This window comes from Gobio gobio (assembly GCF_949357685.1).
Source record: "Gobio gobio genome assembly, chromosome: 13".
NCBI lineage: Eukaryota > Metazoa > Chordata > Actinopteri > Cypriniformes > Gobionidae > Gobio > Gobio gobio.
This window is the reverse complement of record NC_137106.1, coordinates 3076169-3148257: the sequence shown is the minus strand read 5'-3', so window position 1 is coordinate 3148257 and position 72089 is coordinate 3076169. Positions and strand designations below refer to the sequence as shown.

The 72089-nt window shown below is 41.9% G+C and overlaps 2 protein-coding genes across 2 annotated transcripts; both read right to left on the bottom strand.

Annotated features, from left to right (window-relative positions):
• Positions 1–16000: 16000 nt before the first annotated feature.
• Positions 16001–42700, bottom strand: LOC307135814 (adhesion G protein-coupled receptor G3-like). The gene is made up of 18 exons (XM_079832493.1): positions 42629–42700; positions 42478–42557; positions 42358–42408; positions 42192–42278; positions 41951–42085; positions 40084–40131; positions 33720–33794; positions 29873–30098; positions 29634–29796; positions 29432–29569; positions 28955–29068; positions 28837–28873; positions 23836–23933; positions 23627–23745; positions 17774–18039; positions 17452–17542; positions 17093–17376; positions 16001–16662 (listed from the first exon to the last, which is right to left on the bottom strand). The coding sequence occupies exons 1-18, from the start codon at positions 42682–42684 to the stop codon at positions 16514–16516; spliced, it is 2217 nt and encodes a 738-aa protein (XP_079688619.1). The 5' UTR covers positions 42685–42700; the 3' UTR covers positions 16001–16513.
• A 46-nt stretch (positions 42701–42746) lies between these two features.
• Positions 42747–50703, bottom strand: LOC307136719 (uncharacterized protein; the record flags this gene model as incomplete). Its single annotated transcript, XM_079833967.1, has 12 exons — positions 42747–43398; positions 43903–44186; positions 44260–44350; positions 44565–44830; positions 44921–45048; positions 47874–47974; positions 48065–48101; positions 48188–48301; positions 48433–48570; positions 48635–48797; positions 48875–50316; positions 50626–50703. 12 exons carry the CDS (start codon positions 50701–50703, stop codon positions 43253–43255), a joined length of 2988 nt encoding a protein of 995 aa, XP_079690093.1. The 3' UTR covers positions 42747–43252.
• Between the last annotated feature and the right edge of the window lie 21386 nt (positions 50704–72089).

Genomic DNA, 72089 nt, shown 5'->3' with positions numbered 1-72089 from the left:
GGAATGAGCCCTCACGGCCACAGGTGAAGGCAAACTGTGCACCTGGTAGGCCATGATAATTGCCTGGACAATCTAATTACTGATTGTCTGAGTAAACGCAGGCAATCCCTTCTTAGGTGAGCCAAAACACACCAACAGTTGTTGCGATCTCCTCCACTGTGCAGACTTCGCCAAATAAACTCTAAGAGCCCTAACCGGGCAGAGTAGGTGAAGCCTCCCCTCTTCCACCGTCACGTGAGGCGGAGGATGGAATGCCTGCAGAACCAATGACCTGACCACCCTTGATGGCACCTTAGGCAAGTAGCCCGGCCTAGGGTGTAAGATGGCCTTTACTCCTCCCGGGGCAAACTCCAGGCAGGTTGGCGTTACCGCCAAGGCCTGGAGATCTCCCACTCTCCTGAGAGAGGTAATGGAGAGGAGAAAAGCCACCTTAAGGGTCAGGTTCTTTGGTTCAGCTGACTCCAATGGCTCGAAGGGGGGCTCAGCCAAGCCTTCGAGAACCACTGCCAGGTCCCAGGTTGGAACTCTGGAATGAGCCGCAGGCCTCATCCTCCGAGCCCCACGGAGGAATTGTACAACCAGCGGGTGCCTACCCAGAGGCCCATCACCCATAGGAGTGTGGAAAGCCGCAATGGCAGCCACGTACACCTTGAGTGTGGACGGGGTAAGCCCTGCAGAGAAGCGATCTTGGAGGAACTCCAGCACTGAAGCCACTGGGCAGTTAACTGGGTCCACCTCACGCTCCCTGCACCAAGTGGAAAATACATTCCACTTGAGGCTGTACAGTCTCCTCGTAGACGGAGCCCTGGAACTGAGTAAGGTGTCTATCACCTCTGCCGATAGACCAGCCTCTAGGTACCTGGTCCCCTCAGGGGCCAGACCCACAGGTTCAAAATCTCCGGGCAGGGGTAAAATATCGTACCCGCCGCCTGAGATAGGAGATCCCTCCTCAGAGGAATCTCCCACGGCTGACCTGCTAGCAGAGCTATGATATCCGAGAACCAGACTCGAGTCGGCCAACGGGGTGCTACCAGAAGTAGACTGACCCCCTGTTGCCTGACCCTCTCCAGGACTCCCGGGAGCAGAGCAATTGGGGGAAATGCGTACAGACACAGCCTCGGCCACGTCTGAACCATGGCATCCAACCCCAGCGGGGCTGGATGCGTGAGGGAAAACCACAGTGGGCAGTGGGACGTCTCTCAAGACGCAAATAATCCACTTCCACTGGGCCGAACCTCTTGCATATGGCCTCCACCACCTCTGGGTGGAGTCGCCACTCCCCGGGCCTCAGCCCCTGCCTCGACAGGATGTCTGCTCCCTGATTTTGGACCCCCGGGACATACATTGCCCTGATGGACAACAGTTTCCCTTGGGACCACAGGAGGATGTGATGCGCCAGTCTGCAAAGAGGGCGCAACCTCAAACCCCCCTGCCGTGCCCTAACCAGTGAGGGAGGCATCTGTTGAAACGGATTTCTGGCAACAGGACGCTCCCAACACTGGCCCTTGGGACAGAAACCAAGGTTTCTTCCATATGACTAGGGAACGAAGGCCACTGCGTGTTACCCTGATCATACAGAATGGATTTCCCCTCAAGGAAAGCCACCTGGTTTACTTCCATATCAGGACATGGTGGCCGCGGAGGTCCGGGAAAAACCTCCTCAGAGCTTTGTAGACCGCCAGCATTTCCAGGCAGTAGATGTGCCAGGAGAAATGCCGGGTCTCCCACAGACCTCTCGCAAAGCGGCCGCCATGACCACGTCCCAGCCAGTGAGGGAGACGTCTGTTGAAACGGATTCCCGGCAACAGAACGCTCCCAACACTGGCCCTTGGGACAGAAACAAAGGTTTCTTCCATATGACTAGGGAACGAAGGCATTTGCGCGTTACCCTGATCATACAGAATGGTTTTCCCCTCGAGGAAAACCCCTTGATTTCCAGCCACCACTGTAAGGGTCTCATGCAGCAGGCCAAGAGATATTCTGTTGGACGCAGCCGCAGTGAGCCCCAGCAGTCCTTAAACTGCTTCACAGTGATGCTGTGGCCTAGCTTAATTTTAGAGACCACCGCCCGTATGGACTCGATACGTTTGGGAGACAATTGTGCCCACAACGTAGAGAATCCCATACGACTCCCAGGAACACAGTTCTCTGAGAAGGCGTCAACACGCTACTGCGTGTAGAGTCTCAAAGGGCTAGGCCGCCTGGAAGAACCCGATATTGGTACGCTTTGCCCCCAAAAGCGAACCTCAGGAACTTCCTGTGACACAGAAGGATGGATACAGGGAAGTATGCGTCCTCTTCAGACCCATCGTGACAGACCAGTCCTCAGACTGGATCTGAATCACAACAGAGGAATTGCTAAGCATCTTGAATCTGAATCTCCTCAGAGAACGATTCAAGTACCTCAGGTCTAAAGTTGGATGCAACTCGCCATCCCTCTTAGGAACTATGAAGTACTGGCTGTAGAACCCGGACTCCCTGTCTGGCGGAGGAGCACATTCTGTGGCCTCCCTACCAACAGGGAGTGAACTTCCTGTTCCATTACCCGAACCTGCCCAGGGACCACTGCCGTCCAGACCACCCCACTGAACTTCAGGGGAAGGTAACCGGACTGCAGTCTGTATGCCCCTTTCTACAGTCGCAGGCCCCAAGCTGATATATTCCGAGGCATAACCATGCGTCGAGATAATCTGCTAAGGGAACCAGCCTCTCGAGGCCGGCCTCGGGTGTCAACCGAGCCTCCTCCCCGACCCCCTGAAGCAGCTAACCGGCAGGGCGAAATCGAGGAAGATTTTCGGTGTGCGTACGCATTTGCTGGACCGCCGCAAGTCTTGCTAGAGGCGGCTGGTGCAGCGTGCGTGCACGGGGAAACGATGTGGCCCGAAGCGTACTAGACGGCGGGAGCACAGCATCGATTCCCGAAAACTCCACAGGGGAGGCGACCTCGATCGCTCCTACCCGGGAGAGGGGGCTGGCCAGCAGGGGCCTGGCCAGCAGGGGCCTCATCTAAGGGAGCAGCTCGAAAGGGCCGCAACACTAGGGCGGACACTGCGATTAGCAATTGCCTGAAACTGATGTGTCCCGCAGGCCACAAGGCAGCGAGAACGACATCAACCTCAGGAGGGCTCCATCTTAGATGAATATCCAGTTCACAAGTTAAACACGCTTGGGTGACAGAATTAAAGTATCCAACTTATCAAAGTCGGATAACATGACACTCAATTCCTCGGAATTAAATGCCATCATAATCACCAAACCCGTGCAACCTGATCTGAATAACAGGCTGAATAAAAAAAAATATCTAACTCCTCAAAGTCAGATAATATTTTAATATAATTCCTCAGAATTAAATGCAGCCACAATAAGGTGAAACATAGTCTGGATGATAGGCTGAATATCTAACTCCTCAAAGTCAGATTATATTTTATTTAATTCCTTAGAATTAAATGTAGCCGTAATTAATCAGACGACACTGTTTTATTTGTATTTATACGGCTCATAAACCCCGCGTTGCCTCAGCAACGTGGTTCAAGCCGTCATAATACAATTGGCTTTCATCCCTCGAGAAAAAAAAGCCAAACAGTATCACACAATACGGTGAAACATGGTCTGAATGACAGGCTGAATATCTAACTCCTCAGAGTCAGATCATATCTCATTTAAATCCTCAGACTTATATGCAGCCATATAATCAGACGATACTGATTTATCGTACTATACGGACTCGTAACCCACACGTTGCCTCAGCAACGTGGCTCAAGCCGTTAAGCCAACCAGTATCTCATGCACACCGATAGCGTGTGTTCACTTTAATTGCAGACCCATAACCTGCGCGCTGCCTCAGCAATCGTGAGATGGAATCTTGCATATTTAAGAAGTGCTTATAACTTCGACTGCCTCGATGCTGAGCATGTCTAATTCCTCAGAATCAGACCACTCACGCATCGGGCCCTCCGCCCCGGGGGAAGAAGCCGCAGCGCGGGCTTCCACACGGGGAAGGAGAACATCTGAACTGTCAGACAAAGACTGGGAAGATGCCTCAGCAGTCCCAGTCCCGCTGACAGTCCATCCGTGAGCCCCATGACCGGCCTCGCCGCTCCGCTCCGCCTCGGCGGATGCGGGACCGATCCACGGGGCTCACAAGGCTGGCCGGCCTCATCGAACACGGCCAGCCGAGAGCGGAGCACCCTGAGCGTCAGCTTCTCGCAATGATCGCAAGCGGCTCCCTCGAGAGCCGCTCGAGCATGCTGAACGTCCAGGCAATGCACACACAGCAGGTGTGCATCCGAGCCCAACATGTAACGGGGACATGGATGCACACACTGCTTAAACTCTCTTATCTTCATCATTCACACACTTTTGCTTTCACTCTGACAGAACAACAGTAAATAGACAGACAATTGTTTTCAACAGAGAGCGCTATGCTGAAGAGCATTAACTGCCGACATTACGTTCCAGCTCCCCTTTTATACTTCCGGGTATGCCGTCACAGTTACGTCATCACGCACGCCAATCGGATTGGCCTAGTTGGCACTCTGGTTTCAGATTCGCTGATGCTAAGGGAGCATCCCCAAAGTGTCGTCTCGATGCAGTGCGAGTTCCCTCGAAAGGGAACTACAACTTAGCTATCATCACTTTAAGGTAATTTTTTAGATCAGTAGATAGTTATTTTAATATAAATACATTATGAATGTTTTATTAATGTTATCCAAAAGGACACGCGATATTGCTACAAAGGAAACCAGTGTACTGTAAAGAGACTAACAAATCCCCAGAGTTAAATTCCCAGTGAATTGATCTCAGACATTAAATGCTGTGAGTTTGCTTCCTTCTTCTCTGAGAAAATCAATAATATCAGAAAGGTGATCAGCACATCCTTGAGTTGCTCTGGGGTCAGAGAATTCAGACCACAACCTCAGAAAATTACTATGTCTGATTTCAAGGCCATTGATGGCAACATTTTGGAAGAAACAGTACATTAAACTTTAACTGTTTTGTAGCTCTTCTAGAAGTGGAAAATGCTTCTCTTCTTTCTGGGACTTTTACAAAGTCCCTAAAAACCTCAATAGTCAAGGCCCTCCTGAAAAAAATCTGGATAAGGATAAGACCATATTGAGCAACTACAGTCTCAAATCTCAAATCTTTCTTTCATAGGCAAGATAATTGGGAAAAGTTGTTTTCAATCAGCTAAACAAATTCTTAAGCTCAAATGGATACTTTGACAATTTTCTATCTGTTTCCGACCGCATCACAGCACAGAGACAGCGCTCATAAAGATATTCGCTTAAATACTTATACAGGCAAAATATCAGTGTCAGGGTTTGGGTAAAGGGATGAGGCGAGGACTCAATGACGCAGATAGACAGGCTTTATCATAATAAATATAAATATAAACAAAAAAACAAGACAGACTTGACCGTGACTAGACTTGACTTGGCTTCAGGAAAAACATGACAGGAAACATTAAGCAACAATCTGGCATAGGACTGCAAACACAAGGAAAATAAATAGGTAGCAAACAAAAGAGGGTAACAAGGGAAGACAGGTGGGGCAAATTAACCAATAATCAGGAAACAAGGTGGGCGGGGTTAGACAATAGACATGAGAACACATGGCACAAAGAAACACATGACAAGCCATGTGCTCTCACCAAACGTGACATGAACATGCAACTAATGAGAACTCATAAGCTGCATGCTCACACAAAACATGACAACATGAAAGCACACAGCCAGTGAAAAACACACAAGACAAAACATAACATGAACGCATGCGAACGATGTAAACACAAACCGCGTGCTACACAGAACACAACACACATAGACAGAAGAGCGCACGCTCACACGACAAGACAGAGCGCACGAGAATGAGTGAATGCTTATTCTGTGCGCTCATGACAGAAGACAAACACGCGGAGCATGAATGTCGGAATCCCAACTCAAAACCGAAACCAAACTAGACCGAAGTGCTGGGATCCGAACACCACGCTCCGCACACAAAACTCACAAGAACAGAAGAGCACGCAGCTCGAGCATGCTCAAAGCTGCGCGCTCACTCAAGACAAACAATACAGCAGTGTCAGGGCTCTGTCACAAAACCAAGAGTAAGCTAGACCGAAGTGACAGAACCCTGATAATCAGAGCTGGTGCTACTCGACCTCAGTGCTGCATTCGACACTGTTAACCACAACATACTTCTTGACAGGCTGGAAAACTGGGTCTGGCTTTCTGGGATGGTCCTAAAATGCTTTAGGTCATACTTAGAAGGGAGAGGTTATTATGTGAGTATAGGTGACCATAAATCTGAGTGGACATCCATGACATGCGGAGTCCCACAAGGCTCAATTCTTGCACCACTCCTATTCAACCTGTACATGCTGCCACTGAGCCAAATAATTCGAAACAACCAAATTGCTTACCACAGCTATGCTGACGACACCCAGATCTACTGAGCCCTATCAACTAATGACTACAGCCCCATTGTGCAAATGCATTGATGAAGTTAACAGTTGGATGTGCCAAAACTTTCTTCAGTTAAACAAAGCAAAACGGAAGTCCTTGCATTTGGAAACAAAGATGGAGTTCTCAAGGTGAATGCATACCTTGATGCTAGGTGTCAAACAACTAAAAATCAAGTCAGGAATCTTGGTGTGATTTTGGAGTGAGACCTTAGTTTCAGTAGTCATGTCAAAGCAATAACTAAATCATCATTATATCATCTTAACATATTGCAAGAATTAGATCATTTGTTTCCAAGCAAGACTTAGAGAAACTCGTTCATGCTTTCATCACCAGCAGGGTGGATTATTGTAATGGACTCCTCACCGCCCTTCCCAAAAAGACCATTAGACAGCTGCAGCTCATACAGAACGCTGCGCAGAACCAGAAAATATGAACATATCTCCTCAGGTCTTTACATTGGCTCCCAGTTACATTTAGGTTTGATTTTAAAGTAAAGGATTACGTTAAACAAAACTTCACTTTAAAACTCTAAAATGAATTACATTTCTGTAATAATTTAACCATTATTTATCATGTAATACTTATTGTATATCGTGGACACAATGACTAGAAAGTACACCAAAACGCAACATAAATTCACAAAATACACCAATTTAATTTGTTCCCTGTAATCCACATCTTTAGAATCCATATGATGATCTTTATCCAGCAATCTTCATCTTCATGTTCAACAGCGACCGTAAACAAAGCCCGCACACGTTATGAATTCAAAAGACACGGGGTGACAGGGACAGCCCGAAGGGTAGGACCCTGTACTGATATGTCCTTCCCTCGAGTGCGAAGCGTAGGAGCGGTCTGTGTCAAGGGAGAATCGAGACATGAAAGTACGCGTCCTTTAAGTCGACCGAACCAGAAGACATTTCAAAATAAGAGTGCCGGTGTATTTCGAGCTTGTTTATAATTTAAAAGTCACGCATTATATATTCGTATTTGGTTACACAATAAACTGTATTTCATTTAATTCCCATTTAATTCATAGTCAGGAGGAAAGACCAGTATTTGACACATATTCAATAAAGTATCAGGGTTATAATAGTTCACTAAAACCATTAAAAAAAAGAATTACTTGAAATTAAATAAATGTTAACTGAAATTAAAAATAAATAAATAAACAAACTTATTTGAAGCTTTAGCTTTACCTGATATGGCCTACTAACTAAAAGAAATACAAAGTTATAAAAACTATATAGATGTTTTTAAAAAAAACGAACAAAAAAAGTGAATTGAGCTCTCTTTCGTGTATTTTTAATGTCAAAAACAAAATGATGTAAAAATGAAATGCAGCTTAAATGCTTAATGTATTACAATTTAACTAAACTCGTTAGATTTTAGGAGACTAAATCTACAGTAGATTTAGTCGACTAAAATCTTATGATATTTAGTCGACTAAAACTAGACTAAAACTAAAAACAATTCAGGTGACTAAAATATGACTAAAACTAAATGGCATTTTAGTCAAAAGACTATGACTAAAACTAAATCAACATTTGCTGTCAAAATTAACACTGATTAGAACCCTCGCAATTGTCTAAAATAGTCTGTTATTGTGCAATGATCTGCTCTTCCAAACTCAGAAACTCAGTGCTCACTCGAACTGCATTATTTAAACAACTGAACATACAAACTTCATCCAAACTTTTTTTGTGGGTGTGTTAGGGTCATGAAAGACACACGTGTAAAAAGTACATTTGTACTGTGAGGTTGTGTGTGTGAGGTTTGTTGTAGACTTGGACCTTGAAAAAAAAAAAAAATCTTCAACCGTAACACTGTGTCTGTTGTACACGCACCTGATGGACTTATCTCATTCTGTGTCAGACAATGATCATTTGGCAATATCCACAGCTTTATGCCTGAAAACATCTCGTTCATTGTGACTTTAAATTGGTCCTCATGGCTTGTTATGCTGAAACTATATGTTTTGCACTGTCCTGAAACCAGAGATAACATTTTACATTTGTTGAAAAATACTCTTTAAAGAGCTTTGCTCATTGAAATGATTTATAAATAAAAATATACACAGGTTTTACCCAGGGATGAGATGTTTAGTGTGACATTCATTATGTGAAAATTCTCTAGTGTGCCATAAGGTGATAGACATGTCAGATTTGTTACTGGAAGAAAAACAGAAATTAACTTGATGAGTTTGTCACTTGTCACAAGTGCTTTCAGACAATATATATGTAGCATTCACATCTAGTCACCTTACCATTTTACTAGTTTTATATATACCTTGATCTGTTGATGTGTTCCAGAAACACAAATCTGTCAAATTGACTTGGATTTTCAGTATGTTTGAGCAGGCTGCACAAAAAACAAAACAAAAAAAAAACATAAAAGCCTATTATGTAACAATGTATAACATGGTATAAAACTTTATTGTAGATGTAAAAATGTAGTGGCCCAGAGTCATCTTTTTTAATCATGTTATTTTTTGTTCACATTAAAATGTGTTTTCTAATGTGCACCAAACAACATATTCATTGGCATTTATACCATACATGGTCTGTCTGAATGCTCCATTCGGATTGGCTTGAAGGTGTGCAATAAAACAGTTTAATACACAGATAGTTCCAGTCAGTTTAATCTCCGTCCTATATTAAGGCACTGTTTTAATGGAAGCACACGCAAAGAGATAGTGCTGTGCACACAGAAAACTTCAGGAGAACAGAAATGTGTCATCAACGCTGCCCACAACTTTAAGTAATAAAATTGCTTTGCTACTGAATCTCTACATTTCTTAGAACCGAGCGAGTAACATCGCTGGTTTTGAAGTAATTAGACTCACAGCTTTGTTGTTAATAGAGACTCTGAACAGACACAGGTAATTCACACGCATCTTTCTCTCTCTAGATAATTAATTGAAATAAAAACTATAATTCATTAATTGAAATAAATGTAATCTTATGCACTGCTTTGTGCACACTCTGTGTCTGATTCAAAGTGGACAGAACGCTAGATCTAACGAGTCGTAACTGACCAAAATAACTACCATTTTACTGTCAGCCAAATATCGCTCTGCAAACATCAACAACTTTAACTAGTCAGTTCTGGATGAGCATTTTATAATTTGAATAATTCACAGCTAGCTGTGCAATAAGCCATTTGAATGCACTCTGCTTAACGTCAGCCGGTTCTTTGCCTCCACGTCATGCATTAATTGTTTAATGCACAGCTAGCTGTGGATTATCCCTTCCATATTTCTCTTTAGTTTGATAAATGCATTTTTAGAAGCAACATACTTATCTGGCTTGAAGCACAACAGACGATCACCAGCCACAGCAAATTCTGCTTTTGCCGAGACATAATTCCCAAAGACAGCCTGATAGAGACACAAGTGTTTAATTTCCTTTTCAACAAATATTGGTTGTAAATCTTAAAGCATTTTCTTACATTCTTGAAATGGAAGTCCACAGTCCAAGAGGAGAGTTTCATCCGTTCACATATGAAGCCATATGATTATGATCCGCAGCTCACAGACACTGAAACACTTACACGCTTCATTTGCATTCATGGAAAACATGTTTATTTGGGCTCTAACTGAGAATTTAATTTACATTCAGGTCCAGTTCATCAAGTCACATTTGTTCACAGAGAACTATGTAAGTGTACAATTGTATTTATTAGTAGAAACAATTCCAATGAAACATAACCTATTATTAGATAATATTTAGATTAAAGTTAGATTCAAATCAGGTTTTAATAGAAAAATCTAAATCTGGTTTGTTGTTTATGAAGTGTTTCTTTCCTTTTATATTTTGTCAATGGTATTCACATATTTACACATTTGACTGATTTGAATAAATGTTTTTGGAGCCACTGAAAGTCCATCATAATTAAGTTATTTTATTATCACACAAGAGTCTCTCAGAGATATAACACATTAAATAATGCAGGAGTCATTCGCTGATTCTCACACAGTGTTCGCGTGTCTTGCATTGTCAGTAACCAAAAATGTTCCATATCCCCGAGCATGAATTTTTAAAGCTATTATATGAAATGACCATGCAAATATCAGCATCCACATGCGTGTGACTTTTTAGTTATATTCTAATATAAATTTGTTTTCTTAAAGAGGATCAGTATTGTTGGTGTCGCTCTAACATGCACATATTCAAACATGGATTATAATGCTTAATAAATCTAACATCAGTAATATTCAGCACAATTAAATCCTCCCACAATAACAGACGGTTTCAGTAACGATCATCACAGATATTTGTCATTTATTGATTTCAGTAAAGTTGGCCCTTTTTAGGATCATAATTTTATGTACATAAATCATTTTAAACAGTTCTTACTCATTCAGAAGTGACATTTGTCTTTGTTTTGTTCTGATTTTGGTGAAAATGCAGTTTACCCTGTAAAGTGACTGTACAAATCAGTTTAAGAAATCAGTCTTAAAGTCTTAATTCTGCTAATTATAAACATTTTCCACTGCATTAATTTTGGATTGAGCGATGGTTGTGGCGGATTCTGAGCTTTCTGGATCATCAGAGAAATGACCCTTTATGTCTTTTTGAATTTGGTAGAAGTACATGAAGAGGAAAAAAAAAAAGATGAACACATTTAATCTAATTCAAGTACATTTCAGATATCATTAAATTTGTTTGCATAATTCTGAGACAAAAAATAGTATAATAACTGCCATTATAATCCATAATAAACTACATTAAATGGAAAAATAATAATAAAATAATAATTAATATTTTATTTTAAAAAAAAATATATAACACATTTGTAAAATTTTTTAATTACAAATCAGTCATGTCATGTTTGCATCGTACACAATTGTTTATGTAGGGCTAGTGTGGTTATTGGGCATACTTACTTAAGCATCACTAAATGATAATAACAGCATCACAATTATTGATAATCTTGAACTTTAATGCAATCCCATTCTTAATCCGTAGGGTTTAATATGGAGTAAAACAGCTTGAACTCTTCTGGGAAGGCTTTCCACAAGGTTTAGAGTGTGTTTATGAGAATTTTTAACCGTTCTTCTAGAAGCGCATTTGTGAGGCACTGATGTTGGACAAGAAGGCCTGGCTCTCAGTCTCCGCTCTAATTCATCCCAAATGTGTTCTATCGGGTTGAGGTCAGGACTCTGTGCAGGCCAGTCAAGTTCCTCCACACCAAACTCGCTCCTCCATGTCTTTATGGAGCGACGCTTTGTGCACTGGTGCGCAGTCATGTTGGAACAGGTAGGAGCTGTCCTCAAACTGTTCCCACAAAGTTGGGAGCATGAAATTGTCCAAAATGTCTTGCAGAATGTGACGGATGTTAATGAGTATCTACTCGTAATATTAATGTATTTCACTAATCATCCTTTCTTTCAATTTTTATTTGTTTACTTAGCATTAATCTGTCCACAAATACCTCATTATTTTGTTTTGTGTCTTATTTTTGCTATTTTTGGAAAGTTTTATATTTCTATTACGTGGTGATGTCATTTCTGTTCAGCCCGCGCTGCGTCCTTAGAATGCATTGAGTGCGCTGAGAGGAGGTAAGCAGTTAGCGGTGCTCTCTCAATATAGACTTATAAAAGTTCTAAAAGTTTGATTAAGCCAATAATATGTATTAATATAAGTGTTCACAGTGTTATACATGTATTAAGAAATGTTTTACGTATGGATGGATTGGATTTAATGGTTTTATTACCGAGTACAGCCGTTTGAGTATGTGTGTGCGTATATGTGTGTGTGTGTGTGCACCAGCAGAACGTGGTGATTTTAACAAAGTAAATTACTGCCTTTAATTTGTGCAGGTAAAAATCACAGATGACATCATTGACATGTATTTCTCAAACTGTGCTCTTTAATCCATCCAGGTACGATTTATATTTGTTCTTATTTTCCAATGTATTCATTTTGTATTAATTTGTTCTTTTCTCAATTTATAATTGATTGAAAACTAGCTGCAAGAGTTTATTTTGAATGTTTGTAACAATTAATTTTGCACTTAATGTCATTTATATGTTTTGTGCATTTTGTAATGTGTCTTGAGAACGTATTGAGTGCGCTGAGAGGAGGTAAAAATCACAGATGACATCATTGACATGTATTTCTCAAACTGTGCTCTTTAATGCATCCAGAGAGCCAGAATAAACTTCACAGCAGCATTTCCAGTTGTCTCCTTGTCTTCAATCACACAACGCGAATTGGGCCGGTTACAAGAAGCATTAAAGGGATAGTTCACCCAAGAATGAAAATTCTGTCATCATTTACTCACCCTCAAGTTGTTCCAAACCTGCATGAGTTTCTTTGTTCTGCTGAACACAAAATAAGATATTTAGAAGAATGTTTGTTACAAAGCAGACACATCAACCATTGACTACCATAGTATTTTTTTCCCTACTATGGTAGTCAATGGTTGCTCTATCTGCTTGGTTACAAACATTCTTCAAAATATCTTATTTTGTGTTCAGCAGAACAAAGAAACTCATGCAGGTTTGGAACAACTTGTGGGTGAGTAAATGATGACAGAATATATAAATACGATATAAACCACCTTAATGCCTGTCCCTGTATACCAGTGTAATTTTGTAGTCATTCTAAGAGTATTTTATGATTTATAATGTCGAATGCAGCGCTAAGATCAAGTAAAACTAGCATTGAGCCTTGGTCAGAAGCTAGAAGTAAGTTATTTGTAATTTTGACGACTGTGCTATGATGATTCAGACTGAAATTTTTCATAGATATCTTTTTTTTTTTTTCAGCACAATTGAGCGGACACTTTTTCTAGTATTTTAGACATTCATGGATTTGAAATGGGTCTGTAATTTCTTAATTCATTTGGATCTAATCGTGGTTTCTTAAAGGGTTAGTTCACCCAAAAATGAAAATAATGTAATTTATTCTTCACCCTCATGCCGTTCGACACCACTTATATAGTGATGGCCGATTTCAAAACACTCCTTTATGAAGCTTTGAGCGTTATGAATCAGGTGCTGAATCCGCCAAACTGCTGAAATCACATGACTTTGACGCTCCGAGGCGCTGATTCATTCATAGTGCGTTCACACCGGACGTGAATGACGCGGATAAATCGCACTATTGGCGCGTAGTTGTAGTAATATTTTGAGTTTACTCGCTTCATTCGCGCGTGACATTCACTTCACAACAAACGCGAATTCGCGTCATGGGAGGGGCTTCTGCCGGGCGGCTCATCTCGTTGAGAATTGGCTGACATGGGCTGTGTCACACTTGACATCTTTTTTGTAAAAATACTACTGTTAATGTGTGACAAAACTTAGTTTTAAGACTTTTTCAGGCGATAATGTAGTTGTTTAAAGCTCAAATCTGTGGTTTATTTACAAAAAGAGTGCCTATTTGATCATTTTATCTGGCGTTTTCGGAGTTGTGAGATCCAGGCGATCAGTGGCGCTCCACGCTCGTTAACCCCGGCGAGAGCAGCCTTTCCTCGGCCAGTCCTTCTGCCGTCTGCCGCTGGCTCTGATGTCTCTGTGGTGTGTCTCGAGCTATAATTTGTCTTGTAACGGGCGATCTTTGGTCTCATGGATCTATAATTTGTTCCCAGGGAAATCGTTTCGGCTGAGGGCAAAGTGAAGTTTCATTACTTTATATTTTTAGGATATTTAACTTTACCATTGTAGCCTGCTAGCACTGACTTTGAATTTTTGACTGAATTGTTTGCTTTATTTCATGTATAGCTTCTTATACCTTTTACTTATACTTTTGTATTATTGATCAAACATAAACTTGCATTTAACAAAAAGAGACTGGGTTGTGTTTCATGTCATTTAATTTTATTACAGTGATAATCATATGAACACTTGTCTGAACCAGATGTTAATATATGATTAATATAAACCATATGATTTTCTCCTCATTGTTGTCACTACTAGAGCAAGCTCCTGATTGGTTAATGCGGCGCCAAAAAGTCAGCCAAAGTTCAGATATTTCAACTCTATACATGCATGACTATCATCAAGTGGTTAGAATAAAGATTGTGATTTTTATGATTGCTTCCTAGTCATACAGTGAGTAGCATCTTGGAGAGCTGCGTAGTATCAGAAAATCCGTTCTGATTCTGCTGCAGTGCAGGCCATCAGCACGGAAAAGCCTAGGCTGCTCCCAGAAGAGATTCCAATTATTTACAAAGAGCAGTTTCTGTTCATTACACCATGACATTAACCAGATAACCAGATCTTGCCCTGTGCCTGGCTCGTGCCTTCCGCTGTTGAATCACCCAGGGCCCGGAGTGAAGGAGGGCTAGGATGATTGCATTCTGTGTTCTAGGTGTTCTGGGTGCAGAGATAAGGATAACAATATGGATTGTTAACATAGCGCTACAAACTTACCACGGATTTATGAGCATCAGCCCGGGACATTTCTAGCTCTGTTTACCGTTCCCGTAGCTCGACCTGCTTCTCTACGGCCTCCAGCTCTAACTGCACCGCATGCAGCTCGAATGTGTCCTCACCTGCACTCAAAGGTAGAGGTACATCCTATACATTCGCTATTAGAACAGATGAACAGTAATTTCCTGAGTGATAAGAGTGTAAACAATACATGCGATGGTGGGACCATAGCCTACTACTGATGCAAACAGGCTAAAGTTAGTAGCGGATGTTTGGGAAGTCTGATAAAAGTAGCAGTATAAAACATTTTTTTGTTATTGATGCAGACTTGAGATTTTTTTTCTCTTGCATCAGCTGCAGCCAGTTCAGCATTCAAAGCGAGCTTTTCTTTTTCTGCCTTCAAACGGGCTTCCTCCATGTCCAGACCATGTTTTTGTTTCAGAGCTTTTGCTTTTACTTTCTCTGCTTCAGCTTGCAAGTAAGCTACTGATGTACTGGACGTTTTGCTGCTCTTACTAGAGGCCTTGTTGAGGACGTTAGTGGCTTTCTTTGGAACAAGAGTCCTTTCCGCTGTCTTAGACACACCGTTACCATGCTCAGCGGCATCTTCCAAAGCTTCAACCTCCTTTTCTTGATTTTGACTTTTGTCTATTTGTGACACACTACTAAAAAGGAGAACAGAATGCTCATTAGCTTTTAATCTTTTTCATACTACCAATGATTGCAGTGAAATTGAGTCCATTTTACCAATCATACTGATATATTTAAAATGATACCAAACATCATATGTGGAATATAGACATCCTTAGAGAACTTTCTGTGGCTTGAATCAGGGGGAAGGGAATAGGGAGAGGGGGTATGCGAGGAGAGAAGTTTGGGCAGTGCGATGTCCTACACTCTTTCTCTGAGCTCTTCTTTCCAGATTAGTCAGTTTTATTGTTTTATTGCAGGGTGTTGGACCTCAGCTTTTGTCTTAGCAGTAAACCCATTTCTTAGAGTTTTATAATGCACCGTACTATGAATTCAAACGCAATCCACAGAAATCCACAAGATTTTTGACTTCTCTCCGCGGAAACATGGTAGTCGGCTTGAGTTTTGGTACGCATTTCATTCCACCAGGCATTGTTTGTTTTCATCTTATTTATTTATTTATTTATTTAAATCAATTTAATTAACAAAACATCAATTGAAATTAAGATGCAAATTATACAAAACGAAATACTTCAAACAAACTTGTGAAGTGGTCAAAAATAGTTTATGACCCACTTCATATCTCCTGGCATATTGTATTCAATCGATTTCCACGCCCTCTATGATATATCCAATTTTCAATATTTTGTTAATTAATAGATTAAATTAAAACTAATCATAAACAAATAATATTTTAACACCGAAACAAAAATATGAAGCAAATAAATGGCTACAACATTAATATTTAGCACAATTCAATCCTCCCACAATAACATACTCTTTCAGTAACGATCATCACAGATATTTGTCAGTTGATTTGAGTGATTTCAGTAAAGTTGGTGTCATAATTTTATGTATATACATTTAAACAGTTCTTACTCATTCAGAAGTGACATTTGTATTTGGTGAAAATTGTATTGAGAAAATAATTTTATTGAGAGAAAAGAAATCAGTCTAAGAAAGTCTAAGAAAAAAAGAAACCTTAATTCTGGTAATTATAAATATTTTCCACAGCATTAATTCTGGATTCTGGAACGATGGTTGTGGTGGAGCCGGATCTTTCTGGATCATCTGAGAAATTTCCCGCAACATCATTGTGAATGTGGTAGTAATACAGGAAGAGAAAAAACCCTGGAAAAAAAAAATCAGTAGAACCTATTTCAACTAATTCATGAACATTTCAGATATCATTAAAGTAATTTGTATCATTTTCAAAATGTAACAACAACAAACAAAAAAATCATTATCGTGCACTATGAGAAGCCGTTCTGTGCACACGTGTGTGCGCAGAGCACAGAAAACAGCGCACAAGTTTTTTGATCTTGAATGGTTTAAAATCGTATTAAAATGCGCGCACAGGAACCCATTGGCCAAACCGAAATGCTCGTTTCTTATCAAATCACTGGTTCTGGGAAATTTGGAACTGGTTTTAAAATGGAACCGGTTCTTGATACCCATCCCTAGTCATTTGTACAATTTTCTAAATGTAACCAAAAGTCAAACAGTCAAATATGTGTATCGCACACAATCATCATGTAGGACCTGTGTGATTGTTTCTCACCCTGAAACGAGTTCAACACAGTGAAGATGTAATATGAGGGAATGAGCATCGCTCCATAACTGAAGAACGCCACAGCCCACGTCAGGCCGAAGAGCAGGAACAAACTCAACACCATCATGAGCTGCTTTCTGAATGTCTTTCTCTTGCCGTCAGCCGCTCTTATGTGTCGGGCTTGGACAATCTTAGTGACGATCATGATGAAGATTCCAGTCGTGAAGATGAAGACTAAGGCGTAGTAGCCAATGTTCACTATGTAGTGAATTAAAGGATCTGTAATCCAGCACCTATAATTAGAAGAGAAGAGACAATGTTGACATGTTGAGCTTCATTTATGCATTTGTGACATCATAACAGCTTACATTTGTGTGTTTTTTCCAGACGTTGCGTTTATAATCAGTGTTTTATATCCTCCTAATGAAGCAACAGCTACGACTATTGGAGCCGGAAACACTGAAAACACATGAGATCAGGGTTATTATAGGTAACTAAAAATATTAATAAAAACTCTAAAATAACACAGACAGAGACAAATTTTTTTTATTGAGTGCTCAGATGCTCTTTAAAAGAAAAGCTCAAGAAAAAGACAAAAAGCCATAAAAGTATTATGACAAAAATGACTTGTGCTTAATATATTTTCTTAAGTCAACACTATAATAAGAGGTGTTTTTTCATATAACTCACTCCAGCCGAACACAATGAGCTTCCTCATGTAGTTTGTGATGGTGACGTTCTGTCTGATGAGCCATAAGTAAATATGAAGAGCTTGAATGAAGAACCAGGTGAATGTAGCCAGCATGGAGTAATGCATGAGCAGTGCTATGAAGACGCACGCACCCTTTTGTTCTGTGTTGGCCACGCTCTCGTTGGACAAAAAGGATAAATTCAGGAGAAACAAAGCCACAAGCATGTTCATCAAGATCTTCATGGCCTGATTTGACTTGGCTTTCCTGTTCAAATATAAAAACAACCTGTATTTGTGACATGCAGACACTTTCATCCAAAAGAGGAACAAAGGCAATTGGTCAAAAAAGTATATGTAGTAACTATTGGCGCTTTTCCACTGCATGGTACAGTACGGTACGACTCGCTTTAGCGCGTTTTTTACTGCATGGTACAGCTCGGTACGGCTCACTTTTTGCAGCTTTTCCACTGCGTGGTACAGTTTGGTATGGCCTGGTACGGTTCGCTTAAATAGTGCCACCTCTATTGAGGTTCCAAGCGTGCTGTACCGATACTAAAAAGTGACATGTAAACACTGCAGATCACTGATTATTCAGAGAGAATCGTCACTAGAGTCACTTCAATTATATGCTGGCCATCTGCGCATTTAATGTGCTTTGTTGCACATGTGCCTAGTCTCTTGTTTTTAGCAGTATTTTGTTTTGCTGCTATCATCCTCCTTTGAAACAAACGTCAAAGAAAATTAAAACTTGTAGTTAAAAACATCCACATTCCGAGAAGTAGAGGCGGCACAATTACAATGATCATTCTATAATCCCACTCACTTTAAAAGCGGTACCAACTGCAGTGGAAAACCAAGCCAAATCGAGCCGAGCTGTGCCGTGCCGAACTGAGTCGTACCATGCAGTGGAAAAGCGAAGCGAGCTAAGCTGAGCCATACCGTACCACAGAGTCCTGCACGGGTCCGATTTTAAAAACCCGCACCCGCCCGTACCCGCAGTGCTTAAACCCGCATCCGACCCGTTTTCCGACAGCAGCACTAAATAAAATCCGCACCCGACCCGACCCGCTTAAAATAGAACCGACACCCGACCCGCACCCGCAATAAAATCAGTTTAGCATGTCACATTATAGACACACTTACAAAAATGTTTATTGCCAGCATACAGAAGTTATTACACGACCATTAACACAAGGACAACTTCTGCCGGGAGCTTAACGTGGCTTAATGTACTGTTATTAAGAGACCAAACTCAGTAAACATAATACTAATAACGTATACTATGTACAAAAAATCAGATGAGCCCAGAATATGAACGCAACGCGTATAATTACACGTTAAACGTTTTCCTACCATAGAAAACTATTATAAAAAAACACTTAACTTGGCTTAATGTACTAAGACAGTGTTATTAAGAGACCAAACTCTGGAAACATAACACAAATACTGTTCGATAGAACTGCTTGTGCTTGGTTTGTTACCACAGTTATCTGCGTGCTTCCTCAGCGATGAAGTTCCACATTTGCGTCTATCTTTTCTTAAACTCCTCATGATCCATCTCGACGAGTGCAGGCAGAGCGCGCGCGCACGCGGTTGTGACTCTTCTGTGGGGGCGCGCGCGCGCGATAAACTGATATGGATTTGAAATTTTTATCAACTTGGAATACAGGCAAGGCATATTTTTGTATATGCATATTTTTAGGAACACATCTACAATATACATGCATATATTGTTTATATATAGGCCTATATTCGTTTGCACGTGACTGTTTAAAACCCGTGTTTAGACCCGTGTTTCTCCCTTATCCGACCCGACCCGCACCCGTATCCGACATACTAGGATGTTTTTCACCCGTTTCAGCAATATTCGCGGGTCACCCCCAAATTGGGTTCCCTTTCGTTCAGTCACTACGACGTAACGTTAGTGACTAACGAATGGGGGTTTCGCCTAGAAGCCAATCATCTTCGGGATCTTAGAAAACGCCCAATGGCAGTGCCAATGCCATGGGCATGCGGAATTTGCATATGTAACTCCGCCCCACCGTGTGGGTATATAAGGAAGTACGTGGGCAATATCGCATTGTTTCTGCATCGGAGAAGAGCATCTCTTCACTCCTGCAAGCCTGAATTCTGAAGTCCTCTCTTCAGTCTTCGAGACGAGCGGTTCTTCAGGGTGTTGGTGTGACGGCGCGTTCCAGTGATCTCATGCTGCCTGCCTGCTGATCTGTGCAGTGATCTGCAACAGCTGTGTGTGTGTGTTTCCCTGGGCCCTTCGGCACTCTGCAGAGCTTTCCTCTCACAAAAAGAGCTTGCGCGTGGGACGTCTTTTTCAAGTTGCTGTCTATGGACACATCCACTGCTCGATGTGTTTGGGCTTCAGCACGTGCAGGACTCTGCCGTACCGAGCTGTACCAAGCATTACCATGCAGTGGAAAAGCACTATATGTTTAGGGATGTACCGAAATGAAAATTCTGTGCCGAAGCTGGAAATTCTTAAAGCACTTGGGCGAAAGTCGAACCAGAAACCCTGAATTAAAAGTTTTTTTTGTATAACTATATTTTATTTGACTTTATTTAAGTAAATTCAATAATTTTTCTGAATCTGAATATAAAAAAATTCTAGCAAATAAAATAACATAAGATAATAATGTTACCTTTTCTCTCAGTTTGGACTTTGTTTTCGTTTGCACCATTTCTCACCGTTTCCCCTACCTTGTTTGTTGTCATACTTACAGATTTGATTTCGTCATTCAGTTCAGGTGTGCGTGTCTAATCAGCTTTTTTACCTGTGTATTTAGTTCCCTTTTTTCTGTTCAATGTTGTCGGGTCTGTCTTACGCTACTCTCTTTATGTGGTTTTACCTTGTGGATTTATTAAAGACTGTCTATTTATCTTCATCTTTGTGTTCGAGTGTTTTCTAGCAACACAATCCGTGACCGAAGACCCAACCCAGAAGTGATTATGCAACACTTTATATTAAGTGTTTCTTGTGTTTTTGTTTTTCCCCCCAAAAAATTTCTTTTTTCCCCCACCATAGACAGTCCTTCCGTTCTGCTATTGTGCCTTGAGCAGGGAACATGTGGAGGATTTCCTGTTTCTAGCCCATCTCACCAACTACCAGGACAACTTCTTATGCTCATTCCTACAACCTGGCCTGAACACCGCCACCAAGGAGCAGTTGCCTGGGGAGGGACCTTGAGGAAGCTTCGCTGGGTGCTAGTATCCTGTAGAGAATCTCTGACTGTCGGACCAGCTGACGGCGATACCAGCCCCACTCCTAACCCAGAGACTGCTTCCTATCCCACTACGAGTAGTTACAGCATGAACCCACCGCAGACCAAGAGCCTGCCTCCGCCACGATGTTTGAGCCCGCGACAAGAGGAGCGATCAAGCAGGACAATACCCTGGAGCCTGAGCTAGTCGAGTCTGATCAGGTGTATGAGCTGGCTGCCCCATCCATCGCCGTGGGAGCCCTTGTGGAGTATGAAGAGATGGAAGTGAGCCCCGCCCGCCCTCCCGCCACTGAGTGTGAGGCTGGCTACTCCAAATTATGACTTATGACTGTTTGTTTGGAGAGGTAATTAACCATCTAAACCTGCCCGAATACATCTTAACTTCGTCGGACCCACTGACCCCACCCAGCCTCCCTCTCCCACCACCTCTCCAGACTGCTATTATTTATACATTGTTTTTTGTTGGTTTCTGCGCTATTCTCCATTATCCTCAGTCCTCAGCCAATCCTGCCACCCAGTCATCACCGTCCCCCGTCAGTCCCTCAGTTCATCCTCTCAATGGCGAGGCTATACCTCTTGCCTGCTGTGAGCCACCTCCTCCTGGGTGTGGGGAGCCTGTGGCTCCACTTTTAGCCTCAGAATGCTGTGTATTTGTATTCTGGTCTCCCTCTGACCACCGGCTCCACCTGGTACGGACATCGCACCATCTTCCCACGGACCTGCGGGCTCCGGCTAGCTCTGACCTCCCTCAGGCTCTGCCTCCGCCCTCGGTTGGTCCACCTCCACCTCTACCCTCCATGTCGGGGTCGTTGCTGCAGCTCTGTCATGGCTGCCAAGGTCGACATTGTCTCTACGCTACATTGGTTCTTCGGGCATAATGTCACGGTTTCTCTCAGTTTGTCATTTGCACCACAAATATCCTAAATATAGGCATATGGGTAAATATACTGTCCTTAAGGATAAAACTGGTCCTATAGGAGTGTTCAACCCCAGTCCCAGATATTCAGCTATTAAAAAGTCTAGCTACTGTTGGAACAAAGGATCTTCTTTAGAGCTCCTTTAGTCTATGACTAAAATCCCTAAGGTCTCAACTGTCTCATACAGAGTGTATAAGGAGTTGTTAAGGATGTTTGATAGCTTAGCCAACATCCTTGTGGCAAGCAGGATGAGGCAGTGAACGCATGAGAACTGGGTGAGACGGGTGGTGCGAGATTCTTCATTCAGTTCTATGCAACAGAATCAGATTTAACTGGAGCTGTCCCCGACTAAAGATTTTCTAGTTGACTAGTAGCCATTCATTTAACTCATTAGTCATCAAACCGCACATTTATATTAATTTAATGGTGCTCTAAGTGATGTCACACGTTTTTTAGGCCAAAACATTTTTTGTCACATACAGCAAACATCTCCTCGCTATCCGCTAGCTGTCTGTCCCCTGAACACACTGTAAAAAAATGCGGTCTCTGTAGTCCGCCTAAGCTGCAACAAAAGCAAACGTGGGCAGTCTGGACCACGAAGCACAACAAACAGTGCTCCAGCCAATAGCCGACAAGAATGATTTGGGGGTGGAAATCATTCTTGTTAATCATTCTTTTTTATATTCAGATTCAGTAAAATTATTGAATTTTACAGTGTGTTCAGTGTGTTCAGTATTCAGCCCTTGATAGCAATTTGTGACGTCATTCGCCTCCATACCTTTTTCAATTACGTACGACTCACATTTGCTTACATGGCAGACGCAAATGCACGTATTCGAATCATATCGAATTTATTACCATATATGAGTGAGGCCTGAATACGATCTGAGGATATCGTAATTCATGTGGTTTTTTTCCTGCTTACACGTTCACATGTCATATCCAATCTGTGCCACATAAGAGGGACAAATCGGAATTGGGTCACTTGAACCATGCAGTGTAAATGGGGCCTTTGAGAGAAATGCACCTTTCATATGGATTACATAATCAGAGAATATTTGTTTTCGAAATTGGTTCAAATTGGTTTGGTTAAAAGTAGACATTTCGAGCTTTCTATATATATATATATTTATCATGTCTTAGACAAGTAGCCTATAGAGTTTCAGTTTATTTATGTCACAGTGACGTGATGCAGTTCAGGGAGACCGAGACGGCAGAAAGAGCATCCTGTTTGTTTTCTTTATTTTTACAAAAGCACGTTTTCTTGTTATTGTGAGTTAACATAAATAAAGTTTGTAGATGATAATAGAACAATAAAGTAGTTTGAATGGTGTATTACTCTTGTCTATATAGACCAAAATTATTTAAGTTGTTTCTGCTGTTATCAGGAAAAATGCAAGTGATGCATGTCATGGATTAAAGCGTGGTATACTTTAGCTTCCACATTCTGCACAAACACTTGCCTGATAATAGCGCACATTTATCTAGGTTAATGTTAGAGTGAGTGGCCATGTAAAGTTGCTACTACTTACATGTTTCAAATGATATTATTTGAGGTGCCATATTTGAGGTTCATGGATGATAGGTGAACATTTGGATTTCCTCTTTCGACCAAAAACTGAAAATGCCGTTTTCGACCGATAATTTTTAGCGGCCAAAATTTCAGTGCATCCCTATCTATATTAATGTTTAAATACTCTACCTTAACAGGAAATGCATGAACAGAGCGACGGTCTGAAAAAACATGGAGATGCCGCAGCCGATAGAAGAGATGAAGCTCAATGATGCCACAAATGGCGCTGTGATGTTTGTAGGCTGAGACTGAGAGATCAGAGAAATATATGTCAACTAAAAGTCTCTGAAAATGATTTCATGGGGTCTTTAACTCTTAAACTCTGAGAAGCTCCTCACCATCAGCACTGCAAAGAACGTCAGATGTGAACACGAGCACTTTATGGTGTTGTTGATGTGTTCTGTCTCACAGCCGTACGTCGTCCATGTTAGATTTCCTTAGAAGAAAAGAGCAAGGAATGAAATATATAAAATAAATTGGGTTCCCTTTCGTTCAGTCACTACGACGTAACGTTAGTGACTAACGAATGGGGGTTTTGCCTAGAAGCCAATCATCTTCGAGATCTTAGAAAACGCCCAATGGCAGTGCCAATGCCATGGGCATGCGGAATTTGCATACGTAACTCCGCCCCACCGTGTGGGTATATAAGGAAGTACGTGGGCAATATCGCATTATGTTTCTGCATCGGAGAAGAGCATCTCTTCACTCCTGCAAGCCTGAATTCTGAAGTCCTCTCTTCAGTCTTCGAGACGAGCAGTTCTCCAGGGTGTTGGTGTGACGGCGCGTTCCAGCGATCTCATATTGCCTGCCTGCTGATCTGTGCAGTGATCTGCAACAGCTGTGTGTGTGTTTCCCTGGGTGCGTCGGCACTCTGCAGAGCTTTCCTCTCAAAAAAAAGAGCTTGCGCGTGGGACGTCTTTTTCAAGACGGTTCGCCCGCGCACTTCCGGGTGCGATCGATCTACGTTGCTGTCTATGGACACATTCACTGCTTGATGTGTTTGAGCTTCAGCACGTTCGAGCAGTGTTTGTGGATGTGTCATGTTCCCACTGCAGGAACGTGACCATCGCGATGTCGCGGTCGAGACTCAGTGATCTCCGTGAGGAGAGAGAGTCCCCTTTGCCACACCCCAATCTACCGTCCCCGAGTGAGATGGTACTTTGGCTGGTGGCCAGGGTGTCCTGAGGGTGGTGCGTGGTCCTCGGGCCACGCCCTCTCTCGCACATCGCTTTCCGCGAGTGCTGGACTGAAGCAGCGGCCCGTCTCTGACGCCTCGTTCGTTTCGTTCACACTCCAGATAGCAGTGTGATGTCGATCGCTGCATCCCAAGGTGGGCTGGAGTCCTTTGGGGATGACGATTGGGTTGTGCTCCGCCTTCGGGTGTGCCAGCACTGCCTGATCTGACCTAGAGTTGACAGCCGTGTTATCTCGGGCAGCCGCGAGTGCTCGTGGTTGTGCGATTGGTTTTGGGGGTGGCACCCGACAGCTGTTGGGCCCCGCCCCCAATGCCTTTCGCTCCCGAGGTGCATGAGATCACGCGGTCCTGGAAGTCCCTGTGCTCCCAAAGCCTGTGGGCTTGTCTACTTCGGTGGCGTGGTCCTGCAGAGCTACGGGGCAGGCTGCCGCCCCTTTGCACATGCACAAGGGTGGAGCCGACCCAGGGCTCTTCTATGAGCTGCGTGCCGCCACCGATCCCGCCCTCTGGGCGGTGAAGGTGGCCACACGCTCCCTGGGTCGGGCGATGTCCACAGCTGTGGTCCGGGAGAAACACCTGGCCTTATCTGGTGATGTGGGGGGGTTGAGTGAGCCCGCCTCCTCAACTCGCCCATATCCCAGGGCTGGCCTCTTCGGCGGCGCGGCTGAGAACTGTGCCCAACGGTTCTCGGCCGCCCCAGAGCAGACTGAGGCTGTAACACGTACTGCCCCGGCCTTCACCTCAGTCGCCTCAGTTCGCTCGCCGCCGAGGGCGCCCTCCCCCCTCCCGCCCAGCCCCAGCAGCAGCCTTCACCTGGGCCGCGCCGTGGAGGTGGTTGCAGGATGATGCCCAGTCCGCTCCCAGGCTGGACCCAGGAGCTGCCAGGCTGGAGGTGGACAACTCAGAGATGGGCCCCAGTTCTTTTCAGGGGATGGTAGCAGGGCCTCTCCTTCCCCCGGTGGAGGGCCGGGGGAAAATCCTTCTGCTGCTGGCCCCCAGGCTGGCGGCACTTGGAAAGAACTGGTTTCCCCATCTCTGAGGTCCCAGAGACCGGTCATGGCAGTGTGTGCTGCCCCCCGGGCCACACCGCTCTCGTCCCTCTCTGTCTCCAGCCTCCTCTCAGAGCAGACCCCAGTGGAACGTGCGTCCTTCCCTGGTCTCCTCTGTCAGGACGCAGCTGCTGACTATGCCCCCACACCGGGACGCTACGCCTCCCATGTCCGGGCCAGTCACGCTGCCTCGCTGCCCCACCCGGGTACGTCTGTGGTTCGAGTGACCCCGCTAGTCACTTCCTGGGAGCATGGTTACAGCTTCAGGGACTGTCTGCTGGGTCACGAAGACCATCAGGCTCGGCTACGCAATTTGGTTTGCACAGGCTCCTCCCCACTTCCGGGAGTCTGCACTCCATGATGGGGGCCAACAAAAAGCCCCAGTCATGCGTGCAGAGGTTCCCACCCTACTGGCGAAGGGTGCGATCGAGCCTGTCCGTCCAGCCGGAATTAAGTCCGGCTTTCTCAGCCCTGACTTCATTGTACCCTAGGAAACCGGTGGGTTACGGCCAATCCTGGACCTGCCCGTCCTGAACCGATCCCTTCACGGGCTTCCGTTCAGGATGTTGGTACCGAACGCCTCCTCGGACGTGTTCGTCCCGTAGATTGGTTGCAGCGATCGACCTGAAGGCTGCTCACTTCCATGTCTCCTTCCTTGACGCGGACCGTTCCTACGGTCAGTACGCAGTCCTCCCATTCGGGCCAGCTCTGTCCCCTCGTGACTCCACGTAGTCTATCGAGGCAGCCCTTGCGCCATTCAGGCAGCACGGTGTTCGCATCCTGAACTACCTCGACGACTGGCTCGTACTGGGTCCCTATCGAGAGCAGGTGTGCGAACACAGAGTCAAAGTGCTCTGGCACTTAGCCCGTCTGGGCCTTCGGGTCAACTGGGAGAAGAGTGACTCTGCCCCGTGCAGAGGATCTCTTTTCTTAGCGCCTGAGGTCCCTTCGTGCTGTCCATATTCCGGGAGTCCTGAACCGTGCAGCCGACGAGCTCTCACGGTTTCAGCCACTTCCTGGAGAATGGAGACTCCATCCCCAGACGGTCCAGCTGATTGGGAACAGTTCGGCGATGCACAGGTAGATCTGTTTGCCTCCCACGACTCTTCCCATTGCAGCCTGTTCTATTCCCTGACCGAGGGCACGCTCGGCACGGATGCACTGGCGCACAGCTGACCACGGGGCCTACGCAAATATGTGTTCCCCCCAGTGAGCCTTCTCGCACAGCTCTTGTGCAAGATCAGGGAGGACAAGGAGCAGGTCCTTCTGGTCGCCCCGTTCTGGCACGGCCGGACCTGGTTCCCCAAACTCTTACTCCTTGCGACAGCCCCTCCCTGGCCTATTCCTCTGAGGCCTCCTTACTCAGAGACGGGGCACCCTTTGGCACCCGCGTCCCGACCTGTGGAACCTCCACGTGTGGCTCCTGGACGGGACGTGGCAGGTTGAGTACCCTACCACCTACGGTGGTGGCTACCATCATTTCCGCTAGGGGAGAGTCCACTCGGCATGCCTATGCGTTGAAGTGGAACCTCTTCATCACCTGGTGTTCTTCCCGCCAAGAAGACCCCTGGAAATGCTCGATCAGGTCCGTGCTCTCGTTCCTCCAAGAAGGGTTGGAGCGAAGGCTGTCTCCCTCCACCCTTAAAGTTTACGTGGCCGCAATATCTGCCCACCACGACCTCTTGGGGGACAAAAAGGTAAGTCAGCACGACCTGGTTATTCAGTTCCTGAGGGGAGCGAGGAGACTAAATCCGCCTCGTTCTCCCCTCGTACCCTCTTGGGACCTCTTAGAAGTCTTAGATGCTCTGTAGAGGTCCCCCTTTGAGCCTTTGCGGTCGGTCGATATTATGTTCTTGTCTATGAAGACGACCACATTGGCCTCCATCAAGAGGGTAGGGGACCTGCAAGCATTTTTGGTTGACGAAGCGTGCCTGGAGTTCGGGCCGGGTAACTCTCACGTGATCCTGAGACCCCGGCTCGGATATGTGCCCAAGGTTCCCACCACTCCGTTCAGAGATCAGGTGGTGAACCTGCAAGCGCTGCCTTTGGAGGAGGCAGACCCAGCCTTGGCATTGCTCTGTCCAGTACGCGCTCTCCGCGCTTACGTAGACAGGACGCAGTGTTTCAGGACCTCAGACCAGCTCTTTGTCTGTTATGGTGGAGAGCGGAAGGGAAGAGCTCTCTCAAAGCAAAAGCTGTCTCGCTGGATAGTGGACACCATTGTTGTGGCTTACCAGCAGCAAGGTCGACCGTGTCCCCTTGGGGTTAGGGCACACTCCACCCAGAGTGTGGCCTCCTCTTGGGCTCTAGCGCATGGCGCATCTGCAGAGCTACAGGCTGGGTGACACCTTACACATTCGCCAGATTCTACAATCTCCGAGTGGAGCCAGTGTCTGACTATGTACTCGCCTCTACTAGTGGGGTTAAAAATCCACCTTCGGCTGGTACCCCAGAGTCTCCCATATGCAGCCCTTAGCGGGTCATATGTGTACTCTCTAAGTCCTCCCTACGGGTAGACATCTCGGCATTTCCTCACTGGAATATGCATCCCAGTGTACCTTGGTATTCCTGTGATAAGTGGGAGTCCTTCGTCCATACTAGTCTTACGACAGGGCACTCGCACTTACGCAGGGCACTGGAAGACAGCCGAGTGGCGTGATTGTATTGGGACCCCCATTCGTTAGTCGTCGTAGTGACTAAACGAAAGGGAACGTCTCGGTTACGGATGTAACCCTCATTCCCTGAGGAGGGAACGGAGACGTAACGTCCCTTTGCCACTTCCGCTGTACTGCTGGAACGGCCGGGAGTTCAGTCTTGGCTCCTCAGCAGGTAACATAATGCGATATTGCCCACGTACTTCCTTATATACCCACACGGTGGGGAGGAGTTACGTATGCAAATTCCGCATGCCCATGGCATTGGCACTGCCATTGGGCGTTTTCTAAGATCTCGAAGATGATTGGCTTCTAGGCAAAACCCCCATTCATTAGTCACTAACGTTACTTCTCCGTTCCCTCCTCAGGGAACGAGGGTTACATCCGTAACCGAGACGTTTGTTGATGGGAACTGATCAAGACTACCATAAATAAATGTACCTTTGCCATCCCAAGATCTGCAGGACGCATTACCGACCTGTAAGAAAATGTTTATTTTGCTTTCACAGTGTCTGATTATTATATTTTATTAAAAGTTTCCCAACAAAACCTTCATTACCAGATTGTTCTTGGTAAAGAGCATTTCAATATTGTTGATAAGATTGGAGATGTTGGCCTTCATCGTTATTCCATAAACCTCATTGTTCAAAACAGTGTAATTTTTAGTTTCATCCTAAATAAGAAATAGAGCAAACCAAATGTAAACATGTGTGAATACAATAGATCAAGAGACATTTGTTCAAAGAAAAGTTCCCCAAAAAATGTCTTGTATGCTGTTCTATTTTCACTGGAATACAAAAGTAGAATGTTTAACTACTTTCAAACAATAATTCATAGTTTCAAATAGTATAAAAACACCATATAAGCATCATAACAGTAATGCAAATTATATAGTGTACTAATATCCAGCTGATACTAATATTTGTGCATTGATGGAACATGAGATTGGTGAAAATGTATTGGGTGAAACTTTTTGGGTGAACTGTTCCATTAGCATTCCTTAAAATGTTCAAACATGACATTTTTACATGAGTACCTTTCCCATGTTTTTGAACCGTAGAACTCCGAGTAATGCACACCCATGGTTTTTCATTCGTGATTTATTAAAGGCCTCGCTGGGAATCTTTACAGACCAGGCATTGTCTGTCTTTTGTTCACTTTGACAGTCAGTAACCTGTGAAAAAAGAATTATCATAAATAAGGAATCATATCATGTTTAAATGTTTCTTAAGTCTTACGTTTATCCTGTTCAGATCTGAAGAGTAACATGTGTCTCTGCTTTTTGTGTTCTCATCTTGTATGTGAACAAGACCAATAACATCCCCCATGACAATCTGTGCGTTGCTTATATTGTTGTGTTCCATCTCTTCCATCTTAGACTCCAGATTGTCCAAAGATTCTCTGCAAAATGTAATAATTACTCTGTATTCAGTAATATCACTTTAATTTGAAAAGTCACTCATAAAAACTCACTTACGATGCTTTTGAGGGATTAATAAATCCATCCTTGTCTTCTAGACCAACTGTAGTTAGAACTGTAGAACTGTAACTGTAAGCTTTATCGGGTGTTGTGAAACTGGTAGATGGTTTGATAGTGGTGGTTTGTGACAGTGATGGGACAGTAGCTGAACTTTCATTAACACAGATGACACACTTCCATTCACTCTCGTGAAAATACAGAACGTATTTGCTTACTTCTTTTCCTTCAGCACAAAGAAATAAGAGATGGATTTTAGTTGTATAGCTGTGAATTTCAATCTCAGACTAAAGTGATCTAATTTATTATGTTTTTTTTTATAAACTTAAACATGTATTGTAATTTCAGCATGCATATTCATCAAAAGCCGCGTTTCCACCGCAGGAACTTTCCCCTGGAACTAGGAACTTTGGGATGGTACTCGTTTGTTTCGACCACAGGAACCAGGGTCTAAATTAAGTTCCGGGTAAATATTTCCCCCTCCAAACGGCCCTGCTCGCGAGGTAGTACTTTTTCAAAGTTCTGGAACTTTCGGTGGTGGGACTTGTGCGCTGAACATGCTGATCGTTTGAGCTCACGCAGCATTTTATTACAAACAGCATTTTTAAAAGTCTTGCGAAGTTCGTAATGCGTTCAGTAAATATCAGTCTTTCTCTTTCTGTCCGATGGCACGCGTTCTGTCCGGTGGCACGCGGTCAATGTCCGTAATAGTTGATAATAACATACGTTGTCTTATTTTAAATCTAGCTTTACAAGCTTACAGAGTACTCTTTAGTATCAGTGCTTGTCTCTTTTCCGTCGTTTTGTTAATTACATATTTAGTAAACCACATAACTAGCAAAAGCAGCACTGCTTGCATCTCCTCCATACTTGTTATTGTTGCAGACAGTATCGCACAAAAATTATTATTGTCCGTCGCTGACTGGGAGGAGCAGCCGCGCGCAGTCCCACGTCTCTGGACTAATTTGCCTAATCTTCACGGTACTTTAGACCGCAGTGGAAACGCAGACAGTAGCAGGTCTGGGGGGAAAAAGTTCCTGTAAAAAAAGTTCCTGGTACAAATTGTTCCGGGTAATTTCGGTGGAAACAGGGCTAAAGTTCACAAAGGCCTATTCCTTATAGTCACAGTCCAGTCATGAATAAGTTCTACAATAAAACTAACAACTGGGAAGATTAAACAGTACCCTTTCGTACAGTCATTCCGAGTTACGTCAATGACTGATGAATGGGGGGTTTCGCTTAGAAGCCTATCACCTTCAAGTTCTTACAATAGTTCTAAGGAGTTCTTAGGATGGACGCTGACAATCTCGCATTATGGTTCTGTTTCGGAGCCCAGAGTATCTCTTCACTCCTGCAAGCCTGAATTCTGAGTTCTCTCTTCAGTTCTTCGAGACGAGCGATTCTCCAGTGTGTTCTCTGCCACACCCCAATCTATCCCCTCCACGAGAGGTGATACTTTGGCTGGGGACCAGGGTGACTTGAGGATTACGGTGTGGAATAAAGCCCCAACGATCCTTCCTCGAGCAACACCCCCATCTTGCATACCACTACCCGCGAGTGTTTGGACTGAAACAGCGGGACCGTCTGCAGACACCCAGCGTGTTTTGTTCGGCGCTCCAGACGAAGACGGGATGTCGATCGCCACATCTCAAGGTGGGCTGGATTCCTCTGGGGACAGCCGTCAGACCCCACCCACAATACCTTTCTTTCCCGAGGTGCATGAGGAGGTCATGCGGTCCTAGAAGTCCCAGTTGTTTTCCCGTGATTATTCGGCAGCCTCCACCACCCTCAACGTGACCGTGGCTAAAGGGTACACTGTTGAATGCTCTGTTGTGATGCAACTGTGTTCGCAGAGTGCTCCAACATGGCGCGGTGATCCTAAGCACCCCTCTCACTTTTCCCAACAGTTCTTGGCCCCTCAGAAGCAGACTGAGGCCATTAAACACATACTGCCCTGACGGCCAACTGCTGCCTCCTCCCAGCTTGCTTGCCGCCAGGGGCGCCTTACTGCGGCTCCCACCCCTCCCTCCCGGCCTCAGCAGCAGCCTTCACCCAGGCCGCACCATGGAGGACATCACAGGAAGACGCCCCAGTCTGCTCCAGCCCCGCAGCCTGCCAAACGCCAGGCAAAGCGGTGCTCCTGACGCGGACAACTCCGAGATGGGTTCCAGTTCTTTCCAGGAGATGGCAGCAGGGCTACTGCTTCCCCCGGTGGAGGTCCGTGGGAGAATCTTTTGTTCCACTGCTGGCCCCTGGGTGGTTAATGTGGTTAAAGAAAGAACTCATGTCCCCATCTCTAAGCTCCCAGAGGCCACGGATGATAGTGTGCGACGCTCAAGGACCTTGCCACTCTCGTCCCCCTCTGGCGCCAGACCCCACACCGTTCACTCTGCTTCGCTGCCCCACCCAGGGTATGTCTGTGGTTCGCTGGTTCAGTTCTTGGGAGCCTGGCTAGAGCTTCCCAACCTGTCCTGCTGGCTTGCGAGAACCATCAGGCTTGGCTATGTGATTCAGTTTGCAGTGTCTCCTCAATGCTTTCGGGGAGTCCACTATACCATGGCAGGTGGCAATGCCCCTGTCATGAGTGCAGAGGTCACTACCTTACTGGCCGAAATGAAGTCTGGCTTCTACAGCCCTTACTTCATTGTACCCAAGAAAACCGGTGGGTTATGACCAATCCTCACGTGTCCGCTATCTCTGCGTACCATGACCTTGTGGAGTTGAAAACGGTGGGTCAGCACGACCTGGTCATCAGGTTCCGGAGGGAACTAGGAGACTAAATCCTCCTTGCTCTCCTCTCATACCCTCTTGGGACCTCACAGTGGTCTTATTCGCCCTGCAGAGAGCTCCCTTTGAGCCTTTGCGATCAGTGGAGCTTAAGTTCCTGTCTATGAAGACAGCACTTCTGGTCGCTTTGGCCTCCATCAAGAGGGCAGGGGACCTGCAGACATTTTCGGTTGACGAAGCTTGCCTGGAATAACTCTCTTGCCGGCTAACTCTCATGCCGGATTCACAAGCAGTGCGTTGGCAGGGTAGGAGCAGTGCATATGGAGAGCGGGAGTCGCGCGCCCGTTGTGCATTGACACTTCACTACATGATTTCATGGTGAAATTAGTTATTTTCCATGTTAATCAGGTCAGTTTTGATCAAGAACAATCCACTGTGGCTTTAATTCAGCGTGAGCAGCGCGGCAAAAAAAGACTTGGCGCCGAAATGATCGCGGCACTGCTGCTTCTGCTCTGCTCCTGCTACGCACTGCCGCGCCACCTCTGTGTGAGGTGTGAATGCTCTAATCTGTTAACATGGGCGCTGAAAAAAATACACGCTGCTTACGCCCTGCTAACGCGTGCAATGTGAAACCGGCCTCACGTGAGCCTGAGACCCCGGCCTGGATATGTGCCCAAGGTTCCCACCACTCCTTTCAGAGATTAGGTAGTGAACCTGCAAGCGCTGCCCTTGGAGGTGGCAGACCCAGCCTTGGCATTACTCTGTCTAGTACGCACCCTACGTGCTTAAATAGACAGAACGCAGTGTTTCAGAACCTCAGACCAGTTCTTTGTCTGTTATGGTTGGAAGCTGAAGGAAAAGGCTCTCTCCAAGCAAAGGTTGTCTCACTGGATAGTAGTGAGCCATTGTCTTGGCTTACCAGACACAGGGTCATCCATGTCTACGTAAGAGTTGGAGTACATGAAGGATTCTTTTACCATTGCACAACTTGTGTTTGGACTGACAAATATGGTTACATTTTATATGTTGCATGATAATTATCTTGATTTTGAAATCAAAGTTTGATGGGTGAACTGAAACAACTGAAAAATTCAGTTTATAATTCTTAAGACAGACTTACGACTGCATTTAATAGAGTCATATGTAGCGTTTCTACATCTAGCTCCAGGATCAACAGGACTGATGTTCAGAAAACCTCAAGAGACACACACAAAAAACATAGTTATCAAACAGTACAGTATATGAACTCAGATAAATAAATAAATAAATAAAACTTCTGCATTGAATAGTAATAAAAGAAATAGAATACCAACAGAGGAATAAAACACAAAAGAGAGTTAAAACTTATTGTATGATAAAAGTGTAGCCTAATATAATTTACAACATCTGACCAGTGACCACAGATGACAGCTGTTTTGTGTTCAGAGTAACTACAAGTCAATCAATGGTAGTTTTTTAGAATATTGATCTGTTTGAGTGGCTGGATACAAGGGAAGGACAAGGACTATAAATGGCAGACCGTAGGAGTGAAAACTGCTTTGACAATAGTCTGTATGTGTGTGTGACTTTATGGAATACTTGCACTGAACTCAGACCAAACCTTTATTTTTTTGTATTAATTGTTGTTTATATGTCTATGTGGTGTTTGTAATATGCTTTAAGACAAACCATGTGCAAATTCACAAGTCAATGCTATTGCTGAGTACAAGTGCATCTATCCATTATAAAGCCTTCTGAAGAAAATCGATGGGTTTTTGTAAGAAAAATATCCATATTTAAAACTTTATAAAGTTAAATATCTAGCTTCCAGCTGATCACTTTCCATATTCAACTTACGGAAAAAGTGTTACTGATGTCGGACGTAGCCTAAGTGTTTGAACTGCGTGTGAGTAAATTATGGGATCATTTTCATTTTTGGGTGAACTATCCCTTTAAAACTGCAGTAAAAAAAAGGACAGTCTCAAAAACACGGTTTGAAATTGCTAGTTTGAAATTGCCAGTGTTCCTTATGTCACAAGCTACCTTTTTCTATTGATATGAAAAATTTAGTACATTAGCAAAATAAGATAAGTTTTAAGAAAAGTTTTTGTTTTCCTCCTTTTTTCCATATGTATTAAAGCATCAATATGTAATTTTTTTGCAGTAAAATAACCAAAAACCACTAGGCCAGTGTTATATATTTTGTTCAGTTGAGTACTTACAATATCCCAAATGTTTCCAACTATTTGTAAATCGTGAGAAATTGCTATTTTAACCGAGGAACTGGGACGTGTGAGGGAGTCGCCTGTCGATGACATCATATCTGCGTTCCCCTCGGTTTCCGGTTTTATTCTGCAGAAACGCTTTACTCTCACTGCAGTGTGAACAAGTGTCATAGCAGCCGCCGAGAGAACGCACAGAGTAACGTCATAACATAATTTTCAACACACTCAGATGTGTCTAATATGATAATGCTATAGAAAATCTTAAAGGATGTTTCCTTTGCACAGACTGGGATGTTTTTAATGACGTGGATATTGATAACGGACAATAACGGACTATATAAACTTTTGTGTGGACAATGTACTTACTTAGAAGAAGGTTACTATTTATCCTAATAAAAAATCATAGATAACTAAAGAACTTAAGAACTGTATTAACAGTCCTTCCAGAAAAATGCGGCTTTTTTTTGTGATTGTTGCGGGCAAAAATCCTTGATTATGCGGCACGTTTTCTTAAAAAATGCGATGAAAAATGCGGAATATTTATGCAATTTTATGCGATAAAATTGCGGGAACTTGCAAAAACTGCGGTTTGATGAGAAAGAGAAAAAAAGCACTACATCACAGAAAGTGCTGGAATATTTAAGTTCTCATCTTGTTTTATTGAAGACCTTAATAATGGCTCAAATTTACAAAACATTTAGTCAATCAAGTTCTGTAGCTTTACAAAAGGAATATGCTACAACTTCTGAAAAAATGTATAAATAACTTCCTGTTTTACAGATGTCGCTATACAAAACAGACATTTGAGTGCTTCCAATGCACAAAGTGCAATCTCTTAAAGGGTTAGTTCACCTAAAAATGAAAATTCTGTCATTAATGACTTCCCTTTATGTTGTTGGACACAAATTAATATATTTTAGTTGAATTCCGATGGCTCAGAAAGGCCTCCATTGGCACAATGTACACTCTCAAGACCCATAAAAGGTAGCCTACTAAAGACGTCGTTACAAAGTCCATCTCACTACAGTGGTTCTACAATAACTTTATGAAGCGACGATAATAGTTATTGTGTGCAAAAAAAACTAAATAACGACTTATATAGTGATGACTGATTTCAAAACACAGCATCATGATGCTATGAATCATCGAGTCGATTCATGATTCGGATCGCGTGTCAAACTGCTGAAATACGTGACTTTGGCGATCCAACCCGCTGAATCGACTCATTGATTCATAACGCTTCAAACCGCTGAATCAACTCATTGATTCATAACGCTTCAAACCGCTGAATCGACTCATTGATTCATAACGCTTCAAAGCTTCATGATGCTGTGTTTTGAAATCAGTCAGCACACAGGGAAACTGCTTTGCTCTTTTGCTGTTATTTTTGTTGGCCAATGGGAGTTTGTGCTTCATCATGGTTTCACCGGTATCTATGGTTTCTCCACGGGGTTTGAAGCTTTTCGATGACGTTCGCGTCGGGTAATCACGTCACTTCAAAACGTTCCCATGGCAATAGACGGAAATGGCGGCTCTTGTGTGAAGTAAACGAAAATTTTTCAACTTTCTGCTAATATATATGACTATATATGACAACGAAAATGCGGGGATTATGAAATCATGATAGCCCTGCATATTTTGCACGCGGAAATAGGCAATTTATGCTGCGAAAGTGCGGCGTATTTGAAAAAATGCGGCCCCCGCATGAATATGCGGACTTTGGCTGATTATGCGTTAAATCACGCGCTCGCATAATCGCGTTTTTCTGGAGGGACTGGTATTAACCGGAAAAAGCTTGCGTTTAAGAATAAAGATTATGCAGGGTTGAAAATTATACAAAAAGAGCTTAACTATCAATTAAAGGAAGCAAGGGGACGACAGAAGGATATTATTGAACATCAGTTTTCCACTTCAAATTCTAAGGAATTATGGAACACAATGAGGGCTGTTACTAATATGGAACCAAAGAGAGCACATATAGATACAATAGATGATTTACAGAAGGCTAATGAATTGAATGATTTTTATCTTCGATTCCAAACTCATGATTTCTCTGACAAATGTGATGTTGTGGGTTCTTTGAGAGATGACAAGGGTCCTAGAATAGAGGTAGATAGTTCTAAGGTGCAATCTTTGTTCCAACAGTTATGTGCTAAAAAATCTACAGGACCTGATGGGTTTTCTGCATAACTTTTAAAAACTTGTGCTGTAGAACTCACTCCGGTGTGGGGTACGCTCTTTCAGCGTTCATTGGATTCACATAGAATCCATGCACTCTGGAAAAAATCTGTGATTACTCCAATCCCTAAAAAATCCCATCCTTCTAAGAACAACGATTTTAGACCCGTAGCACTAACTTCAATTGTAATGAAATGCTTTGAGAAATACATTGTGTCCATATTGAAAAGTGAAGTATCCTCGAAATTAGATCCATGGCAGTTTGCCTATAAATAGGAAAGGAGTGCGGAAGACGCAATAGGAAGTATTACCCATTTAGTTTATAAACATTTAGAGGACTCAAATGCATATACACGCCTTCTTTTTATTGATTTTAGCTCAGCTTTTAACACTGTGCAACCATATTTATTATTGGTTTTCTTCTTTCTTAATAGGTAGAACTCAACAAGTTAAAGTCAATTAGATGATCTCTGATTCTCAATATATTAGTACAGGAATACCTCAAGGCTGTGTGAGCTCCCCAGTTCTTTTCACATTGTACACAGATGGCTGTGTGAGCAAAAGTAACAATAATTATATTGTGAAATTTAGTGACGACACTGCCATCCTTAGCCTATTATACAAAGATCAAGACATCTCATCTTACTGCTCTGAAATCAATCAGTTTATAGAGTGGTGTGATGCCCACCATTTAATTGTGAATGTGAAGAAAACGGAGGAGATGATATTCGATCCGAAGTCAATTGGTGATCATAGCCCTGTATATATTCATAACATTCCAATTACACAGGTGTCTTCATATAAATACCTTGGTGTTTACCTTGATTGTTATCTTACATGGTGTGTTCATGTTTACAGTTTGTGTATTAGGCTACAGCAAAGATTGTATTTCTTGAGAAGGCTTAGATTTTATGGGGTCAGTAGAAAAATTATGTTGTTTTATGAAGCTGTTTTAGAAAGTGTAATTAGATACAGAATACACCTTTGGTATGGTAATTTGACAGTACAGCTGAAATCTAGGCTTGAACGTCTTATTCAAACAGCCATGAAAAGCATGGGCAGGACAGAACCTCTTTATCTCCAAAGGCTATACGAAAGGTCTATGTTAAGGGAGGCAGATAAGATTCTGCATGATACAACACACATCTTGAATTGTGGGTTTGTAATGCTGCCATCTGGCAGGAGACTAAGAATTCCAAGATGCAGATTGACCTTGATAAACAGAGCTGCGTTACCTCATACTCATGAGCGGAAAAGAGAAAGTGGCGCCAGCGTCTGTGGCATAATAAAAGTCCCGCTGCTTGCGAGGCGTGTGTTGTGTTCATCTTATAAACAATCGCTCCAGCGGTTCCTCAGCTCCACAACACTCGGTCCTGCTCTGCTTCAGACTACAGTAACGTTAATAATCACATCCATCAACATGTTCCCTTTCAAAAGCTACACTTAATGCTGCATAAGCTTATGCAAATGGGAAGTGTCTTATCACGACCAGCTGTGAAAACAGGATGAAAACACGTAAATGAAATTGACACAGAAGTATTTATAGCCTCGGCCGGTGACGTCATAGTTTCCAGTCCATGCTCTTCAGGCCTACGTCCACCGCACTAGCCAGTGGCGTAAGTCAGAGCAATTGTTTGTTTGCCATGGGGGCCGTAACAGAGGTTGTGCCGCCACCAAACAAACCATGTCACATTGGGTCAGGGATGCTATTGCTCTTGCCTATGAGGCGCGCGGTCAAGCTTTGCCTATAGGATTAAGGGCTCACTCCACCAGGGGAGTCGCCTCTTCTACTGCGTTAGCAAGGGGTGCTTCCTTACAAAGTGTTTGTGATGCGGCAGGTTGGTCCTCGCATACATTCATACGATTTTATAGCTTGGATGCTCATGCCACTCCGGGCTCTCATGTCCTTGAGTCGACATCACAAGCTAATGCCTGAGGCTTCTTGCGTTCTTGTGCACACCTACACAACCGTAAGGGGTCCAGACACCATCAAGCATGGTGGTGTGGGTATTCTCGTTCCCATTTGCATAAGCTTATGCAGCATTGAGTGTAGCTTTTGAAAGGGAACACTTGGGGTTACTTGACTGTAACCCTGTTCCCTGATAAAGCGGAACGAGATGCTACATCGCTAGGCCGTGCTGATGATGCTCCAGGACTGGTCTTCAGACAAAAGAGATCTGCTGGCTACAGCTGAAGCTCATCTATTTATAGCCTCGTGCAGCAGGTGCGCCTATGACGTCACCGGCCAAGGCTATAAATACCTCCGTGTCAATTTCATTGACATGTTTTCACACTATTTTCAACAGCTGGTCGAGATAAGACACTTCCCATTTGCATCAGCGTATGCAGCATCTCTTTCCGCTTTATCAGGGAACAGGGTTACAGTCAAGTAACCCCAAGTGATTTCTGAAGGTGAAGACCACATGTCCCAAGATTCTGCGCTCAAACGTGGCGTCATCAAACTACACCTTTGCTTTGAATAGATGACCTCTAGTGGACAGAAAACTTACATAGTGCAACTTTAAGCAGCTTAACAGCTGTTTTTGTACAGCTATAACACAAGAAACCTCACACATTCAAATTACAAATTGCCACACCCCTCTCACATTAAAAACAAGGTGGTGAGATTAGCTGATAAATCCAAGACAAAGAGCGGCGTAATGAAAAAAACGCAAACAATATGAAACGTCTGGCCAAGTTGCCATCGTTATTGCAAGTTTCAGCTCGTCTTGTCTTGAATCTTTGGTGAAAACTTGCCTTAAACTAATCTCTCTGACTGTCCCCATTGAGAAACTGGTCTAACATTTTATAGTGACGTGTTCAGTATTTAATCTACACATTTAACAGTGCAAGCTTTCTTCCTTTCCTTCTTTCTGCCAGGAGAATATAACACAGGATATTGATATAAATTAAATAATGATTCAATTAAATAGCTATAGTATCAGCACAGAAATGAAAGGAAAGAAAGCAAACACAGGCTCATTCACACAGGGGCCTGTTACATCTGTCCCTTTAAATAACCAACTGTTCTGCCCTATTTGAGGAGATAAACTGAAATATAAAATATAAAATTAATTAATATAAAAGTGGATAAAATCTTACCTGATGGTGCATCTATCTTTGTCTGACAGCTCACATTACTCAAAATCCCTGTAAAAGGGAAGAGATGGAATTATTACAAGACTCGCTAAATATAGCTAATCTAAAACAGTCTGTGGTTGTACCATGATCTGCTCTTTCTCAGAAACACATTTCATTGCTTACAGGACAATTAATATTCACACTCCATTCAAACAATTTGTTTTGATAATTATTTTAGTCTTAAATCTGTTCGGATCTGTTTATGGTTTGCAATGAAAAAAGTGATGAATCATAAACCAAGTTTCCATCCACTTTTTCCACTGTTTTGTTATTGACAAAGTGAATATGTGAAAAAAAAAAAAAAAAAAAAACAGATTTGCGCAATTTGCTGTCCCCAGCCTTTTTTTATCCAATTGGCCTTTTACCGATAAAATGGCGAGCGTAATGACATCACCCCCCCCCCCCCAAAAAAAACGCATTGCCGCATAAGTTTTGTTGTGTCACTAAAAAAATCGTCCCGAGTCGTTTCTATACATAATTTCACGTATATCGCAAATTATATTGTATCTTTCGTGTCCCAAATGTTTGTAAAATGCAGAGAGTAATGAGACAATTGAAATCTGCTTACTAGTTTTACAAAATAATAGGCTTATTACTAATGTATTAAATATTAATCAGAAGATCACAGCGAGCTTGTCTGACTGCATGAACTGCCTTTATGTGACGAAGCCCATGGATTTGGACACAGGGAAACTCATTTGTCCTGTATGCAAAATTTTAGGATCCATAAAAAAGATTGGTACTGTAAAATGTTCGGTCATATAGCAGCAATCTTTAACGTAAGCCTTGAACATGCAGCCAGTCGCGGTTTGACGTGGCCGAGAACACATGTATTCAGATCATTCAAATCAAATCAATAACATCAAATCGATCAAAAAAACACTAAATCGCTGCTCATTTTCTTCCTCAGAGATGCTGCTGAAACCTAAACTCTTTATTTGTGGGGCCTATATTTAACTTTTTTTAAATGGTCTATATCTGCCATCTTAATGAATTTGTTTAGAGCTTTTTGGGTTCAACCCACTTTATTTTTATTACATATTAATAAATTATTTTAACCAGTGTCATGTTTTTGATTTTCATTTGTCGAGTAGCCAGATCCTACACATTAAATTGTATTTATTCAGATACAGACGTAATATTGATGTTTTTTTGGGGGTTTTTTTTGTCAGTATAGGAAATTCCATCAGCCTTCCTTCGTTTGACAGACGCCACATTTTTATTTTTGACAAGCTTAAGAGATTTACAAGGCGCTATATTTTTGTACCTTGTTTTAAAGACTATTTAGATCAAGCAATATTCAGAAACGGATGCAGTTATTTTTCTGATTAACTTTTATTAGATTGTAAGAAAAACAGACAAAATTACAAAAATAAGGATGAATGATGTTTGAGAGGTAACATGTTATTTTTACCAATAGCAATACAATAATTTAATATACAATTTAATAGTATGAATTTAATACATTCAATGTGGCTTTGAGCTACAGAGAAACGCCATGAACATGGATGCTAAATCTGTCATGTGACACCACATTTATTTGCACTGAAGCCCTTTTTCAAAAAAAAAAAAAAAGTGTTTCCAAACTAGTTTTCGCGACATTTGAAGTATCGACATAGAATTTATATGCTAAAGTTAAATGGAAAAAGATTGTCGACATTTGCAAAAAAATTATTTCCATGTAATTTCCAAAACATTTCCATCTGCTATATCGCTAAACATTTTGATGTGCTAAACCTTTTTCGCAGAAAAAATCCTTGGATGGAAACCTGGCTATAGTGGACAGTGAAACACAATTTATTCTTATGTGGTATTCAAATCCACGCACCTGCTGGATTTGAGGTTGATCGCAGACATTGATTATCTGGCAAAAAACACAGTTTTATGTCTTCAAACGTCTCATTCATTCTGACTTCACATTGCTCCCGTATATTTATGCTGAAATTGTATGATTTGCACTGTCCTGAAACCACAGAAAACAGCTTATATTTGTTGAAAAAAATATTTTTGAAGAGCTTTGTACTCGAGGTTTATAAATGGTTTATAAATAATATATACACAGGTTTTACCTGGAGAAGAGATGTTTAGTGTGACATTGATTATGTGAAAACTCCCATGATGAATATAATTAGTTGATAGAGATGTCAGATTTATGTCTGGAAGAAAAACAGAAATTACCTCAATGAGTTTGTCAGTGCTTTCAGACAGTAAATATGTAGTATTCAAACAGTCTACCTGGATTTGTTGATGTCAAACAGACTTGAAGTTTCAGGCCTTCTGAGCAGGCTGCACAAATACAACATTGAAGGCCACTGTGTAATGATGTTTAAATTGTAATTTTTTAAAGCAACATACTTATCTGGCTTGAAGCACAACAGACGATCATCAGCCACAGCAAATTCTGCTTTTGCCGAGACATAATTCCCAAAGACAGCCTGATAGAGACACAAGTGTTTAATTTCCTTTTCAACAAATATTGGTTATAAATCTTAAAGCATTTTCTTACATTCTTGAGATGAAAGTCCGCAGTCCAAGAGGAGAGAGAGTTTCATCCGTTCCCATATGAAGCGTATGATTATGATCCGCAGCTCAGAGACACTGAAACACTGACATACGCTTCATTTGCATACATGAAAATCATGTTTATTTGTGCTTTAACTGTGAATTTCAGTATTTTTTGTGATCTTGCAGTAACCAAATATGTTCCACATCCATGTGTGTAATCAAGGAAATATCTGAGTCCACAGGTGTGTGACTTTAGTTACATCCTGAAGATGTAAATTAGTTTTCTAAAAGAGGTTCAGTATAGTTGGTGTCACTCTGATATTCATTTGCTCAAACATACAGGACTGCAGGATAATTATAACACCTAATAATAAATCTAACATCAGTAATATTCAGCACAATTCAATCCTCACACAATTACAGACGGCTTCAGTAATGATCATCACAGATATTTGTCATTTATTTTGAGTGATTTCAGTAAAGTTGGCCTTTTTAGGGTCATAATTTAATGTACATATTTAATTTTAAACAGTTTTTACTCATCCAGAAGTGACATTTGTCTTTGATTAAAATTTTATTTCAGCCCTCAGTTTAAGAAAAAAGTCTAAGAAAGAGACAAAAAAACTTAATTCTGCTCATTATAAATATTTTCCACATCATTATTTGTGCATTGAATGATGGTTGCGGTGGAGCTGGAGCTTTCGGGATCATCTGAGAAAATTCCTGCAACATCATTGTGAATGTGGTAGTAATACAGGAAGAGGAAAAACCCTGGAAAAAAAACCAGTAGAACATATTTAAACTAATTCATAAACATTTCAGATGTTAAAGTCATTTGTAGGGTTGGGTATTGTTTGAGTTTTAAAGATTCCGGTTCTGATTCTGCTTATCGATTTCTAAATTTGATTCCAATAAGGTAAAAAAAAGCGTATGTCATTCATATTTATTCAAGTCTTCTTTGCGCTCGAATGGTTTAAAATTACCTTTTCTGTGTGCACGGTTTAGATGTGTGCAGAGCACCGAAAACATGTGATGAGTCTTTTGATCTTGAATGGTTTAAAATCGTATTAAAATGCGCGCACAGGAACCCATTGGCCGAACCGAAATGTGCTTTTCTTATCGAATCACTGGTTCTGGGAACTGGTTTTAAAATGGAACCGGTAATCGATACCCATCTCTAGTCATTTGTTTAATTTTCAAAATGTAACCAAAATAACGGTCAAATATGTGTATCGCACACAATCATCATGTAGGACCCGTGTGATTGTTTCTCACCCTGAAACGAGTTCAACACAGTGAAGATGTAATATGAGGGAATGAGCATCGGTCCATAACTGAAGAACGCCACAGCCCATGTCAGGCCGAAGAGCAGGAACAAACTCAACACCATCATGAGCTGCTTTCTGAACGTCTTTCTCTTGACATCAGCCGCTTTTGTGTGTTGGGCTTGGACAATCTTAGTGACGATCATGATGAAGATTCCAGTCGTGAAGATGAAGACTAAGGCGTAGTAGCCAATGTTCACTATGTAGTGAATTAAAGGTTCTGTAATCCAGCACCTATAATTAGAAGAGAAGAGAAAATATTGACTTGTTGAGCTTCATTAATGCATTTGACATCAGAAGAACTTACATTTGTGTGGTTTTTCCAGATGTTGTGTTTAAAATCAGTGCTTTATATCCTCCTAATGAAGCAACAGCTACGACTATTGGAGCCGGAAATGCTGAAAACACACAAGATCAAATTTTTTTATTAAAAACTAAAACAACTGACAGAGACAAATTATTTTGTGCTCAGATGCTCTTTAAATGAGCTTCTCAAGAAAAGGACAAATACGCCATAAAAGTATCATGACTAAAATAGTTCATATGACTGATGCGTAATATATTTTCTTAAGTCAACACTATAATAACAGGTGTTTTGTTCATATAACTCACTCCAGCCGAACACAGTGATCTTCCTCATGTAGTTTGTGATGGCGACATTCTGTCTGATGAGCCATAAGTACATATGAAGAGCTTGAATGAAGAACCAGGTGAATGTAGCCAGCATGGAGTAATGCATGAGCAGCGCTATGAAGACGCACGCAGCCTTGTCTTCTGTGTTGGCCACGCTCTCGTTTGACAAAAATAATAAATTCAGGAGAAACAAAGCCACAAACATGTTCATCAAGATCTTCGTGGCCTGATTTGATTTGGCTTTCCTGTTCAAATATAAAAACAACCTGTAATTTAAATATGCATTTAGCAGACGCTTTCATCCAAAAGAGGAACAAAAAAGTAAGATACTCTACCGTAAGAGGAAATGCATGAACAGAGCAACGGACAGAAAAAACATGGAGATGCCGCAGCCGATAGAAGTGATGAAGCTCAATGATTCCACATATGGCGCTGTGATGTTCGCATTTACATCTGGAGGAAACTGAGAGATCAGAGAAAACACAACAGAAACAACCATTTTAGATTAAGCTAGAATCTGGGCCCGTATTTATCAAGCATCTGAGAATTACTCACAAGAACACTGCTAAGAATTGACTTGAGAAATCTTGGCTCAAAGCTGAACTTAAGTTAGTTATCAAGCATCTCAATCATACTTTAAGTGAAGTGTAGGACTAAATCTTAAGTGTCAGTCTTAGAGTTGATTCACGACACTTTGCTGTGCCACAAACGGGATTTTGGCTGATGTCATAGGCATGAACCAATCACTGAATAGATGTCCTTATTTAACCCTCTGGGGTTCTTCATTTATGGGTCACACTCAGGACCTTCGGGTCAAAAATGACCCGGAGGGCGGGATTAAGATAAAAAAGATTTGAGTAAAATCAATTAAATATATTTTTGTTCAATAATATTTTTTCTTTTGTTTTTTTGGTGTTTTGAGATAATTTTATGATTTATAATGAATATTTATGCAATAATTATTACCCATTTTTTCCCATTGAATATAATAAAAAAATATATATACAGTATATATATATATTTTTTTAATTATTATTAAAGCTGTATTTCATTTTAGAGTCAAGCCTATGCCTCATGAAAGCAATTTTTTAAATGAGATCGGTGCCATCCGGTGGACACATTGAGAATTTTTAACACGCAATAGCACGTTTTTACCACTATAGTGGATCTTGCGTTTTATAAAATTTTTAAAAATCATAGCTTCATCGGAATGGTCCGAAACTTGGTGACTTTATTGGTACTTGGTATATGAACACCCAAAAAAATTGGGGACAGGATTTGAAAAGTCTAAGTGGTCTTAAAAAAAAAAAGTCACACTCAGGACCTTTGGGTCAAAAATGACCCCCATAGGACATGAATGGGAAATTAGTTTTTTTGTGCATACAATCTACAAATCAGCCAGGAACTCTGTATTTTCATATTTTTGCCAATTTCCCATTCATTTTCTATGGGGGTCATTTTTGACCCGAAGGTCCTGAGTGTGACTTTTTTTTTTACGACCCCTTAGACTTTTCAAATCCTGTCCCCGATGAAGCTACGATTTAAAAAAATATATATTTTAAAAAATTTGAGTCAGAAATGACCGAAGAGCCCCAGAGGGTTGAGAATATTCTCAGATAAATTCACATTGAATGGTGAATTTTCCACCATGTCTTAATTAAAAATGTAAAACTGGTGTGCAACATAGATTCCAAAAGAAAACCGAACTGGTGGGAGGAAGAAGCACTACTGCTTGCTGAATTAGTTGAACAGCGGAATGTTATAAAGGGCGAGTTCAGCCCAACATTAACCAGCGCTGACAAAGATGATGCCTGCTCTGTCCAAGCGATACCATTTGATTAACTGCTCATTGTCAAACGTTTCAAAAACATTCTTCCTCTTCTAAAAAGATTTGCGCACGTCTCTATCTCCTCAGTGCTATGACAAGCCCCTACTGGCAACTCCTAACCACTTGAGGAGTCTCGAGCTGTCTTAAATAACTGGGAGAGTAAGAGTGATTATTGGCTTTAAGAAATTTGATAACTTGCTTTTATACTTAAGTTTGAAAGTAGGAGTACATTTCATGAATTCTCAGCACTTAAGACTAAAATGGCACTTTGAGAAGCTTGATAAATACGGGCCCAGATCTTTAAATTTCAAATGCATATATCTGTTAAATTTCTTTAGTCATCTTGTACTAAACAGGGCAACTTAGAGTGAGCGCGCAATTCCAAAAAAGCGCTGATGGGAGTGGACAGTTCTTTGCCTGATCTACTGGTGACACGCAAATTAACGAACACAGACGCAGCTGGATCATTTACATAATGACTAGGCATGCACCGAATCCAGGATTCGGCTTCGAATATTTGGCTTTTTGACGGGGTTCGGTTTCTGCTGAACCTTAGAATTTTTTTCCATCGAACCGAACCCTAGGCTTGCACTACGCGCGCTCCGCTGGTCGACCTAATGACTTGAATGCAGTCGTCTCTGAGAAAGAGAAAATGGAAAATGTGAACAGAAAACGTGTTGTTTTGCAGTACTTTCAGTCAAAAGAAGGCAATTCAAGTCGAGCTACATGTTCAATTTGCGATGCAGATTTGTCTCGTTGTGACAAGGACCCTAAACAATAGTCGTTGTTAAAACATTTGCGTATGAAACATCCGAAATAATACGAGTTGTGCATGAGATGGTGGTACAGTGGGTTAAACCATGGAACTGATATGCAGAAGGTTGCTGGTTTGATCCCAGTGGTCACCACCAGTGTGTCCTTGAGCAAGGCACTTTACTCCATGTTGCTCCAGGGGGATTGTCCCTTTAATAAGGGCATAATGTTGCCTATTCTTTTTTTTTATACAGTTAAAATAAAATGTTATTAAACATACACTGCTGTGGATGTTGTTTACTTCATTAATGTGTTTACTGTGATACTGGACTGAGGATGGGAGTAGGATTCGGTATTCGGTTTCGGATTCGGCAGAATTTTAACCAGTGGATTCGGTATTCGACCGAACCCCAAAAATCTGGATCTACATCTACAAATCGCAATCTACCCGTTAGCTGGGTTAAGATATGCTTTTTTCTGTAAATTGACGAGCACAAACCTTAGTAAAACACTTTACATGATTAATTTAAATACTCTCCTCCCATAAATACGGCGTCTGAAAGGAAAACTCCTAGAATTTCATATGCAATAAGGTCAGCCACAAAAATAACCCTGTCCACACCTTTCAGCGCAAATTTATCACTGCGTGTCTTTAGTAATTTTGAAATGAAATAGAAAGTGAAATGAAACTCTGAGATGCTTCTCACCATCAGCACTGCAAAGAACGTCAGATGTGAACACGAGCACTTTATGGTGTTATTGTTGATTTGTTCTGTCTCACAGCCGGACGTGGTCCATGTAAGATTTCCTTTAAAGAAAAGAGTGGGACGTATGAAATATATCATTTAAATTGGGTTTGTTGATGGGAACTGATCAAAATAGCCATAAATAAATGTACCTTTGCCATCCCAAGATCTGCAGGACGCCTCACCGACCTGTAAGAAAATTTTTATTTTGCTTTCACAGTGTCTGATTATTATATCAAAAAAATATATAAGTTTCACAACAAAACCTTCCTTACCAGATTTTTCTTTGTAAAAAACATATCAATATTTTTGGTAAGGCTGGAGATATTGCCTCTCATTGTTATTCCATAAACTTCATTGTTCAAAACAGTGTAATTTTTAGTTTCATCCTAATTAAGAAATAGAGCAAATCAAAAATAAAAGAGAAGAGAGAAGTCAACATTTTTGAGTGAACTATCCCATAAACTTTCCTTAAATTGTTCAAACATGGATTTCAAAAAAAACAAAACAATATGAGTACCTTTCCCATGTTTTTGAACCGTAGAATTCCAAGTAATGCACTGCCATTGTTCTCCAGTCGTGATTTATTAAAGGCCTCGCTGGGAATCTTTACAGACCAGGGAATTTCTGTGATTTGGTCACTTTGACAATCAGCAACCTGTGAAAAAATTATTATCATAAATGAGGAATCATATCATTTTTAAATGTTTCTCAAGTCTTACGTTTATTCTGTTCGGATCTGAAGAGTAACATGTGTCTCTGCTTTCTGTGTTCTCGTCTTGTATGTGAAGAAGACCAATAACATCCCCCATGACAATCCGTGCATTGCTCATATTGTTGTTTACCATCTCTTCCATCTTAGACTCCAGATTGTCCAACGATTCTCTGCAAAATTGAATAATCACTCTGTATTCCGTAATAAGAGATTTCATTTTAAAAATCACTGGTAACCGCACACTTACGATGCTTTTGAGGGATTCATAAATCCATCCTTGTCTTTTAGATCTTCTGTAGTTAGATTGTAAGTTATCTCGGGTGAAGTGAAACTGGTAGATGGACTGTTAGTTGTCTCAGATGGTGTGAAACTGGTAGATGGATTGTTAGTTGTCTCAGATGGTGTGAAACTAGTAGTTGTATTGTTAGTTGTCTCAGATGGTTTGAAACTGGTAGTTGGATTGTTCGTTGTCTCAGATGGTGTGGAACTGGTAGTTGGACTGTTAGTTGTCTCAGATGGTGTGAAACTGGTAGTTGGATTGTTAGTTGTCTCAGATGGTGTGAAACTGGTAGTTGGATGGTTAGTTGTCTCAGATGATGAGAAACTGGTAGTTGGATGGTTAGTTGTCTCAGATGATGAGAAACTGGTAGTTGGATGGTTAGTTGTCTCAGATGGTGAGAAACTGGTAGTTGGATTGTTATTTGGATTGTTAGTTGTCTCAGATGGTGTGAAACTGGTAGTTTTACTGTTAGTTGGATTGTTAATCATGTCAGATGGTGTGAAACTGGTAGTTGGATCGTTAGTTGTCTCAGATGGTGTGAAACTGGTAGTTGGATTGTTAGGGGTCTCAGATGGTGAGAAACGGGTAGTTGTATTGTTAGTTGGATTGTTAATCATGTCAGATGGTGTGAAACTGGTAGTTGGATCGTTAGTTGTCTCAGATGGTGTGAAACTGGTAGTTGGATTGTTAGGGGTCTCAGATGGTGAGAAACGAGTAGTTGTATTGTTAGTCGTCTCAGATGGTTTGAAACTGGTAGTTGGATTGTTCGTTGTCTCAGATGGTGTGAAAATGGTAGTTGGATGGTTAGTTGTCTCAGATGGTGAGAAACTGGTACTTGTATTGTTAGTTGTCTCAGATGGTGAGAAACTGGTAGTTGGATTGTTAGTTGTCTCAGATGGTGTGGAACTGGTAGTTGGACTGTTAGTTGTCTCAGATGGTGTGAAACTGGTATTTGGATTGTTAGTTGTCTCAGATGGTGTGAAACTGGTGGTTGGATTGTCAGTTGTCTCAGATGGTGAGAAACTGGTAGTTGGATTTTCAGTTGTCTCAGATGGTGTGAAACTGGTAGTTGGATTGTTGGTTGTCTCAGATGGTGAGAAACTGGTAGTTGTATTGTTAGTTGTCTCAGATAGTGAGAAACTGGTAGTTGGATTGTTAGTTGTCTCAGATGGTGAGAAACTGGTAGTTGGATTGTTAGTCGTCTCAGATAGTGAGAAACTGGTAGTTGGATTGTTATTCGTCTCAGATGGTTTGAAACTGGTAGTTGGATTGTTGGTTGTCTCAGATGGTTTGAAACTGGTAGTTGGACTGTCAGTTGGATTGTTAATTGTCTCAGATGGTGTGAAACTGGTAGTTGGATTGTTGGTTGTCTCAGATGGTGAGAAACTGGTAGTTGTATTGTTAGTTGTCTCAGATAGTGAGAAACTGGTAGTTGGATTGTTAGTTGTCTCAGATGGTGAGAAACTGGTAGTTGGATTGTTAGTCGTCTCAGATAGTGAGAAACTGGTAGCTGTATTGTTAGTCGTCTCAGATGGTTTGAAACTGGTGGTTGGACTGTCAGTTGGATTGTTAATTGTCTCAGATGGTGTGAAACTGGTAGTTGGACTGTTAGTTGTCTCAGAAGATGTGAAACTGGTAGTTGGATTGTTAGTTGTCTCAGATGGTGAGAAACTGGTAGTTGGACTGTTAGTCATCTCAGATGGTGAGAAACTGTTAGCTGTATTGTTAGTTGGACTGTTAGTCGTCTCAGATGGTGTGAAACTGGTAATTGGATTGTTAGTTGGATTGTTAATCATGTCAGATGGTGTGAAACTGGTAGTTGGACTGTTAGTTGGATTTTTAGTTGTCTCAGATAATGTGAACCTGGTAGTTGGATTGTCAGTTGTCTCAGATGGTGAGAAACTGGTAGTTTGATTGTCAGTTGTCTCAGATGGTGTGAAACTGGTGATTGGATTTTGAGTTGTCTCAGATGGTGTGAAACTGGTAGTTGGATTGTCAGTTGTCTCAGATGGTGTGAAACTGGTAGTTGGATTGTTGGTTGTCTCAGATGGTGAGAAACTGCTAGTTGGATTGTTGGTTGTCTCAGATGGTGAGAAACTGGTAGTTGGATTGTTAGTTGTCTCAGATGGTGAGAAACTGGTAGTTGGATTTTTAGTTGTGTCAGATAGTGAGAAACTGGTAGTTGTATTGTTTGTCGTCTCAGATGGTTCGAAAATGGTAGTTGGATTGTTGGTTGTCTCAGATGGTGTGAAACTGGTAGTTGGATTGTTAGTCTTCTCGGATGGTTTGAAACTGGTAGTTGGTTTGTTGTTTTTTTCAGATGGTGTGAAACTGGTAGTTGGATGGTTAGTTGTCTCAGATGGTGAGAAACTGGTAATTGGATTGTTAGTCGTCTCAGATAGTGAGAAACTGGTAGTTGGATGGTTAGTTGTATTTTTATTTGTCTCAGACGGTGAGAAACTGGTAGTTGGATGGTTAGTTGTCTCAGATAGTGAGAAACTGGTAGTTGGATGGTTAGTTGTATCAGATAGTGAGAAACTGGTAGTTGTATTGTTAGTCGTCTCAGATGGTTTGAAACTGGTAGTTGGATTGTTAATCGTCTCAGATGGTTTGAAACTGGTAGTTGGTTTGTTAGTGGTCTCGGATGGTTTGAAACTGGTAGTTGGTTTGTTGGTTGTTTCAGATGGTGTAAAACTGGTCGTTGGACTGTTTGTCTCAGATGGTGTGAAACTGGTAGTTGGATTGTTAGTAGTCTCAGGTGGTGAGAAACTGGTAATTGGATTGTTAGTTGGATTGTTAATCATGTCGGATAGTGTGAAACTGGTAGTTGGATTGTTAGGTGTCTCAGATGGTGAGAAACTGGTAAATGTATTGTTAGTAGTCTCAGATGGTTTGAAACTGGTAGTTGGATGGTTAGTTGTCTCAGATGGTGAGAAACTCGTAGTTGGATTCTTAGTTGTCCCAGATGGTGTGGAACTGGTAGTTGGATGGTTAGTTGTCTCAGACGGAGTGAAACTGGTAGTTGGATTGTCAGTTGTCTCAGATGGTGTGAAAATGGTGGTTGGATTGTCAGTTGTCTCAGATGGTGAGAAACTGGTAGTTGGATTGTCAGTTGTCTCAGATGGTGTGAAACTGGTGGTTGGACTTTTAGTTCTCTCAGATTGTGTGAAACTGGTAGTTGGATTGTAAATTGTCTCAGATGGTGTGAAACCGGTAGTTGGATTGTTGGTTGTCTCAGATGGTGAGAAACTGGTAGTTGGATTGTCAGTTGTATTGTTAGTAGTCTCAGATGGTGTGAAAATAGTAGTTGGATTGTCAGTTGTATTGTTAGTAGTCTCAGATGGTGTGGAACTGGTAGTTGGACTGTCAGTTGTATTGTTAGTTGTCACAGATGGTGAGAAACTGGTAGTTGGATTGTCAGTTGTCTCAGATGGTGTGAAACTGGTGGTTGGACTTTTAGTTCTCTCAGATTGTGTGACACTGGTAGTTGGATTGTAAATTGTCTCAGATGGTGTGAAACTGGTAGTTGGATTGTTGGTTGTCTCAGATGGTGAGAAACTGGTAGTTGTATTGTTAGATGTCTCAGATGGTGTGAAACTGGTAGTTGGATTGTTGGTTGTCTCAGATGGTTTGAAACTCGTAGTTGGATTGTTAGTTGTCTCAGATGGTGTGGAACTGGTAGTTGGACTGTCAGTTGTATTGTTAGTTGTCTCAGATGGTGTGAAATTGGTAGTTGGACTGTCAGTTGGATTGTTAGTTGTCTCAGATGGTGAGAAACTGGTAGTTGGACTGTTAGTTGTCTCAGATGATGTGAAACTGGTAGTTCGATTGTTAGTCGTCTCAGATGGTGAGAAACTGGTAGTTGGATTGTTGGTTGTCTCAGATGGTGTGAACTTGGTAGTTGGATGGTTAGTTGTCTCAGATGGTGAGAAACTGGTAGTTGTATTGTTAGTTGTATTGTTAATCATGTCAGATGGTGAGAAGCTGGTAGTTGTATTGTTAGTTGTATTGTTAGTTGTCTCAGATGGTGAGAAACTGGTAGTTGTATTGTTAGTTGGATTGTTAATCATGTCAGATGGTGAGAAACTGGTAGTTGGATTGTTAGTTGGATTGTTAATCATGTCAGATGGTGAGAAACTGGTAGTTGTATTGTTAGTTGGATTGTTAGTTGTCTCAGACGGTGTGAAACTGGAAGTTGTATTGTTTGTTGGATTGTTAGTTGTCTCAGATAGTGTGACACTGGTAGTTGGATTGTTAGTTGGATTTTTAGTTGTCTCAGATGGTGAGAAACTGGTAGTTGGATTGTTAGTTGGATTGTTAATCATGTCAGACGGTGAGAAACTGGTAGTTGGATTGTTAGTTGGATTGTTAATCATGTCAGATGGTGTGAAACTGGTAGTTGGACTGTTCGTTGGATTTGTATTTGTCTCTGATGGTGATAAACTGGTAGTTGGACTGTTAGTTGTCTCAGATGATGTGAAACTGGTAGTTGTATTGTTAGTCGTCTCAGATGTTGAGAAACTGGTAGTTGTATTGTTAGTCGTCTCAGATGGATTGAAACTGGTAGTTGGTTTGTTAGTTGTCTCAGATGGTTTGAAACTAGTAGTTGGATGGTTTGTTGTCTCAGATGGTGTGAAACTGGTAGTTGGACTGTTAGTCGTCTCAGATGGTGTGAAACTGGTGGTTGGATTGTCCGTTGTCTGAGATAGTGAGAAACTGGTAGTTGGATTGTCAGTTGTCTCAGATGGTGAGAAACTGGTAGTTGGATTGTCCGTTGTCTGAGATAGTGAGAAACTGGTAGTTGGATTGTCAGTTGTCTCAGATGGTGTGAAACTGGTGGTTGGACTTTTAGTTGTCTCAGATGGTGTGAAACTGGTAGTTGGATTGTAAATTGTCTCAGATGGTGTGAAACTGGTAGTTGGATTGTTGGTTTTCTCAGATGGTGAGAAACTGGTAGTTGGATTGTTAGTTGTCTCAGATGGTGTGGAACTGGTAGTTGGATTGTTAGTCGTCTCAGATGGTGAGAAACTGGTAGTTGGATTGTCAGTTGTCTCAGATGGTGTGAAACTGGTGGTTGGACTTTTAGTTCTCTCAGATTGTGTGAAAATGGTAGTTGGATTGTAAATTGTCTCAGATGGTGTGAAACTGGTAGTTGGATTGTTGGTTGTCTCAGATGGTGAGAAACTGGTAGTTGTATTGTTAGATGTCTCAGATGGTGTGAAACTGGTAGTTGGATTGTTGGGTGTCTCAGATGGTTTGAAACTGGTAGTTGGATTGTTAGTTGTCTCAGATGGTGTGGAACTGGTAGTTGGACTGTCAGTTGTATTGTTAGTTGTCTCAGATGGTGTGAAACTGGTAGTTGGACTGTCAGTTGGATTGTTAGTTGTCTCAGATGGTGAGAAACTGGTAGTTGGACTGTTAGTTGTCTCAGATGATGTGAAACTGGTAGTTCGATTGTTAGTCGTCTCAGATGGTGAGAAACTGGTTGTTGGATTGTTGGTTGTCTCAGATGGTGTGAACTTGTTAGTTGGATGGTTAGTTGTCTCAGATGGTGAGAAACTGGTAGTTGTATTGTTAGTTGTATTGTTAATCATGTCAGATGGTAACAAACTGGTAGTTGTATTGTTAGTTGGATTGTTAGTTGTCTCAGATGGTGAGAAACTGGTAGTTGGATTGTTAGTTGGATTGTTAATAATGTCAGATGGTGAGAAACTGGTAGTTGGATTGTTAGTTGGATTGTTAGTTGTCTCAGACGGTGTGAAACTGGAAGTTGTATTGTTTGTTGGATTGTTAGTTGTCTCAGATAGTGTGACACTGGTAGTTGGATTGTTAGTTGGATTTTTAATCATGTCAGATGGTGAGAAACTGGTAGTTGTATTGTTAGTTGGATTGTTAATCATGTCAGATGGTGTGAAACTGGTAGTTGGACTGTTAGTTGGATTTGTATTTGTCTCTGATGGTGATAAACTGGTAGTTGGACTGTTAGTTGTCTCAGATGATGTGAAACTGGTAGTTGTATTGTTAGTCGTCTCAGATGTTGAGAAACTGGTAGTTGTATTGTTAGTCGTCTCAGATGGATTGAAACTGGTAGTTGGTTTGTTAGTTGTCTCAGATGGTGTGAAACTAGTAGTTGAATGGTTAGTTGTCTCAGATGGTGTGAAACTGGTAGTTGGACTGTTAGTCATCTCAGATGGTGTGAAACTGTTAGTTGGACTGTTAGTCGTCTCAGATGGTGTGAAACTGGTAGTTGGATTGTCCGTTGTCTGAGATAGTGAGAAACTGGTAGTTGGATTGTCAGTTGTCTCAGATGGTGAGAAACTGGTAGTTGGATTGTCCGTTGTCTGAGATAGTGAGAAACTGGTAGTTGGATTGTCAGTTATCTCAGATGGTGAGAAACTGGTAGTTGGATTGTCCGTTGTCTGAGATAGTGAGAAACTGGTAGTTTGATTGTCAGTTGTCTCAGATGGTGAGAAACTGGTAGTTGTATTGTTAGTTGTATTGTTAATCATGTCAGATAGTGAGAAACTGGTAGTTGTATTGTTAGTTGTCTCAGATGGTGAGAAACTGGTAGTTGTATTGTTAGTTGGATTGTTAGTTGTCTCAGATGGTGAGAAACTGGTAGTTGGATTGTTAGTTGGATTGTTAGTTGTCTCAGACGGTGTGAAACTGGAAGTTGTATTGTTTGTTGGATTGTTAGTTGTCTCAGATAGTGTGACACTGGTAGTTGGATTGTTAGTTGGATTGTTAATCATGTCAGATGGTGAGAAACTGGTAGTTGTATTGTTAGTTGGATTGTTAATCATGTCAGATGGTGTGAAACTGGTAGTTGGACTGTTAGTTGGATTTGTATTTGTCTCTGATGGTGATAAACTGGTAGTTGGACTGTTAGTTGTCTCAGATGATGTGAAACTGGTAGTTGTATTGTTAGTCGTCTCAGATGTTGAGAAACTGGTAGTTGTATTGTTAGTCGTCTCAGATGGATTGAAACTGGTAGTTGGTTTGTTAGTTTTCTCAGATGGTGTGAAACTAGTAGTTGGATGGTTAGTTGTCTCAGATGGTGTGAAACTGGTAGTTGGACTGTTAGTCGTCTCAGATGGTGTGAAACTGTTAGTTGGACTGTTAGTCGTCTCAGATGGTGTGAAACTGGTAGTTGGATTGTCCGTTGTCTGAGGTAGTGAGAAACTGGTAGTTGGATTGTCAGTTGTCTCAGATGGTGAGAAACTGGTAGTTGGATTGTCCGTTGTCTGAGATAGTGAGAAACTGGTAGTTGGATTGTCAGTTATCTCAGATGGTGAGAAACTGGTAGTTGGATTTTCCGTTGTCTGAGATAGTGAGAAACTGGTAGTTTGATTGTCAGTTGTCTCAGATGGTGAGAAACTGGTAGTTGTATTGTTAGTTGTGTTGTTAATCATGTCAGATGGTGAGAAACTGGTAGTTGTATTGTTAGTTGTATTGTTAGTTGTCTCAGATGGTGAGAAACTGGTAGTTGTATTGTTAGTTGGATTGTTAGTTGTCTCAGATGGTGAGAAACTGGTAGTTGGATTGTTAGTTGGATTGTTAATCATGTCAGATGGTGAGAAATTGGTAGTTTTATTGTTAGTTGGATTGTTAGTTGTCTCAGACGGTGTGAAACTGGAAGTTGTATTGTTTGTTGGATTGTTAGTTGTCTCAGATAGTTTGACACTGGTAGTTGGATTGTTAGTTGGATTGTTAATCATGTCAGATGGTGAGAAACTGGTAGTTGTATTGTTAGTTGGATTGTTAATCATGTCAGATGGTGTGAAACTGGTAGTTGGACTGTTAGTTGGATTTGTATTTGTCTCAGATGGTGATAAACTGGTTGTTGGACTGTTAGTTGTCTCAGATGATGTGAAACTAGTAGTTGTATTATTAGTCGTCTCAGATGTTGAGAAACTGGTAGTTGTATTGTTAGTCGTCTCAGATGGATTGAAACTGGTAGTTGGTTTGTTAGTTGTCTCAGATGGTGTGAAACTAGTAGTTGGATGGTTAGTTGTCTCAGATGGTGTGAAACTGGTAGTTGGACTGTTAGTCGTCTCAGATGGTGTGAAACTGGTGGTTGGATTGTCCGTTGTCTGAGATAGTGAGAACCTGGTAGTTGGATTGTCAGTTGTCTCAGATGGTGAGAAACTGGTAGTTAGATTGTCCGTTGTCTGAGATAGTGAGAAACTGGTAGTTGGATTGTCAGTTGTCTCAGATGCTGTGAAACTGGTAGTTGGACTTTTAGTTGTCTCAGATGGTGTGAAACTGGTAGTTGGATTGTAAGTTGTCTCAGATGGTGTGAAACTGGTAGATGGACTGTTGGTTGTCTCAGATGGTGAGAAACTGGTAGTTGGATTGTTAGTTGTCTCAGATGGTGAGAAACTGGTAGTTGGATTGTTAGTCCTCTCAGATGGTTTGAAACTGGTAGTTGGACTGTCAGTTGGACTGTTAGTTGTCTCAGATGGTGTGAAAATGGTAGTTGGATTGTTAGTCGTCTCAGATGGTGTGAAAATGGTAGTTGGATGGTTAGTTGTCTCAGATGGTGTGAAACTAGTATTTGGATGGTTCGTTGTCTCAGATGGTGAGAAACTGGTAGTTGTATTGTTAGTTGGATTTTTAGTTGTCTCAGATGGTGATAAACTGGTAGCTGCATTGTTAGTTGGATTATTAGTTGTCTCAGATGGTGATAAACAGGTAGTTGTATTGTTAGTTGAATTGTTAATCATGTCAGATGGTGTGAAATTGGTAGTTGGACTGTTAGTTGGATTTGTATTTGTCTCAGATGGTGAGAAACTAGTAGTTGGACTGTTAGTTGTCTCAGATGTTGAGAAACTAGTAGTTGGATTGTTAGGTGTCTCAGATGGTGAGAAACTGGTAGTTGGATGGTTAGTTGTCTCAGATGGTGAGAAACTCGTAGTTGGATTCTTAGTTGTCTCAGATGGTGTGGAACTGGTAGTTGGATGGTTAATTGTCTCAGATGGTGTGAAACTGGTAGTTGGATTGTCAGTTGTCTCAGATGGTGTGAAACTGGTGGTTGGATTGTCAGTTGTCTCAGATGGTGAGAAACTGGTAGTTGTATTGTTAGTTGTCTCAGATGTTGAGAAACTGGTAGTTGGATTGTTAGGTGTCTCAGATGGTGAGAAACTGGTAGTTGTATTGTTAGTCGTCTCAGATGGTTTGAAACTGGTAGTTGGATTGTTAGTTGTCTCAGATGGTGTGAAACTGGTAGTTGGACTGTTAGTCGTCTCAGATGGTGTGAAACTGGTGGTTGGATTGTTAGTCGTCTCAGATGGTGTGAAACTGGTATTTGGACTGTTAGTTGTGTCAGATTGTGTGAAACTGGTAGTTGGATTGTTAGTCGTCTCAGATGGTGTCAAACTGGTATTTGGACTGTTTGTTGTGTCAGATGGTGTGAAACTGGTAGTTGGATTGTTAGTTGTCTCAGATGGTGTGAAACTGGTAGTTGGATTGTCAGTTTTCTCAGATGGTGAGAAACTTGTAGTTGGATTGTCAGTTGTCTCAGATGGTGTGAAACTGGTGGTTGAACTTTTAGTTGTCTCAGATGGTGTGAAACTGGTAGTTGGATTGTAAGTTGTCTCAGATGGTGTGAAACAGGTGGTTGGACTTTTAGTTGTCTCAGATGGTGTGAAACTGGTAGTTGGATTGTAAGTTGTCTCAGATGGTGTGAAACTGGTAGATGGATTGTTAGTTGTCTCAGATGATGAGAAACTGGTAGTTGGATTGTTAGTCATCTCAGATGGTTTGAAACTGGTAGTTGTATTGTTAGATGGATTTTTAGTTGTCTCAAATGGTTTGAAACTGGTATTTGGATTGTTAGTTGTCTCAGATGGTGAGAAACTGGTAGTTGGATTGTCAGTTGTCTCAGATGGTGCGACACTGGTGTTTGGACTTTTAGTTGTCTCAGATGCTGAGAAACTGGTAGTTGGACTGTTAGTTGTCTCAGATGATGTGAAACTGGTAGTTCGATTGTTAGTCGTCTCAGATGGTGAGAAACTGGTAGTTGGATTGTTGGTTGTCTCAGATGGTGTGAACTTGGTAGTTGGATGGTTAGTTGTCTCAGATGGTGAGAAACTGGTAGTTGTATTGTTAGTTGGATTGTTAGTTGTCTCAGATGGTGAGAAGCTGGTAGTTGTATTGTTAGTTGGATTGTTAGTTGTCTCAGATGGTGAGAAACTGGTAGTTGTATTGTTAGTTGGATTGTTAATCATGTCAGATGGTGAGAAACTGGTAGTTGGATTGTTAGTTGGATTGTTAATCATGTCAGATGGTGAGAAACTGGTAGTTGTATTGTTAGTTGGATTGTTAGTTGTCTCAGACGGTGTGAAACTGGAAGTTGTATTGTTTGTTGGATTGTTAGTTGTCTCAGATAGTGTGACACTGGTAGTTGGATTGTTAGTTGGATTGTTAGTTGTCTCAGATGGTGAGAAACTGGTAGTTGGATTGTTAGTTGGATTGTTAATCATGTCAGATGGTGAGAAACTGGTAGTTGGATTGTTAGTTGGATTGTTAATCATGTCAGATGGTGTGAAACTGGTAGTTGGACCGTTAGTTGTCTCATATGGTGTGAAACTGGTAGCTGTATTGTTAGTTGGATTGTTAGTTTTCTCAGAGGGTGTGAAACTGGTAGTTGGACTGTTAGTTGTCTCAGATGGTGTGAAACTGGTGATTGGATTGTCAGTTGTCTCAGATGGTGAGAAACTGGTAGTTGGATTGTCAGTTGTCTCAGATGGTGAGAAACCGGTGTTTGGATTTGTAGTTGTGTCAGATGCTGACAAACTGGTAGTTGTATTTTTAGTCGTCTCAGATGGTGTGAAGCTGGTAGTTGGACTGTTAGTTGTCTCAGATGGTGTGAAACTGGTAGTTGGACTGTTAGTCGTCTCAGATGGTGTGAAACTGGTGGTTGGATTGTCAGTTGTCTCAGATGGTGTGAAACTGGTAGTTGGACTGTTAGTCGTCTCAGATGGTGTGAAACTGGTGGTTGGATTGTCAGTTGTCACAGATGGTGAGAAACTGGTGTTTGGATTTTTAGTTGTTTCAAATGCTGAGAAACTGGTAGTTTGACTGTTAGTTGTCTCGGATGATGTGAAACTGGTAATTTGATTGTTAGTTGTCTCAGATGTTGAGAAACTAGTAGTTGGATTGTTAGGTGTCTCAGGTGGTGAGAAACTGGTAGTTGTATTGTTAGTCGTCTCAGATGGTGTGAAACTGGTAGTTGGATTGTTAGTTGTCTCAGATGGTGTGAAACTGGTAGTTGGATTTTTAGTTGTCTCAGATGGTTTGAAACTGGTAGTTGGATTGTTAGTTGTCTCAGATGGTGTGAAACTGGAAGTTGAATTGTCAGTTGTCTCAGATGGTGTGAAACTGGTAGTTGGATTGTTAGTTGTCTCAGATGGTGTGAAACTGGTAGTTGGATTGTTAGTCGTCTCAGATGGTGTGAAACTGGTATTTGGACTGTTAGTTGTGTCAGATTGTGTGAAACTGGTAGTTTGATTGTTAGTCGTCTCAGATGGTGTCAAACTGGTATTTGGACTGTTTGTTGTGTCAGATGGTGTGAAACTGGTAGTTGTATTGTTAGTTGTCTCAGATGGTGTGAAACTGGTAGTTGGATTGTCAGTTGCCTCAGATGGTGTGAAACTGGTAGTTGGATTGTTAGTCGTCTCAGATGGTGTCAAACTGGTAGTTGGACTGTTTGTTGTGTCAGATGGTGTGAAACTGGTAGTTGGATTGTTAGTTGTCTCAGACGGTGTGAAACTGGAAGTTTTATTGTTTGTTGTATTGTTAGTTGTCTCAGATAGTGTGACACTGGTAGTTGGATTGTTAGTTGGATTGTTAGTTGTCTCAGATGGTGAGAAACTGGTAGTTGGATTGTTAGTTGGATTGTTAATCATGTCAGATGGTGAGAAACTGGTAGTTGGATTGTTAGTTGGATTGTTAATCATGTCAGATGGTGTGAAACTGGTAGTTGGACCGTTAGTTGTCTCATATGGTGTGAAACTGGTAGCTGTATTGTTAGTTGGATTGTTAGTTTTCTCAGAGGGTGTGAAACTGGTAGTTGGACTGTTAGTCGTCTCAGATGGTGTGAAACTGGTGATTGGATTGTCAGTTGTCTCAGATGGTGAGAAACTGGTAGTTGGATTGTCAGTTGTCTCAGATGGTGAGACACTGGTAGTTGGATTGTCTGTTGTCTCAGATGGTGAGAAACTGGTAGTTGTATTTTTAGTCGTCTCAGATGGTGTGAAGCTGGTAGTTGGACTGTTAGTTGGATTGTTAGTTGTCTCAGATGGTGAGAAACTGGTAGTTGGATTGTTAGTTGGATTGTTAATCATGTCAGATGGTGAGAAACTGGTAGTTGGATTGTTAGTTGGATTGTTAATCATGTCAGATGGTGAGAAACTGGTAGTTGGATTGTTAGTTGGATTGTTAATCATGTCAGATGGTGTGAAACTGGTAGTTGGACCGTTAGTTGTCTCATATGGTGTGAAACTGGTAGCTGTATTGTTAGTTGGATTGTTAGTTTTCTCAGAGGGTGTGAAACTGGTAGTTGGACTGTTAGTCGTCTCAGATGGTGTGAAACTGGTGATTGGATTGTCAGTTGTCTCAGATGGTGTGAAACTGGTGATTGGATTGTCAGTTGTCTCAGATGCTGACAAACTGGTAGTTGTATTTTTAGTCGTCTCAGATGGTGTGAAGCTGGTAGTTGGACTGTTAGTTGTCTCAGATGGTGTGAAACTGGTAGTTGGACTGTTAGTCGTCTCAGATGGTGTGAAACTGGAGGTTGGATTGTCAGTTGTCTCAGATGGTGTGAAACTGGTAGTTGGACTGTTAGTCGTCTCAGATGGTGTGAAACTGGTGGTTGGATTGTCAGTTGTCACAGATGGTGAGAAACTGGTGTTTGGATTTTTAGTTGTTTCAGATGCTGAGAAACTGGTAGTTTGACTGTTAGTTGTCTCGGATGATGTGAAACTGGTAATTTGATTGTTAGTTGTCTCAGATGTTGAGAAACTAGTAGTTGGATTGTTAGGTGTCTCAGGTGGTGAGAAACTGGTAGTTGTATTGTTAGTCGTCTCAGATGGTGTGAAACTGGTGACTGGATTGTCAGTTGTCTCAGATGGTGTGAAACTGGTAGTTGGATTGTTAGTTGTCTCAGATGGTGTGAAACTGGTAGTTGGATTGTTAGGTGTCTCAGGTGGTGAGAAACTGGTAGTTTTATTGTTAGTCGTCTCAGATGGTGTGAAACTGGTGATTGGATTGTCTGTTGTCTCAGATGGTGTGAAACTGGTAGTTGGATTGTTAGTTGTCTCAGATGGTGTGAAACTGGTAGTTGGATTTTTAGTTGTCTCAGATGGTTTGAAACTGGTAGTTGGATTGTTAGTTGTCTCAGATGGTGTGAAACTGGAAGTTGAATTGTCAGTTGTCTCAGATGGTGTGAAACTGGTAGTTGGATTGTTAGTTGTCTCAGATGGTGTGAAACTGGTAGTTGGATTGTTAGTCGTCTCAGATGGTGTGAAACTGGTATTTGGACTGTTAGTTGTGTCAGATGGTGTGAAACTGGTAGTTGGATTGTTAGTCGTCTCAGATGGTGTCAAACTGGTATTTGGACTGTTTGTTGTGTCAGATGGTGTGAAACTGGTAGTTGGATTGTTAGTTGTCTCAGATGGTGTGAAACTGGTAGTTGGATTGTCAGTTGCCTCAGATGGTGTGAAACTGGTAGTTGGATTGTTAGTCGTCTCAGATGGTGTCAAACTGGTAGTTGGACTGTTTGTTGTATCAGATGGTGTGAAACTGGTAGTTGGATTGTTAGTTGTCTCAGATGGTGTGAAACTGGTAGTTGGATTGTTAGTTGTCTCAGATGGTGTGAAACTGGTAGGTGGATTGTCAGTTGCCTCAGATGGTGTGAAACTGGTAGTTGGATTGTTAGTTGTCTCAGATTTGTAAGTGGTGGTGTGTGACAGTGGTGTGACAGTAGTTAATTTTTCATCAACACAGATGGCACACATCCATTCACTCCTATTAAATTGCACAATGTATTTTCTTCCTTCATTCCCTTCAAAACAAAGAAATTGACATTAATTGAGTGAGTGAGTGAGTGAGTGAGTGAGTGAGTGAGTGAGTGAGTGAGACGCATGCGCGAGAATATGAGGCAGATCCAGCGTTCGGACACATGACCCAGAAGCGATTTGTTTACAAGCAGAGGAAGACGCGCGTATCTAAGCTGTTGGATTCTACATTGATCGTGCTTTAGGTCTCGGCGTAGTTCTCAAAATGGGGCTTAAGTGTGCATTTCATGGATTCCCGAACGCTGGCGCTACGTCATATTCTCGCGCATGCGTCGTGGAGGCGCACACGGAAGACAATAACAAGTTGGATAAAGGTGTTATTTTGATTTTTTTTTGCGCACAAAAACTATTGTCGTCGCATCGTAAAATTATTGTAGAGCTACTGTGGTGAGATGGACTTTGTAACAACGTTTTAAGTGCCTTTTATGGGTCTTGGGAGTATAAATGTACTGAATGCCAATGGAGGCCTATCTGAAGCCTTTCTCAGCCATCAGCTTTCAACTAAAATATCTTCATTTGTGTTCCGAATATGAACGGAGGTCTTACGACATGGTGTCGAACGACATGAGGGTGAGTAATTAATGACAGAATTTTCATTTTTGGGTGAACTAACCCTTTAAGCATATTTTGGAAATGTCCTGCCCCTTATCATAACCACAAGTTTCTTTTTTTTTAGGACAGGACATGATAAGACAAAATATAGGAGGACAACATTGTGATCACTAACAACAAGTAAGTCGGTGAGTCCTGCTTAGCTATTGTTTGGACGTTCTTGCTTACTGCTCCGCACTTTGCTCTATCACTTTTTATGTTTTTATCTCCTAATTTTAACTACAGCAAATCAGCACAGTGCTCAAACGATTAAACTTGACAACAACGCTAAAACTAGTAACTTTTGTGACTGAAATGCCTCTTCTTGTTCAAGACTCTACTTGCTGCACAAATTGCTACAGACTTTAACAAAGGATTGCAGTTCTTGAAACAAAGCTACTTACGGTACTACCAAACCAAACAGAATACACAACAGAGCTTCGTCATGGACGCTCTCATCATACAGCCGGTGAGTCCCATGAATCTATTGCTCTGCAATAGGCCATAATGAGTGTAGAGTAACAAGTCGTAACTGATCAACACTCTAATCGATGGCACAAACAGGGAGTGAGACCTTAAGGCACTCGAGACATCAGATTGTCACGAGTATCACAGATTGCCTTAGCATTCTCTACCCCCAGCCACCGCCTATACATCTTGAACAGATTTGAAGTTTAAATTAATATGGGTGAGGAATCTCCAAATGTGTTGAATCTGGGTGAGAAATCCCCAAATGTGATCGGACACAGATCAAATCTAACACTGAGCGCAGCCGAGCCCAGGACTAGTAGTGGGTGACTCCATAATCAGAAACATTAGTAGCAGGGATACAACTATGTGGGACTGAACTTCATCGACAACTTCAATCTTTTCTGGAGTCAGAGACAGCTGTTTAAACAGGACGGCCTCCACCCAAAAAAACTTGGTGCAAGAGAGCTTAAGGACAATATCTTATTTGCTCTCCATCATCCTTCAGCAGTGTGTGGCAATCCACTCAACCTGAACGGCACACACACATCTTTACAGAGTAGGAATGACCACAAGATTTAGCACCTGAATGGACATGCGGTTGACACATCCCACAAGAACAATGATAACACCATGCAGCCACAACAACCACTGATCACGGACACATTCACAGCTGAGCCCCGCTCACAGAGCTCACCACAGACAGACTGTGACGGATTAGAACTGCTCCAAGATTCAGCACCCAAGGACGACTTTCTGGAAAACAGCCAGAGAAGCCAGGATAACATATTACAGCCCCCAGAAACACCAGAGCAACAGCCCAATTAGATATCAGCACAGACTCATTCCCATAATGGCCAGTTACACCTGTAATGTAAGTAACAACAGTCCTGCCCTATTTGAAGAGATAAACTGACATTAAAAAACAAGTGGACAACATCTTACCTGGGAACAAGTTTCCATTTAAGGTGCAGACGGGTGTGCAGATGGTGGTGGTGTAACAGTCGCAAGTCACAGTCTTGTCTAATAATCCAGCTGAAGAGAAGAGAATTATTACAACACTCACTAAATATTACTAGTCTAAAATAGTCTGTGGTTTTACCATAATCTGCTCTTCCAAACTCAAACACATGACAGGGCTTAGAAGACAATTAACATGCAGACTCCATTCAAACATTTTGTCTTTGGTGTGTCAGGATCTGTCTTAACATCACCATCACTGATATCATTGAACAATCATGACAACACTAAAATACCTTTGTACTTATGAGTTGTGTGTGTGTTAAAACTTTAGTAAATTAGGACAAGACGCACCTGAATTTGTGAGTTGTGATAGCTGACAATTCAATTCATTTGGCAAAAACCACAGCTCTGTGTCTGTACACGTCTCATTCATTCTTACTTGATATTTCCCCCCATTATTTGTTATATTGAAACTGTATGTTTTGTCACCTCTTTCACAGTGTCCTGTAAACCAGAGAGAACATTTTAGAATTTAATTTAGAATTGAAAAACTCACGAATAGTTAAAATAAAAAAATATACATGTTTTTCACCTAGACAAGATGTGTTTATTTTGACATTCATTGTGCATTCTACTTTCTTTATTTCTGTATCACAAGCTGGTGGACATATCAGTCTAAAATCTGGAATAAAAAAGAAATCAATGTAATGACCTTGATCTATCAGTCATCACAAGAACATTCATCTAATAAATGTACAGTATTCCTACAGTCATGTTAGCCGTGTATATTTCACATCTACCTGTTTTACTCGAGTCCCAAAAACATGCATCTGTCAAATTGTTGCCAACTAGTATTATTTTTGTGTAGCCTGCACAAACAAAGACAACATTAAAAAGCTGTTATGTTATTATTATATCGTTCAGGTCAGGCAGGGAAGATGAGCAATGCAAGCGTATTCTTTAATAAACAAATCAAAAGCAAGGATAAATGCAGGATAAGCATAACAGAGTGCGTGATACACAAACAATGCCAGGCAAAGTAGTACGGACTGAGGACTATAAATACACATGAAAATGAGAGCTAAATAAGGGGCAGGTGAAAGGAATCGATCAAACAATAATTTACTGTGACAACAAATAAGAAAGGAAACTTCTCAGGTTACGCATGTAACCATGGTTCCCTGAGAAGGTGAATGAGACACTGCGTCCCTTAAAGGACACTTTGGGGAATCCCTCCGTCATGACCATTGTTACATGCGTAACCTGAGAGGTTCCCTTTCGAATGGGAACTTGCATTGCTTCCCTTAGAGGACACTTTGGGGAACAAACCCCCATGCCGCCATGCTGGGGGGATGAGTTTCTTATTGGCTGACATATGTCAAAACTCAAAGAAGTCTCCATCCCTAAGGTATACACCAGCGTTGTGACTAATTCCCTACTGCCAGAGCCTGAGCTCAAACTCCTTACAGGCAAAGCTCAAGAGCTTGGTATTCCTACGAACACCTTTAAGGGAATATTGTCATAGACCAGGGCTTCTAAAGAATGGAGGTCTCAACATGAAGACTCTAAAGTAGACCTGACTACATTCTATTTTCAGGCAAGCTTTCAAGGAGGCTCACAGAGAACCCAATGGCCTGATCTGACTGGCCTGCGAAGCTCTGCAGAGCTAAGGCCTTAGTAAATGTTACGACCCGCCGTATAATGACGAGGTCGATGTGCAAATTAAAGATGGTAAAAATAGGAAAACCAGCCCCAGCCGACAGATCACCAAAAACACAAACACTAAATTCCATAAAAGATATAAATTTATTTTAGAATAAAGAATAATGAGTAAATTACGGAGCAATGGCTTCAGGGTGCCCCAAGGCCAACATAACAAACAAAACAATCTTATAAATAAAACATATATAAATTACCTAATCAGGAAGTAAAACAAAAGTTACAAACAAACTTCCCTAACTCCCTACTAATAAACAAATACTAACATTATAAAAATAAATGGCAGGACACCCCTACGCTCCAAAACTCAAATGTGAACATAAATAAATCAGCTTAACAAACACTCATGATCAAAACAAAAACGCTTTGGGATCTGCCGACGGGAGGAGGCATCCGGAGCTCTGCACGCCACCTGGTCAACGCCAGAATGAGCTCCTCGTCTTCCGTTAGCGCCGCCCTTTTAAAGCGGAGAGCCGGTCGATCCACCAATCAGACTCCTTGCACATCAGCCAATCCCTGCACACATGTACAAAAGAAAAACAACCCACACAAAACAAAATAGATCATAACACCCCCACACACAAAAAGAAAAATCATTAATAAGTGATTTTCAAACGAAACTAAAAGAACGAGACAAGGCATCTGCCAAGACATTGTCCTTGCCCTTTTTGTAACGGATCTCAAGATTGAAATCTTGAATGACCAAAGACCACCGCATGATTCGTTGATTTGCGTTGCGCATTCTAGACAGAAATACTAGTGGGTTGTGGTCAGTAAAGACGAGCACAGGTATAGAACTTGAACCCACATAGACTTCAAAATGCTGTAACGCCAGTAACAAAGCAAGTGCCTCTTTTTCAATAGTACTGTAGTGTAACTGATATGTCAAAAACTTTTTCGAAAAGTAGGCTACAGGATGCTCAACTCCGTGAACATCATCCTGCAAGAGAACTGCTCCGGCCCCGGTAGCACTCGCGTCAACGTCGAGCTTGAAAGGACGTGAATAATCCGGTGCAGATAAAACTGGGGAACTGCACAACAAACTTTGTATCGCTTCAAAAGCATGTTGACACTCTTCAGACCATAGGAATTTTTGTGAGGCACGAAGCAAGTTAGTTAATGGTAGAGCCACGTCAGAGAAATTTCGACAAAATGCTCTATAATAACCTGCCATTCCTAGAAAACGGCGAAGATCACGTTTGGTTTGAGGCACAGGAAAACCAACAATTGCTTGCACTTTCTGGACTGCAGGACGCACTTGTCCTTGTCCAACCCGCTTTCCCAAATACATGACGGTTGCCTTTGCAAATTCACATTTCGCCAAATTCAACGTGAGGGAAGCATTAAGCAAGCGTGTAAAAACCGTAACTAAAGTCTCTAGATGTTCTTTCCAGCTAGTGGAATAAACCACGATATCATCCAAGTAAGCTTTACAGTTCTTAACGTCAGCCAGTATGGTGTTCATTAACCGCTGGAACGTCGCTGGTGCGTTCCGAAGCCCGAACGCCATCACAGTGTAATTCAGGAAACTGTCTGGAGTGACAAAAGCAGAGATTTCGGCTGCACGTTCAGTTAAAGGAACTTGCCAATACCCTTTTAAAAGATCGAGCTTTGTAACGAACTGAGCCGATCCCACATTATCCACACAATCTTCCATTAACGGCAAAGGAAATGAATCAGGTTTTGTAATCGCATTTACTTTACGGTAATCCGTACAAAATCGATGGGTACCATCAGGTTTCGGAACCAGTAGACAGGGCGAGCTCCAAGCGCTTGTGCTCGGGACAGCGAACTCATTTTCCAGTAAGTATTTCACTTCAGACTCAATAATTTTGCGTTTCACTGGATTGACTCGGTACGCATGTTGCTTAATGGGTGGATGATCATTCACTTCAATATCATGCTGAATGACATTTGTCTGAGTAGGCACGTCCGAAAACAGTCCTAGAAAAGACTGGATCAAATGCATGATGTCAGCTCGCTGACTCTCAGTTAAATGACATAAGTGAGAGAATTATTCAATCTGACCTCAGACACTGGCATACTTCGTAGATTTAACCCATCTTCATCCCCACAAAGAGGAGGTATCACAGACAAAGAAGCAACTGGAATAGCGCTCTGTAACTCTTTTTGTTCGCCACGAACAACGTAACGCTTCAACATATTAATGTGGCACACACGGGTTTTTCTCTGTCGATCGTGGGTACCAATAATATAGTCAGTATCACTGAGCTTTCGCTCCACAACATAAGGTCCAGCAAATTTTGCTTGCAACGAAGAACCCAGTAGGGGTAACAAAACAAGAACTTTGTCTCCCTTCACAAAACAACGAGCGACTGCCTTTTTATCAAAGCGCTCCTTCATCTTTGTTTGAGCTTTTAACAAAGCTGACTGAGCCAGATCTCGAGCTTTATGCAGACGCTCTCGAAACGCGCTCACGTAATCTAGAAGATGGCAGGATGGCTTTGTATCGGACAACCAATTATCCTTGAGCAATTTAAGTGGGCCACGCACTGTATGCCCAAAAACCAGCTCTGCGGGGCTAAACCCCAAAGATTCCTGAACAGTTTCACGTACTGAGAACAACAGCAACGGCAACCCTTCGTCCCACTCTTTTTCCGAATCAACACAATAAGTGCGTAACATAGTTTTCAGTGTTTGATGGAATCGTTCAAGCGCTCCCTGAGACTCAGGATGGTAAGCGCTGGAAACGATGTGTTTGACATGCAACTGAGACAAGATTTGATTAAACAGCCGGGACATAAAATTTGTTCCCTGGTCCGTCTGAACAATTCTCGGAAGTCCAAAGGTAGAAAAGAAAACAGTTATAGCTTTCACAATGGATTTGGCCCTTAAAGACCGAAGTGGTATTGCCTCGGGATAACGAGTTGCTGTACACATAATTGTAAGCAAATAAGTATGACCTGCTTTTGTCTTCGGTAGAGGCCCAACACAATCTAATATTATGCGCTCAAATGGCTCTCCGATAGCAGGAATCGGCTTAAGAGGTGCTGGAGAGATAGCCTGGTTAGGCTTCCCAACCATTTGGCAAGCATGGCATGATTTACAATATTTTGTAACATCTGACTTAATCCTAGGCCAAAAGAAATGACGCAAAATTCGATAAAGCGTTTTAGCCACGCCTAAATGGCCAGCCACACTATCATGCGCCACACTTAACACCTGTTCTCGAAAACAGTTAGGAACGACTATTTGGTACACTGTGTCCCAACCTGAGTTATCCGACACTGAAGGGGTCCATTTCCGCATTAATACACCATCCTCGAAATAATAACCAATTGGCTTATTCTCAATTTTTGCATTTGCAGCAGAATATCGACAAAGTTCGAGCGACTGGTCTTGTTTCTGTTCGGCAGCCAATAACGTACGATCTACAGAAAGTAACAGATCAGCGGAACCAAGTTCAGCACCGCTGCTAGTGGACAGCGGCTTAGACTCGGACATTTCAGTTAGGTTAGGTTTAACGGACACATCAGGCTGTAATGTTTCATCAACGAGGAAACTGTCAGAAAGATCAACTACTTTCGAAAATCTTTGTGATTGCGCGCGAGTAATCACACAGGCAGGAAACACTGACAAATCTACCGCATTATGCTTACACCCAATAGAGGTTTCATCAAGCGGATTCTCAATGACTTCAGGGAGAGGGAAAACTTTTCCACCTGCCAAGTCATTTCCAATTATCAAAGTTACGCCATTTATAGGCAATTGAGAACGAACGGCCACTTTTACGAAACCCGTTACCCACTCAGATCGAATATATATTTGATGCAATGGAACCTTTTCCACTCGCATCACAATTCCCTGCACCAACACATCAGAACCACAATACGTTCTCTCTGAAAATGGCAACGCGCTTTTCAAAATAAAAGACTGCGCTGTCCCCGTATCACGCAACATAGTAGCAGGCAATTGGTCACTTTCCGAATCACTTAAAGAAACCATTCCATGGCCAATGAAAGGTTCAAAAAGCGCATCAATTTCTGGCTCCAACGGTTGAGGAACAGTTTGTACAAAACCGACCCCTTTTTTCTGTTTGATCGTATTTTTCTTTTTCAAAACGGGACACGCCGCAATTAAATGACCAACTTCGTGACAATAGAAACATTCACGATCATCAGCTTGCACTGATGGTTTCAGGAATTTAGACGATTTTGAAGTTTTCTCAGAACTTACAAACTGTGATGTTTCTCGTTCTCGACGAGCAGATGCCACGAACACATTTTTGTGTGTTAATACAAATTCGTCAGCACACACAGCGGCCTCTGCAAGAGTCAAAACTTTTTGCTCATTCAAGTACACCACAATTTTATCGGGCAACGAATTCTTAAACTCTTCAATCAAAACGAGTTCACGAAGCTGCTCAAAACTTGCCGTTTTATTGGCCTGACACCATTTATCAAAAAGTGCGCTTTTCTCACGCGCATACTCAACGAACGTTTGATTGGCAGTTTTCGCATGTAAACGGAATTTTTGGCGATAAGCCTCGGGGACAAGCTCGTAGGCTCTCAACACAGCGGTTTTTACTTTTTCATAATCTAAACTGTCGTTAACAGACAAAGCGGAACAAACTTCCTGAGCCTTGCCGGTTAAACGACATTGTAACAAAAGAGGCCAGACCTCTTTTGGCCACCTCAAAGCAGCAGCTACGCGTTCAAACGCACCGAAATAAGAATCAACCTCGGTCTCCCGAAACGGTGGAACGAGGTTGATGTGTCTACTAATGTCAAAATCCGGAGAAGTTACAGACGGCGTAGGCAACGACGAATCAGAAGCATGATGTAAACTCCGACTAGCTCGAACAACAGCAGGTGGTTTAGAGTCACCGAGCGGGTGACCAGCCTCTCTTTCCAACTCACATTGTCTAAAGCGCAAAAGTTGGGTAGTATGTTCTTGACGTTTAATTTCCAAATCAAGTTGTTTCAATTGGATAGCAAGTTTTAAATCTTCTGTACCTACCCCACTAAGTGAACGAAGCACCGGATCACTGCTCGGACCCTGTTCTTCATCACTTGCGCTTTCATCCATATCCCTACTCTCACTTCCAGGATATTGAACTGCTGTTAGAACACCCTGTTGAATCAACGCAGCTTGTATCACGTCTCGCACTTCTCTCTTACGAGCTGATTTTACTACAGAAATGTCATAATCATCAGCAATTAAGTACAAATCCGCTTTACGACACAACTCTAATGCTTCATACGAAGGCTTTTGTCGAAACGCCTCAATGCTAAATTCCATTATTCTATACCCCTTTCCCCGATACTCAAGACAAAAACTGCCAACAAAACGTTTGCACCAGAAAAACGAGAAAAAACGGATACATACCTCACGACGAACTT

Bases quoted from the DNA above. Each gene is read 5' to 3' on its own strand.
- LOC307135814 (XM_079832493.1), bottom strand. From the start codon at position 42,684: ATGGGAACGGATGAAACTCTCTCTCCTCTTGGACTGCGGACTTTCATC. The intron at 42,086-42,191 runs GTAAAACCTGTG...CTGTGGTTTCAG, and splicing joins ACTAAACATCTCTTCTCCAG to GACAGTGCAAATCATACAAT. The intron at 29,069-29,431 runs GTACTCATGTAA...TTTCTTATTTAG, and splicing joins GGTTCAAAAACATGGGAAAG to GATGAAACTAAAAATTACAC.